This window comes from Mustelus asterias, chromosome 17 (assembly GCF_964213995.1).
Source record: "Mustelus asterias chromosome 17, sMusAst1.hap1.1, whole genome shotgun sequence".
Lineage (NCBI taxonomy): Eukaryota > Metazoa > Chordata > Chondrichthyes > Carcharhiniformes > Triakidae > Mustelus > Mustelus asterias.
Genome location: NC_135817.1, coordinates 72,429,262 through 72,501,350, shown reverse-complemented (window position 1 = coordinate 72,501,350; position 72,089 = coordinate 72,429,262). Strand labels below are relative to the sequence as shown.

The following is a 72,089-nucleotide window of genomic DNA, read 5'->3' as shown; positions in this document are numbered from 1 at the left end:
GCACCATTGCAAAGTGACTATGTGGCCCCATACACAACCCTTTTGTTAGCCAATGTGCCAAAGCTAAAGGCCGGAGGGGACGGCACAATCTATTGCTAGAATAGAACAGAAAGGGGAAATTAACAATTGTGATAAAGATGAGATTTTAAAAATTATTCTCCCTGGCAGGGGATTTGTACTGGATTTATCAACAGCTACTAAGAGTTTAAGTTCAAGTTCTTTTTATTAATGTCACAAGTAGGCTTACATTAACAGTGCAATGAAGTTACTGTAAAAATCCCCTAGTCGTCACACTTTGGCGCCTGTTTGGGTCAATGCACCTAACCAGCACGTCTTTCAGACTGTGAGAGGAAGCCGGAGCACCCGGAGGAAACCCACGCAGACACGAGGAGAATGTGCAAACTCCACACAGACAGCGACCCAAGCCGGGAATCGAACCCGGGTCCCTGGCGCTGTGAGGCAGCAGCGCTGACCACTGTGCCACCGTGTTTGAAGGATGAGATTACATTTGCATTGGAACATGGTCAGGGCGGCCTGTTCTTACAGGTCAAGTGGACCCGGCAGCCAGTGGGAGAGGCGGCAGACACATTCGCAGACAAGTTATGGTCTGTGTTTTTGAAAGCTACAGGAGGTAACCAGGGTCGATTGCAAGTGACAGGGGCCATGAGAAACTATTGGCTGAGGATCCCGGTGTCCCATTGCCTGTCACAGATTAAAGTGGTGTCGGAGTCATGGCTCAGCCCCGAGACCCTGATAAACACAGAGGCAGAGTATTGAGCAAACTGGCCCTCGCATTTAAAGCTAATTCTGGGGAAGAGCTCAAGCACAAGGGCAAAGTGCATGAGACGAAGGGCAAAGTGCATGAGACGAAGGGCAAAGTGCATGAGACAAAGGGCAAAGTGCATGAGACGAAGGGCAAAGTGCATGAGACGAAGGGCAAAGTGCATGAGACAAAGGGCAAAGTGCATGAGACGAAGGGCAAAGTGCATGAGACAAAGGGCAAAGTGCATGAGACGAAGGGCAAAGTGCATGAGACGAAGGGCAAAGTGCATGAGACGAAGGGCAAAGTGCATGAGACAAAGGGCAAAGTGCATGAGACAAAGGGCAAAGTGCATGAGACAAAGGGCAAAGTGCATGAGACAAAGGGCAAAGTGCATGAGACAAAGGGCAAAGTGCATGAGACAAAGGGCAAAGTGCATGAGACGAAGGGCAAAGTGCATGAGACAAAGGGCAAAGTGCATGAGACAAAGGGCAAAGTGCATGAGACAAAGGGCAAAGTGCAAGAGACAAAGGGCAAAGTGCAAGAGACAAAGGGCAAAGTGCTACAGTTTGGAAGCAATCATCAGAAATACATTGTGACATAATAAGGTGATATGAAATAAGGAGTTCACCATTCATCCCCTCCAGACTGCTCCACTATTTAATAAGATCGTGACTGAATTAACACTCACTAAGTCCACTTTCCTGCCTTCTGTCCATTTGTCAAGTTTCTGCCCACTCATTTGACCTGTCAATATCTCTCTGTAAACTATTTATACCCTCCTTGCAACCCGCCTTCCCTCACACCTTTGTACCATCCGCAAACCTGGCCACAGTGCATTCTGGTCCTTTCTCTAAATCATTAATATATATTGTGAAGAGCTGTAGCCCCAGCACTGATCACTGTGGTACTCCACTGGTTACTGCCCTCCAACCTGAGAAAGATCCACCCCCCACTTATCGCTACTTGCTGCTACCTGTTAGTTAGCCAATCCTGTATTCATGCTGGAACATTGCCTCCAAATCCATGAGCTCCTATCTCACCGAGTAATATTTTATGTGCCTCCTTATCGAGTGTCTTTTGAAAATCCAAACATGTGGAGTGTTGAGATTTTCTATCAGCTCTTAACAGCCTAATGATGGTGACTGTTGGGCACACATGGAACGTACCATTTTGACGCCACACCTAGACTGATGAAAGGGTTATTGAGCAGTAAGAAGCAAATGTGAGGAACAACAAAATATTTCATTTAGACTCGTGCTCCCACTCTTGCAACAGGGTTTAGGCTGCCGGTGATATTTTAAAAGTGTAAAGAAAACACTGGGCGGCACGGTAGCACAGTGGTTAGCACTGCTGCTTCACAGCTCCAGGGACCTGGGTTCGATTCCCGGCTTGGGTCACTGTCTGTGTGGAGTTTGCACATTCTCCCCGTGTCTGCGTGGGTTTCCTCCGGGTGCTCCGGTTTCCTCCCACAGTCCAAAGATGTGCAGGTTAGGTTGATTGGCCATGCTAAAAAGTTCCCCCTTAGAGTCCTGAGATGCGTAGGTTAGAGGGACTAGCGGGTAAATATGTAGGGATAAGGGGATTGTGGTCGGAGCAGACTCGATGGGCCAAATGGCCTCTTTCTGCACTGTAGGGTTTCAATGATAAAGGGCCCTATTTTACCGTTTTGATTCTAAGTGCTGGGCAGACTTGAAACTGGGAGTGTTTCAGATCCGACCTTTAGATCCATTCTATCAGCAATCTGCCTAAAAAAAATCAGCGAGTCCAAATCGTGCTGCACAAGCCTGTGGGCGGGGCTTAATGCGCCCGCAATCCTGCAGCTCCGATCGGCGCCTCCAACTGCGCAGGCGCAGAAAAAAAAATGATAGAATGCCGCTCCCCTGCCACATCCCTCCTGGGCCGGGTTATGCCTCCCCCCGGCCCCCCACAGACATTACCCCACCACCCCAGCATTACTGACCCCCTTATCCCCCCCCCAAGACTCCCGCCACCCAGACCGATCGTGAGACCCCCCCCCCCCGCCCCCCCCGCCCCCCCCGCCCCCCCCGCCCCCCCCACCACTGATCTCCAACAGAGTGGCTGCAGACCCCCCTTCGAGCCTTGGTAAAGGGGGAACCAGCGCGGAGGCGGGTGTGGATCACACTACTCGCCTCACACCCGATTTGACCAAGTTTTCGCGCCCAAAAATGAGCGCAACGTGGTGGTAAAATTGGGCCCAAAGGGTTTGAGAAAAATTCTTCTGCAATATTTCCGACCGAAATCTTCATTATAATGTATGAGCACTTGCTGTTCCTGAAGTTTTACCGGGCGCTGTAGCAAAATAGAATGGCAATTGTCAAAAGAAAGACTTCATAGTGATGAGAGAAATACAGAATTGCAACTTCAGGCTACGGAGAGATAATGAGCCATCTTGCACACTATATCGGGCAGAGAAATGTCAAAAAGGACTGGACAGAATGTGTGGGCCTGCAGAAAAGTGAACAATAGCTGTACTGTCCAATTTGCTTGGATGCAGTGCAGAAAGTAGTTCACTCGTCTTGTGAGACAATGGCTGCCTGTGCTTCTCTACAAGGACAAAGTATTTTTTATGTGTACTCCAGACAATTCATAATCTCTATTGTAATACACAGTTCCAAAAGAACTTAGCACAGTGGTTAGCGCTGCTGACTCACAGCGCCAGGGACCCGGGTTCGATTCCCGGATTGAGTCACTGTCTGTGTGGGGGAGTTTGCACGTTCTCCCAGTATCTGCGTGGGTTTCCTCTGGGTGCTCCAATTTCCTCCCACATTCTGAAAGACGTGCTGATTCGGTGCATTGACCCGAACAGGCGCCGGACTGTAACTTCATTGCAGTGTTAATGTAAGCCTTACTTGTGACTAATAAATAAACTTTAACTTCACTTTAAATTCTTATAGCCCACTGTTAAAAGTTTCCGAGCTTCACCATCCCTTCACCATCCACAGGGATATAATCATTCCTCTAATCAGCCCTACTTTGATACTTTAATAGTTTACGATATTCATCCATATTTTAATATGTGGAAGAACGCATCTCTTGTGTCTTCACAAATCTGCTTTGATTAGCAGGAGAATAACAAATCTTGAACAGGAACACCAGAACAGGAATAGGCCATTTGGCCTCTCAAGTCTATTCCATCATTCAGTGAGATCATGGCACAGTGTAACCTAACTCCATGTTGTCCCATATTACTTCATAACTGTGGTTAACAAAAATCTATCAATCTCAGGGTTTTAAATGAAGAATTGACCTTGCATCAGTTGTCATTTGCAGATGGGAGTTCCAAACTGCTGCCACTCTTTGCTTGTATTAATGTTTCCTCGTTTTTATTCCCAAAAAATGGAACTCTAATCTTGAGACTATACCCCAGTTCTAGATGCTACAACCAGCAGAAATTGTTTCTCTGCCTTCCAAATGTTGCAGGACAGCAAGTCCCAGCAAAGGGTTTTGTATCCCAGTGTTTCTTTCAGAACACTACACCATGTGAAATGCTTGGCTATGTTAACATTACCAGGTTAAACTTCTTTTAGTCACCATGTCCTTTTATGTCTTTGTAGAATCTTCTCAAATCTCTACTGCCGGTCTCTCCCACAGCTCACCTAGCAACAGTCTTAGGAGGAGGAGAACCAATTTATCACCCCATCACCGCACTTTACCGACTGATCTACCAACTCAGATAGTCCACCCTGGAATATTTGGATAGACACAAATAGCGATTCCCAGATCCCTGATCAGCAGAAGTAGCTGGAGAAAGAGGAGCAGGGAGCTCTTCAGAGGAGGCCAAGATAGTTTAAAGTTTATTCATTAGTGTCACAAGTAGGCCTACATTAACACTGCAATGAAGTTACTGTGAAAATCTCCTCGTCACCGCACTCCAGTGCCTGTTCGGGTACACTGAGGGAGAATTTAGCATGGTCAATGCACCTAACCAGCACGTCTTTCGGACTGTGCGAGGAAACCAGAGCACCCCCAGAGGAAAGCCACGCAGACACAGGGAGAACGTGCAGACTCCACGCACACAGTGGCCCAAGCTGGGGATCGAATCTGGGTCGCTGATGCTGTGAGGCAGAAGGGCTAACCACTGTGCCAGATAACCTCCTTCCTTGGCTGCTAACAATCAGTTTTTAAGAGGCTGCCATCTTAGCACATGATATCACTGGGTTGTTGCTGGATCCCCCAGAAGTTTCATGAGTTAGATGCTCAAGATCAGCCTGAAGAACCTATAGACATCATTGTATAGGGTGATCATTTCAAACAAGCTGTTGTTCAGACTGACACCACAATGACTATTCATATATTGGGTTTTGGACCACTCTATCACTCTATAACCATTGGGTGAGATTACTTATACACTTGCCCAGTGGGATTTTAGATTGGAGATGGATTTTAGTGAAGAACCAGAAACCATCAAATGTGTTCACCAGCAGTTGAAAGGGTGTGTTACATGCAAGCTTTGAGTAGGTTTGGGATGGATGTCATCACGGAATGTGTGGCTCCTCATTGGGTAGTAGCTTTCCACTACCTCTCCACCCAATAATCACTCAAGATACAGAGGATGAGCTAGGCCAAGATGTCCCCATGGCTGCAGAGATGATACAGCTTGTAATGTACCATCTGGGGTCTTTGCTCAAAGAAATTGAGACCCACCATATACCCAGAACCATAAAAGTGATACCACTTAGGCCTTTGTCTCAGTCTCCTGTCAGTGGGATTAAATGTAGAGTGTACACTAGGATACCCAGAATTCCATGACGCAAGGTGTGGGAGATAGAAGCATTGTAAGATAAGCTATTGATAGTGACACAAATATAGCATTGCAATAATTCATTGAGAAATCATCAGTGTACTCTATCAATAGTTTTGCTTTAGCAGTCACTTATAAACTTGAATATTGTTGAAAAGAGAGACATGTTTCTTCATGTGCTGTAAACCTCTATGACTCTATGACGACAGATAGGAAGTTCATCATTGAGTGACAGTAAGGCATAGATGGTTTGTAAGGCATAATGCTTTGCCTTGTATTCATCGAGACAAACACAAGAATACAAAATTTCAAACTATCACAACAATTTATACCACAGGAGAATAGGTGATGATTGATTGGCAAGTCCACAACATCACTTCATGCTTTTCTATATGAAATTTCATCTGCCAAGTACCCACCTGTTCCACCAACCATCTATGCCTCACTGTCACTCAATGATGAACTTCCTATCTGTGGTCATAGAGTCATAGAGGTTTACAGCAGAGAAACAGGCTCTTCAGCTCAACTTGTCCATGCCGTCCTTTTTTTTAACCCCTAAGCTAGCCCCAGTTGCCCGCATTTGGCCAATATCTTTCTATTCTCATCTTATCCATGTAACTGTCTAAATACTTTTTAAAAAGTACCCGCCTCCACTATTACCTCTGGCAGTTTATTCCAGACACTCGCCATCCTCTGTGTGAAACAAATTCCCCTCTGGACCCTTTTGTATCTCTCCCCTCTCACCTTAAACCTATGCCCTCTAGTTTTACACTTCCCTACCTTTGGGAAAAGATGTTGACTAGCTAACTGATCTAAGCCCCTCATTATTTTATAGACCTCTATAAGATCACCCCTAAGTCTCCTATGCTCCAGGGAAAAGAGTCCCAGTCTATCCAGCCTCTCCTTATAACTCAAACCATCAAGTCCCAGTAGCATCCTAGTAAATTTTTTCTGCACTGTTTCTAGTTTAATAATATCCTTTCTATAATAGGGTGACCAAAATTGCACACAGTATTCCAAGTGTGGCCTTACCAATGTCATGTACAACTTCAACAAGATGTCCCAACTCCTGTATTCAATGTTCTGACCGATGAAACCAAGCATGCCAAATGCCTTCTTCACCACTCTGTTCACCTGTGACTCCACTTTCAAAGAGCTATGAACCTGTACCTCTAGATCTCTTTGTTCTATAACTCTCCCCAAAGCCCTACCATTAACAGAGTAAGTCCTGCCCTGGTTCGATCTATCAAAATGCATCACCTCGCATTTATCTAAATTAAACTCCATCTGCCATTCGTCAGCCCACTGACCCAATTGATCAAGATATCTGATATCAGATTGCCTTTTATCCTGTGGGTATCAGCTTTTGCCATGTTGCATGTGGCACTTTATCAAATACCTTTTAAAAATCCAGGTATCCATCAGCTGTGTTACCCTCAGCAAATATCTGTCACTACATCAAACATATCAGTTGTTAGTTAAATGTAATTATACTTTCACACATCCAGTTAGTTTTCTTTAATAAATCCACACTTGTCCAAGTGACTGTTAATTTGAGCCTGAATTATCGTTTTGAAAAGCTTTCCCACTGCTGACATTATACTGACTGGCCTGTAATGAATAGGTATCTCCTTGCAGTCTCTTTGAATAAGGGTGTAACATTTGGAATTCCCCATCCCCTGGTACCACTCTTGTACCTAAGGAGGATTGAAAGATCATGGGCAGTGGCGTGCCAATTTCCACCCTCAATGATGTCATGACAACGGATCATAGTCCTGAGTTATGGACATACTGAACTTTTAAATAAGACATGTGTTAGCAAAAACTGTCTGAGACTGCAAAGTAACCACTTGCTGAAATTCCATCGTGGATTATACTCCATCCCAAGAGAGACAGAGTGTTGCATCCTTTTTCAGACAGAGACATTTCAAAGGAAGAGACGCAATGCAAACTGAACTGCAATTTCTTTTTTTGTTATTATTGTCACAAGTAGGCTTACATTAACACTGCAATGAAGTTATTGTGAAAATCCCCTAGTTGCCACACTCCAGTGTCTGTTTGGGTACACTGGGGGAGAATTTAGCATGACCAATGCACCTAACCAGCACGTCTTTCAGACTGTGGGAGGAAACTGGAGCACCCGGAGGAAACCCACTAGCAGACAAGTGCACAGATTAAACAGGCTGATTATCATCTCAGCAGGGACCATCTCCAGTGGGTTATATCCCAGACATGTTTGTTGTTTTCCCATTCCAGAAATACACAAGAAAATGGATTAAAAGCCAACTGAAACTCTGGTGTTTGAGTGCTTTCTAGTGTTCTAGTTCCACTGTGAATGTGTGTGCTCTGAAGGTCACAGCTGAACAACATCCTAGGCACACCTGAGCAGGTAGATAAAGCCTCTCACTCTCTCTCTGATTACTGGAAGCAAGTCAGCAAAGCCACAATCAAAAAGGAAACTGGACAATTCCTTTCAGCTAACCTGCAGAACGAGAATCTCTAAACAGACAGCTCAGCTGCCGAAATCAGTGCTGTTGAAATGACCCAACTTAATGGCCACAACTCCTTACCTACTAGTCCCCAGAGACAAGCAAGTTCCCTCCAAACCACTCACCATTCTGACTTGGAAATATAGCGCCCTTCCTTCGCAGTCACTGGGTCAAAATCCTGGAACTCCCTCCCTAACAGCATTGTGGGTCAACCCACAGCACATGGACCACCACCTTCTCAAGGGCAATTAGGGATGGGCAATAAATGCTGGCCTAGCCAACGATGCCCATGTCCCATGAATGAATTTTTAAAAAGGCAAAGACTGATCTGTTTTTCTTTTTAAACTTTTACTTTTGGATTCACTTCTCATTTCTAATCTCTGTTAATGTGTGTTTTTATTTTTATCTTCTCATATTTTAGTAACTAATACACTCACCTTTCCTTTAACTCAAGAAAACCTGGTATAATTGGCTCCTTTTAAAACATAAATACACTTGGACTGAGAAAAAGTATCGACAAGGGAGGGAATCTATTTAAATTAATCTTGCTGTGACCAACCAAGAGTTAAAGACAAAGTTTATTTATTAGTCTCAACTCAGCTTACATTCACACTGAAGTGCAGTTACTGTGAAAGTTCCCTAGTCGCCACACTCCAGTGCCTGTTCAGGTACACTAAGGGAGAATTTAGCATGGCCCAATGCACCCTAACCAGCACATCTTTGGACTGTGGGAGGAAACCGGAGCACCCAGAGGAAACCCATGCAAACACGGAGAGAACGTGAAAACTCCACACAGACAGTGACCCAAGCCGGGAATTGAACCCGGGTCACTGGTGCTGTGAGGCAGCAGTGCTAACCCACTGTGCCACCATGCACTAACCACTGTGCCTATGGGTGTTGAATAAAGTGAGGAGGGATGAACTGGTTCCTCCAATTTTTCTGAGCAACCTTCCAACGGAGGATCCTGCGGAACTCACTCAGTGCAGGGACATAGAATCCCTACAAAAATTGGAGGAACCAGTTTATCCCTCCTCACCTGGGAGTGTGACAATTTGGGAGACTTTACCTGGGGATTGGTCGTAACGATTAGTTTGCTTGGATGCATCAGATCTGTTGGCGGTATTGACCCCCTCTATCTATTTTTATCCCTCTCGTGTCTCAATTACTTTAAAGTTTATTTATTAGTGTCACAGGTAGGCTTACATTAACACTGCAAAGAAGTTATTGTGAAAATCCCCTAGTCGCCACTCTCCGGCGCCTGTTCGGGTATACTCAGGGTGAATTTAACATGGTTTATTCACCTAAACTGCACATCTTTGGACTGTGGGAGGAAACCGGAGCACCCGGAGGAAATCCACGCAGACACGGGGAGAATGTGCAGACTCCACACAGACAGTGACCCAAGTCGGGAATCGAACCCGGGTCCCTGGCGCTGTGAGGCAGCAGTGCTGATCACTGTGCCCCGTGCCGTTCCTCTTTCATGATCATTTGGGCAGTATTTTCTTCCTGGGTAAAAGTGAATGCAAAGTACCCATTTAGTGCCTTAACCTTGCCTTCAGTGCTCACTCATAATTCCCCTTTTTGGTCTAACGCCCCACACACCTGCCACCCTACCCCCTTACCTCACCCACCCTATCCCCTTACCTCACCCACCCTATCCCCTTACCTCACCCACCCTACCCCCTTACCTCACCCACCCTACCCCCTTACCTCACCCACCCTACCCCCTTACCTCACCCACTCTACCCTCTTACCTACCTCACCGTACCCACTTACCTCCTCTCCATAGCTTTTCAAAAAAGCTTAGAGACATTTAACCTGTTTATTTAACAGAATATGACAGCAGTAGTGGTGTAAAAAGGGGGCGTGACACATGTGTGCAGATTCCCTTCACTGATATGGCCGAGGGTGGCACGGTGGCACAGTGGTTAGCCCTGCTGCTTCATAGCACCAGGGACCCGGGTTCAATTCCGGCCTTGGGTCACTGTCTGTGTGGAGTTTGCACGTTCTCCCCATGTCTGCGTGGGTTTCCTCCGGATTCTCCGCTTTCCTCCCGCAGTCCAAAGACGTGCAGGTTAGGTGGATCAGCCATGCTAAATTGCCCCTCAGTGTTCCAATATGTGTAGGTTAGATGGATTAGTCATGGTAACTGTGTGGGGTTATGGGGATAAGGCAGGGGAAAGGGCCAAGGTAAGACACTCTGTCAGAGAGTCAGTGTAGACTCAATGGGCCAAATGGTCTCCTTCTTCACTGTAGGGATTCTATGTTTCTGCACTGAGTGAGTTCTGCAGGATCCTCCATTGGAAGATTGCCCAGACAAACTGGAGGAAGAAAAATCTGTTTTTTCTGTCTGATCGAGGTTGGAAGATTTGGGCACGATCTTCTTTAAAAGCAGCCTATTGTTCAGTTACAATCTTGCCTTCTGGTCCTTGAATCCAAATTTCAAGAACCAGGTCCATTCTCACCTCTCTGTAACTGGTCTCTTTCTAATGAAGTATATCGACTCAGGAGTGCTCCTCATTTGCCAATGCATACACGATGGACTGAATGGTCTCCTGCACTGTAGCAATACTTCCCCCATAGTTAACCTAACCCTTATGGTACTATGATAAATGTTCCGTAAGTGTTCCTTTACTGATGGGCGGTACAGTGGCACAGCAGTTAGCACTGCTGAACAGTTGAACCCGGGTTCAATTCCGGTCTTGAGTGACTATCAGTGTGGAGTTTGCACGTTCTCCCCGTGTCTGTGTGGGTTTCCTCCGGGTGCGCTGGTTTCCTCCCACACTCCAAAGATGTGCTGGGTTAGATGGATTGGCCATGATCAATGCGCAAGGTTATGGGGTTAAGGTGGGTACTGGGCCTAGGAAGGGTGCTCTTCTGGAGAGTCAGTACAGACTCAATGGGCTGAATGGTCTCTTCTACACTGTTGGGATTCTATGATTCTTGAGCTACCTCATTCCCAGAATCCAGGTCAAACAATGCCTCCTTCACCATTGGGCCAGAGACATACAGATCGAGAAATTCTCCTAAACACCCTTCAAAAGTTCTTCCCCCTCTCTGCTCTTTACACTATTATTTTTTTGCAGTTTGTATTAGGAGAATTAAAGCGACTTTTGTCACATACGCCGGAATTTTACCACCCTGCCCACCATTAGAATCGGAGTGGACGAAGAGTGGACAATGGGAAGTTCCATTGACCTTGGGCGGGATTTTCCAGTCTTGCGTCAAGTGGAAAATCCCACCCATTGTGTATAGATTTTGTAGCTCTCTATAATTTCCATGCAAATTTGGTCCTGTATATCATTCCCATCAGTTGGTGGTCAATGGAATGCACCTAATAGTATAATGGTACCTTTATTGCTTCTAAACTCTAACTAAATAGATTCTGTCATTGCCCCCTGAAGGACATCCTGTCCAGCGCTGTAACTTTCTCCTTAATCATTCCTGCCGTCCCCTTTCTTTTCCGAATAACTTGCATCCAGAGACATTTAGGAGCCAGTCACACCTTTTATTTCAGCCAAATCTTTGTTAAAGCAGCAAAATCATTTCCCTATGTGGCTATCTGTGCCTGCAACTCACCAACACGACTTACATCATTCTGTGCATTTATATAGATACATTGTAAATGTAACTTAGATCACATTGAATCCTCTATTACTCTTAATACTTCTTATTACAGCCTCGCTCGTCCCGAAACCTAAAATCCCGCCCAAGATCAACGTACCTTTCCATATTCCGCCCCTCGCCCGCTCCGATTCCCGTGGTTGGGGGGTTGGGGGAGGGGGGGGGGTGGTGGTGGGCAGTAAAACTCCAGCCATTATGTCTTATTTCAGTGCTATCTATCCTTTCCAACTCTTCGTGAAACTTGTTTCTCCTTTCTAATGCTACATCGTGGCTCCCAACCTCCAGCCAAATTAGATTAAATGTTTCTCAACAACATGAGTGAACCAGAAAATCTGTCCTGGCTCTATTGAGCCTGTAAAGGTCCCACTTCCCCCGAAACCAGACTCCGTGGCCCAGAAATCTGAGCTCTCCCTCCTGCACGATCACTCTAGCCTGGCATTCATCTGTTATATCCTCACTAGCATGTGGCACCAGGGGTAATCCAGAGAATGCTACCTCTGAGATCCCACTTTGCCAGTCTCCTTCTCAGCTCCCCCAAAATACTTTCTTGACCTAATATTATGATCTAAAATTGTTGAATTCAATGTTAAATCTGAACATTTGTAAAACGCTGGACCAAAGTTGAGGTCCTGTTCCTTCAGCTTACATTGAGTTTTACTAGAACAGTACAGAAGACCCAGGACAGAGTGGTAGTGGGGTGAAGAATTAAACTGTCAAGCAACCAGAAACTCAGGGTATGCTTATGGACTGAATGGAGATGTTCAGCAAAGTGACCTCTCAATCTACATTGCTTTCACTAATGCAGAAAAGGCTGTACCATGAATAGTGAATACAGTGAATATGCTATTGTTAAGAAAGCCCACCAATGCCTTTATTTCTCAGGAGGCTAAGGAAATTCGGCATGTCTGCTATGACTCACACCAATTTTTACAGATGCACCACAGAAAGCATCCTTTCCCGATGTATCACAGCTTGGTTTGGCTCCTGCTCTGACCAAGACTGCAAAAAACTACAAAGGGTTGTGAACGTAGCCCAATCCATCATGCAAACCAGCCTCCCATCCATTGACTCTGTCTACACTTCTTGCTGCCACGGAAAAGCACCCAGCATAATCAAGGACCCCAGACATTCTCTCTTCCACCTTCTTCCATTGGAAAAAAGATACAAAAGTCTGAGGTCACAGACCAACCGACTCAAGAACAGCTTCTTCCCTGCTGCCATCAGATTTTTGAATGGACCTACCTTATATTAAGCTGATCTTTCTCTACACCTTAACTCTGACTGTAACACTATATTCTGCACCCTTTCCTTTCCTCTCTACGAACAGTATGTTTTGTCTGTACAGCGCACATCCCAATACATGTGACAATAATAAGTCAAATCAAATCCAAGGTAGGATAAATTGAAATTTATTTTACAACTAAACTGTTATCTAACCTGATGTGTGTTTGGACCCATGTATGGTGGAAAGTGGGAGGTGAAAGGCAGGTGTTCCATCACCTGCTCTTGAACAGATAGATGGCAAAATAGGGAAGGAGGGAAATCAAGTGGACCAGGGTGTCATGGGGGGAATGATCCCTTTGGAATGTTGAAAGGAGAGGGAAGGGGAAGACATATTCGGTGACGGCATCAAGCTAAAGATGGTGGATGTTCTTTGTAAACAGGATAGACCAGATTTTGTAATCGATAAAAATGGTAAGGCTATCAGCACTCACTGTCATTAAAAAACAAATCAGACACCATTTCCTGCAACCGCACACACACAGCTAAACACACTCGGTGGCACAGTGGTTAGCACTGCTGTCTCACAGCCCTAGAGACTCGTGTTTGATTCCCGGTTGGGTCATTGTCTGTGTGGAGTCTACACATTCTCCCTGTGTCTGTGCAAGTTTCCTCTGGATGCTATATTTTCCCTCAGTGTATCCGAACAGGCGCCAGAGTGTGGCAACTCAGAGATTTTCACAATAACTTCATTGCAGTGTTAAGGTAAGCCTACTTGTGACACTAATTGGTGGGGTTGTGGATAGTCTGGAGGGATGTCAGAAGTTACAGAGGGACGTAGATAGGATGCAAGACTGGGCGGAGAAGTGGCAGATGGACTTCAACCCAGATAAATGCGTAGTGGTCCATTTTGGCAGGTCAAATGGGATGAAGGAGTACAATATAAAGGGAAAGACTCTTAGTACTGTAGAGGATCAGAAGGACCTTGGGGTCCGGGTCCATAGGACTCTAAAATCGGCCCCGCAGGTGGAGGAGGTGGTTAAGAAGGCGTATGGTGTGCTGGCCTTTATCAATCGAGAGATTGAGTTTAAGAGTCCGGGGATAATGATGCAGCTATATAAGACCCTCGTCAGACCCCACTTGGAGTACTGTGCTCAGTTCTGGTCGCCTCATTACAGGAAGGATTTGGAAATGATTGAAAGGGTGCAGAGGAGATTTACAAGGATGTTGCCTGGATTGAGTGGCATGCCTTATGAGGATAGGCTGAGGGAGCTCGGTCTTTTCTCCTTGGAGAGACGTAGGATGACAGGAGACCTAATAGAGGTATATAAGATGTTGAGAGGCATAGATCGGGTGGACTCTCAGAGGCTTTTTCCCAGCGTGGAAATGGCTGCTACGAGAGGCCACAGGTTTAAGGTGCTGGGGGGTAGGTACAGGGGAAATGTTAGGGGGAAGGTTTTCACACATAGGCTGGTGGGCGAGTGGAATCGGCTGCCGTCAGTGATGGTGGAGGCAAACTCAACAGGGACTTTTACGAGAGTCCTGGATGAGTACATGGGACTTAATAGAATGGAGGGTTATAGGTAGGCCTAGAAGGTAGGGATATGTTCAGCACAACTTGTGGGGCTGAAGGGCCTGTTTGTGCTGTAGTTTTTCTATGTTTCTAATAAATAAACTTTAAACAAATCAGGAAGTCACTGTCTTTGAGAAGCTTCACTATCACAATATCTTGCCATGGAACTCACCATTCAAACACATGGAATTGTCAGGCTTTTCAGTATTAACATAATATATACTAACTAAAATCTCCAGCAAAATATAGACTGTCTATTCTGGTGGAAGTACATTTTTTATTGGCATGATAAATCTAAATTATTGCCTAATAACAGCTCTGGTACTGAAAATTAACATTTACAAGTGCAGTGTCTCATTCCTTCAGATTTTAATTATTGTTGGAGATTTTAAAAGAAACGTTATCTCCTTTATCTGAGACATTTTAGTTCAATTTCTGTGCATAATTTGGCAGGGAATTAAATATTCTAGTTTGCTCCACACTGCCGATGAACAATTCCTCAGTTTCTTTAAGATACTCAGTTGCTTCAGATATGTCCCAGATCCGCGGTGTTGATCTGAAATTGTTCTCTAATTGGTAACTTCCAGTGCAAAACTCCCACAGAAATTACAGTGTGGCTAGCTGGCTGATAGAAAAACCCGCTTTTTAAAAAAATAGTGCTGTACAATTAAGCCTCCTCATTCACCTAACTTGAAAATAAAGCCAGGTAGCGTGCGGTACAGTGGAAATATTCTTCGGCACTTGGAGCATTCAGTTATATCACCGACTGGAGAAACTATGAACGTCCACCAGACTCGACTGGTTTCCATAAACTTCCACCTGAACGTCATTAGCATATCAGAAAATCATTTCGAGATGAGAACATTTTGGGAAATAGTCATGGACGAGGTTACAAAGTGTTTTGTCGCTGTTAAAAGGGGAGGATTTTGTGGTGTTATTAAACTTGAGCTTTGTACAGCACTTGGTCCCAATCAAAGTGAAGGAGCTCTGCGGTGCTCCAATGAGATAGCCCCTGCAATGATTGACATATCCTCATTCTTCCGGGAGCAGGCGATCTGGCAGAGGAGGAGGCAGGTTGGAAGGTTATCACTAAATCAATGCCTTCAGTTTACACTCGCTTCGTGGAGGGTTCGCTCCTTTTAAACATCTCACCATCGTTCAGAGTTGATAGAAGAATGTTTGCTGGAGTTGGGCTGACTCTGTTGTCTGGTAGGTGTTCCGATTGATCTGTGTACCTGGAATCATGGTTGGTAGCCACACCTTACATTGCAGAGAGAGGAAAAAACGAACCCTCGGTTTCGAATTCACCTGAGAATGGAGTTTGGTCAGAGAGCTGGAACTGTATTCATCGTCTTCGTTAAGTGTGAGGGTGGAAATAAGAACTCTGCTCCCATCTCTCTTTGTTTTAACCCAGTTAAAACCAATGTCCACACGCCGTGTATTGGGTTATTCTGATTACTTTTAGGCACTTTGTTTTTTTTTTCTCCCTCGATTCTCTTATTTGTTAAACCAATCACTTCCTCATTCGGGGAAGCTACCAAACCAGGTCAGAGTTAATGGCTAAACTACCTGGAGCATAACAGGAGAGCGAGAGACTAATCCAAATGCAAAAAATTAGAACATACAACAGGCCCTTCGGCCCACGATGTTGTGCCGAGCTTTATCTGAAACCAAGATCAAGCTATCCCACTCCCTATCATCCTGTTAATTCGTTAAGAATCAGTTGAAGGAAGAGCTTTATAAGACGGGCAGTCATTGAAGGGTTGTGATCCGATTTGCCATGTTAAGTGTAAAGAAGAGTTGCAGTGTAACAGATGCTGTGTTTTTTAAAGTATTTAAAGTTTATTTATTAGCCACAAGTAGGCTTACATTAACACTGCAATGAAGGTACTGTGAAAATCCCCTAGTCGCCACACTCTGGCGCCTGTTCGGATACATTGAGGGAGAATTTAGCATAGCCGATACACCTAACCAGCACGTCTTTCAGTGTGGGAGGAAACCGGAGCACCCAGAGGAAACCCACACAGACACGGGGAGAATGTGCAGACTCTGCACAGACAGTGAATTGTTTTTTTGCGAGCGAGGAAATGGATTAAAGGCTTGCCCCGTCCACTCTACAAATCGGCTTTGTAACTGTGAGAAAGGAATAAACTTTTATTCCTATTTAAACTGAACTTTTGTCTGAATTCATGTCACAGTCTAGTTTCCTGCTTGGGCAGGGGAAGATGAGGGTGACAATCTGTGTGCCATGTGCCACACTATTTTTAAAACTTATTTCAAACCTTATCATTTTCAAGGTCATGGAGGCAAGAAAGAACTTCACTCATGCACCCTTGGTCAAAGGTTACAGCTTCCCCAGGGTCTCATTAGCCAACAATTGTACTAACTTGTTCCAGTTATCCAATAACAACATTGATACATAGGAATTAGGAGTAGGCCCCTCGAGCCTGCTCCATCATTCTTGTAACTTGAGCCCCACATTCCTGCTTGCCTCCTTGTCAATCAAGAATCTGTCTAGCTCTGCCTAAAAAAATATATTCAAAGACTCTGCTTTCACCGTCTTTGGAGGAACAGATTTCCAAAGATTCACGACCCTCGGAGAAAAATGTTCTAATCTTTATCTTAAACGAGTGACACCTTATTTTTTTAAACGATGGCCCCTCGTTCTAGATTCTCCGATACAGGAAACATCCTCTCCACATCCACCCTGTTCAATACCCCTCAGAATCTTAAAGGCTTTGATCTAGTTGCCTTGCAGTGGGGCGGCGCAGTGTTAGCACTGCTGTCTCACAGCTCCAGGGACCTGGGCTCAATTCTGGCCTTGGGTGACTTGTCTGCGTGGGGTTTGCATACTCTCCCTATTTCTGCAGGGGTTTCCTTCCACACTCCAAAGATGTGCAAGTTAGGTGGACTGGTCATGCTAAATTGCCTCTTAGTGTCCCAAGATGTGTAGGTTAGGGGGATTGGCCATGGGAAATGTGTGGGGTTATAGGAAAGGGTGAGGGAGAGAGCCTGTGTATGATACTCTGACAGGGAGTCTGTGCAGACCTGATGGGCTGAATGGCCTCTTCTGCACTGTAGGGATTCTATGATTAGTCATGTAAACTCTAGTGGATACAAACCTAACCTCCAATCTTTCATCATAAGACAACACTGCTTATTCCTGGTGTTAGTCTTGTAAACCTTATCTGAACTGCTTCGAATACATTTACATCTTTCCTTAAATAAGGAGACCAGTACTGTACACACTACTCCAGATGTGGTCTCACCAATGCCCTAAATAATTGAAGCATAACCTCCCTACTTTTGTATTCAATTCCCTCTCACAATAAATGATATTCTATTAATTTTCTTAATTACTTGCTGTACCTGTTTACCATGACTCAACAGTGTAATTGTAATAGTAACATGGCTAATCAGATTGTTTATACACTAAAATTGTGGATGGCTGGCTGAGGATCCTGTCACTTGCAACAAAAGGAAGGACAAATTTGAATTCAAATAATGTCTTGGTCAATATGTCCTCCAAATGCTTTACAACGAGGTTTCATAGGGGTGGAACTCTGTCATAAAAACAGCAAGTAATTCATTTCCTCACAGCAAGGTGGCTCAAACTGCAGTGAGATAATTGACCTGAAAATTGGTTTCTTCTGCTCCTTAATAGAGAATGAATGTTGACTGGAACATTGGGAGAACTTTTCTGTTCCCCTCAAAGATGCAAAGGGATTACACCCTTCCACCTGAGCAGGTTGATGGGGCATTTGTCACAACTAAAAGATGCAGCACTTCTTCAGTCCGCTACAAGAATGTGTACTACAACTTATTAGTGGTTGAATGAAATAGGATGATGCCAGAAACTGGGTGTGACTGAAACTTGTGATATGATTTCGCAATTGTGTTTTATAAATTAATTGTGTTTATTTCCCATAATCTTACACCAAGAAATTAAATACTCTGCTGATTTAAATGCACCTTATTTTACTATTTTTTCTCAACATTAATTGACCATTTTACTATTCGAGCTAAAGAATAATTTAAAACCATAAAATGACACAGGACATAAAGAAGCCTTTCAGTCCATTGTAACTAAGCTGGCTCATTGAAAGAACTATCCAATAAGTCTGCCTTCCCATCTCTTCCCTATAACTATGCAGCTTTTTTTCATTTTCAAATAGTTATCCAATTCCCTCTTTGAAAGTTATTAAATCTGCTTCCACTGCTTTTTCAGCAATGCGTTCCACATCATAACTATTTTTCTTCATATCCTTGCCATGACTGTAACACTACATTCTGCATTCTCTCGTTTCCTTCTCTATGAACGGTATGCTTTGTCTGTATAGCGCGCAAGAAACTATACTTTTCATTGTATGCTAATGCATGTGACAATAATAACTCAAATCAAAATCACTTCTAATTCTTTTGCCAATCACTAAAGCAAGGAAGTAATGTAAAATCTGTATAAAAAAAACCAATAGTCTCTTACTGGAGGGGTTAGATATTTGAACAAAAATAATAGTTTCAGGGCCTTCACTACAGCTCCAAATGTTCAGTTCCTTTTATGTCAGATCACAGAATGGTTATAGCACGGAAGGAGAGACCATTTTACTCATTGGTCGGGATTTTAGCCCTCGCTCGTACCAAAACTGTAAATTCCCGCCCGCGGTCAACAGACCTTCCCATTTTCCGCCTCTTGCCCGCTCTGATTTCTGTGGCGGGCGGGGCAGTAAAATTCTGGTCATTGCATCTAGGCTGACTTTCCAGAGGCGCATTTACCTAGCGCCACCCCCTGGACTTCTCTTCCTTTCCAGATAATAATCCAATTATTTCTTAAATACCTTGATTGAATCTGCCTCTACCACACTCTCAGGCAGTGCATTCCAGATTCCAATGACTCGCTGTGTGAAAAATTTGTTCCTTGTGTCCATTGTTTCTCTTGCCACTTCCCTTAAATTTGTGCCGCCTTGTTCGCAATCCTTCCACCAATGGGAACAGTTTCTCCCTATCTACTCTGTCTGGAACAGTTTCTCCCTATCTACTCTGTCCAGATCCCTCATGATTTTGAAAACCTTTATCAAATCTCCTCTCAACCTTCCCGAAGGAAAACAGTCCAAACCTCTCCAATCTATCTTTGAAACCAAAGTTTCTCAATCCTGGATCGTTATTGGGAATCGTTTCTGCACTGCTTCTCATACCTTCACACCTTTCCTGAAGTATAGCACCTGGAACTGGACAGATTACCCTTGTTTTTTTTTTACAGGTTTCATATGACTTCCTTGCTGTTGTACTCTATGCTCCTGTTAATAAACCCAAGATGCTGCATCCTTTATTAACTGCGCTCCCAACCTAACCTTCACCTCCAGTGAATTATGCATCTATACCCCCATGTCCCTTTGCTCTTGTACCTGTTTTAGAATTCTACCCTTTATTTTATATTGGCTTTCCATGTTCTTACTACCAAAATGAATCACCTCATACTTCTCTACATTGAATTTCATCTGCCAATTGTCCACTCATTCCGCAGACCTGCCTGCAATCTTCCTCACTGTCCACAAAGCTTCCAACGTTCATGTATCCACTGTTTTTGAAATTATGCCATATGCACCAAGGTTTAGGTCATTCATTTATATATCAATTCTGTTGTGCAGCACATTTCAAATCCCTTTTTGAAGCCCGTGTCTATCATATCAACAGTGTTACCCTGATCAACCCTCTCTGTTACCTTTATTAAAAAAACTTCTAGTTAGTTGAACACAAGCTCCTCATAACAAATCTGTGCTGGCTTTCCTTAATTAACCTGCATTTTCTCAAGTTGCTACTTAATTTTGACCCAAATCATTTGTTTCTAGAAGCTTTCCCACCAGGTGAGGTTAAACCGACTAGTCTGTAATTCACAGAATCATAGAAACCCTACAGTGCAGAAAGAGGCCATTTGGCCCATCGAGTCTGCACCGACCACAATCCCACCCAGGCCCTACCCCCATATCCCTACATATTTACCCGCTAACCCCTCTAACCTACACATCTCAGGACACGAAGGCGCAATTTTAGCATGGCCAATCAACCTAACCCACACATCTTTGGACTGTGGGAGGAAACCAGAGCACCCGGAGGAAACCCACGTAGACATGAGGAGAATGTGCAAACTCCACACAGATAGTGACCCAAGCCGAGAATCGAACCCAGGTCCCTGGAGCTGTGAAGTAGTAGTGCTAACCACTGTGCTACTGTGCTGCCCGGGTGGCACAGTGGTTAGCACTGCTGCCTCACAGCACCAGGGAGCTGGGTTCGATTCCCAGCTTAGGTCACTATCTGTGTGGAGTTTGCACATTCTCCCTGTGTTTGTGTGGGTTTCCTGCGGGTGCTCTGGTTTCCTCCCACAGTCTGAAAGATGTGCTGGTTAGGTGCATTGACCCAAACAGGTGCCAGACTGGGGCGACTAGGGGAATTTCACAGTAACTTCATTGCAATGTTAATGTAAGCCTTACTTGTGACTAATAAATAAACTTTAACTTTTTCTTGCTCTGGAAATAAAATAATTGTGTGGTAAAATTGTTCTAAAGAAAACTAAAATGCAAAAGTGTGGTTTGCAGGAATACAGGTCTAAGGCTTGTGCTGTAACACGGTGGCACAGTGGTTAGCACAGCTGCCTCTCAGCACCAGGGACCCAGGTTCAATTCCTGGCTTGAGTTACTGTCTGTGCGGAGTCTGCATGTTCTCCCCGTGCCTGCCTGGGTTTCCTCCAGGTGCTCCGGTTTCCTCCCACAGTCCAAAAGATGTGCTGGTTGGGTGCATTGGCCATGCTGAATTCTCCCTCAGTGTAACCGAACAGGCACCGGGGTGTGGCGACTAGGGGATTTTCAAGGTAACTTCATTGCAGTGTTAATGCAAGCCTTCCTTGTGATATGAATAAATAAACTAAAAAACAATTCTGTCATTTGATTAACACTCTTCTTGTTTCCTTGGGAATCTTGACCGTACAAATATAGATGACATGAACTCTCTACCTATGTTTATTGTATGGTAACTAAGCGACCTCCACTAATGTACAACTTTGAACAACAACTTTGAACCCTATTGAATATTACCCATCATTGCAAGTCCAAAAACACATGTCTGAGTCATGGATTATAGCATTCTGTAGTACAACATTTTAAATTAAATAATCCTCATTCATACCACAATTTCCAACCCCTACTAAATCCACAGCACTCTGCAAGGATGGCTGGAAAAACCCGATTCGTGTATACAAACCACTGCCTTATTTTGTTTCATAAAGCAATTACAGCTGAACTTTGGAAAATTTAACCTTCACGTAAACAACTGCCAAGAATTGTTCTTCAAATAATTTGAGTCATCTTGACTTTTGTCCTTTCAGGAGTTTATTTAGTTGAACTGACAGGGCTTAGTGAAGAATTTCTCATCAGTTCCTTTACTGGTTTGAATCTGGGTAGCCATTATCTTACTGTGAAAGTGATCATCTGAGTCTTTTTCTATTCTATTTACCATAATATGCACCTTTTAAAATCATAAAACTGTAAGTTGTAGGAGTTAGACATGCCCGTCTACATTATTGGGGACGAAGTAGAAAGGGTCGAGAGCTTCAGGTTTTTAGATGTCCAGATCACCATCAACCTGTCCTGGTTTCTTCCCCCCCCCCCCCATGCTGACACTATAGTTAAGAAAGCTCACCAATGCCTCTACTTTCTCAGAAGACTAAGGAAATTTGGCACGTCCACTCAGACTTTCACCAACTTTTACAGATGTACCATAGAAAGCATTCTTTCTGGTTGTGTCACAGATTGGTATGGCTCCTGCTCTACCCAAGATTGCAAGAAACTACAAAAGGTCATGAACGAACCTCAGTCCATCACTCAAACCAGCCTCCCACTCATTGACACTGTTTACACTTCCCATTGCCTCAGAAAAGCAGCCAGCATCATTAACGACCACACGCATCCCAGACATTCTCTCTTCCACCGGGGAAAAAGATACAAAAGTCTGAGGTCCCGTACCAACCGACTCGAGAACAGCTTCTTCTCTGCTGCCATTAGACTTTTGAATGGACCTACCTTGCACTAAGTTGATCTTTCTCTACACCCTAGCTATGAATGTAACACATTCTGCACTCTCTTGTTTCCTTCTCTATGAATGGTATGCTTTGTCTAGTGCGCAAGAAATAATACTTTTCAGTGTATATTAATCCATGTGACAAATAAAATCCAATCAAATAGACCATTCAGCCCATCGAGTCTGCTCCTCCATTCAATGAGATCATGACTGATCTGATAGGATAATCCTCAACTCCACTTTCCCGTCTTATCCCCATAATCCTTGATTTCCTTACTGATTAAAAATCTGTCCATCTCTGCCTTGAACACACTTAACGACCCAGCCTCTACAGCCCTCTGGTAAAGAATTTCACAGACTCACTACCTCTGAGAGTTTTAATGTAAGCCAACTTGTGACACTAATAAATAAACTTTAAAAATTCCTCCTCCTCTTTCTTAAATGGGCAACCCCTTTCTCTGAGATTGTGCCCCCTGGTCCTAGACACTCCCACAAGGGGGAACAACCTCTCAGCATCTACCCTGTCAAGCCCCCTGAGAATCCTATATGTCTCAATAAGGTCACCTCTCATTCTTCTAAACTCCATTGAGTGCAGGTTCACTGTACTCAACCTCCTTGTTTAAAAAAACCCCACTAGGATCACTTGGTGAACCTTCTCTGGACTGCCTGCAATGTTGGTATATCTTCAATAAGGGAACCAAAACTTTTCACAGTATTCCAGGTGTGGTCGGACTAGTGCCGCATATAGTTTTATTGTTCACATCTCCTTCCAAGGCTGAGGAAACATAGAAAAACTACAGCACAAACAGGCCCTTCGGCCCACAAGTTGTGCTGAACACATCCCTACCTTCTAGACCTACCTATAACCCTCCATCCTATTACGCTCCATGTACTCATCCAGGAGTCTCTTAAAAGACCCTATTGAGTTCGCCTCCACCACCACTGACGGCAGCCGATTCCACGTTTTCAGTTTTCTCTCAAAGCAGAAGTCATTGACAGAAGCTTTGTTCTGTCCTCCAGCATTGTCTCTAACAGTTTAACGTGTGGCTTAGTGATCAGACTGGACACGGGTTGGACCAAACTATATAGCATTTGGTCATAACTTTCCCTGACTTACATTTTACTAATCTTGTTATATGGTTCAACATTTTACTGCTTTTGTTGGTTGTTTATACCAATCAATGTGCAACATTGAGTCCCGGTAAGACTCTCAGTCCACTTCAACATCATCCCTGTTTGAGCTATACTGATGCAATATATAGGTAGCTAATTTCCCCATTATTTGTAGAACACTTCATACTTGTCCATCTTTAATTTAGTTTCTCATTGATCCATCCACCGCATTGTTGCTTTTGAATTGTACTCTCAGGTTCTGTTGTTGCTCCTACTTTGTTTTATTGGAACATTGAACCAGTTTGCATTACCTTCACGCAAGCCACTGATGTAAATCAGAAACATTACAGATACCGACACCAGGCCACAGAGTACAACCCCCATCAAACTAACTTCAACAAACATCTGTTGCTTCCAAAACTTCCATCATTTTTGTCTATTCCGACAAGTGCCAGGCAATGACCCACCCCCAACGAGAAAGAATTTGACCATCTATCCTTGACATTCCAATCGCCAAATCCCCCACCATCAACACCGTGGGGGGTTGCCATTAACCAGAAATTGAACTGAACCAGCCATACAAATGCTGTGGCTACCAACACCGGTCAGAATTATGTGGCGAATAACTTCCCAAATCCTGTCCTCCATTGAGACGACTCCAGTCCGGGGTGTGGTGATGACTCCCCACTTGCCTGGATGAGTGCCGCTGTGACAACATTCGAAGCTTGATACCATGCAGGACAAAGCAGCTGCTCCATTGGCACTCCGTCCATCACTTAACCATTCACTCGCTCCACATTGGTGCATGATGGTACTGTGTACAAAATTCACTGCAGCAATTCATCTGTGCTTTTATAAAAGCACCCTGTGCATCCATGACCTCTGCTACCTAGAAGAACCGGTGCATGGGAAAACCAGGGCCTGCAGATTCCCCTCCACATCACACACTATCTTGATTAGGAACTATACCGTCATTCCTTCATCGCCATTGGGTCAAATCCTGCAGCTCCCTCCCTAACTGAACTGATAGGAGGGGTTGCGGATGTTTAAGAAGGCAGCTCACCTCTACCATCTTGAGGGCGATGGGTAAAAAATGCTGGACTTGCCAATGGTGCACTCATGCCATGAAATAATTTAAAAACACAGATTTTAAGCTTAATTAGCAAATTGGCTTTAACTTAGAATGCTACCCAATGATTTTCAAATTGGCTTTGATAACCATGAGATTCAATGGGTGCAATCTTACCAAAAAAATTCAGAGTCCGAAAACCGGAGTGGTTGGCACTGAAATCTTGTCGGTTTATTTTTTGGCAGTTGGTAGATTCGCACCGGAAGGGGGGGTGGTGAGCTTATGGATGCCAGGTAAGCTGGCACACCGATTACCAGTGCACTGTGAGACCTCCTGCCCGACAGCTGTGTAACCCCCTCCATTGCGACATGGGTCATCAGCATCGGGACCCTTCCAATGAGTCCCCTGTCACGGCACCCCCCCCCCCCACCCCCCCCCCCCCCCCCCCAAATCTTTGCTGATCACACCATCCCCATCTGCTGATCAGCCCCCCACCTTGATCTCAGGCCCCACCCCCGGCACTGCCAGGCTGGCAATGTTCAATGGGCACTGCCTGACTATGCCCCCGACCACCCAGGGGCTTCATTAGCCTAAGATTGAAACCCCCCCGCCAGTGTAGTTGCCTGATCCTCTTTGGTGGAGACCATGAGTGATTCTAAATGTCCGGGAGGCTGGAAAAGGCCAGAGACGTTAATGTCATGCCAATCATGACAATATCTAAATATCTCAGTGAAAGAGAGCCAGGAAAATGGCGTTCGGTGCAAGACCAATCCGCGCCTGGTGCGACCCTGCTTTTTGGGCCGCTTCCTGGCTCGCCATGCCAATTGACTGGCGCAGTAGGCCAGTAAGATTGTGCCCAATGTCTGTGATAAGGGGCTTGGCCTATCTCCACAGATGGGGCATTAGTGCCAGCCCCCTATAGAGAGAATAAACTATGCACCACATCATAGAAGAGTGTCTAATCCACGGACTCGGCCGAGGCCTATCCACACTCGACACAGCAGGACCGGGAGAAACTGCTTGGCTTAGGGACTTTGCATTAATTAAATAAAATAATAAACATGTGATAGGAAAGCAAGATTCACTGAGGTTTGTATTCTTGATGGTGGAGGAGGAGAGGTTCAGCCCCAGCCACAATCTGGTCAAATGACCTGCCAATGCTACCCATCAGGATGCATATGAATAATTGTCACTTGGATGAGGCACGAGACAATGCCCATGGAACCATGTCCCAGTAAGATAGCAATGCCTTGGAGAGGACGAAAGAGGTTGGGAGAAATGACATTTTAAAAATATTAACCTGAGAAGCTAAGTTTAACAAGTAAAGCAGTTTTTGCTTGGAGAAAGAGCATCTGTCGATTTTTTAAAAAATCAAATATGTGATGTATTTCAATGTAATGTGTTTTTAAATTGTTGTATCATGTGTTTGTCAAACCTTGTTTAATTCAAATGTTTTGATTAAAAATGGTGGTCTAATTTTAAAATGGCCTCTTGTCCCATTGTCCATTGTTTAAGAAGGGGAACAGAGACTTCCCCGGGAATTATAGACCGGTGAGTCTCACTTCTGTTGTCGGCAAGATGTTGGAAAAAATTATAAGGGATAGGATTTATAGTTATTTGGAGAGTAATGAATTGATAGGTGATGGTCAGCATGGTTTTGTGGCAGGTAGGTCGTGCCTTACTAACCTTATTGAGTTTTTTGAGAAAGTGACCAAGGAGGTGGATGGGGGCAAGGCAGTGGACGTGGTATATATGGATTTTAGTAAGGCGTTTGATAAGGTTCACCATGGTAGGCTTCTGCAGAAAATGCAGATGTATGGGATTGGGGGTGATCTAGGAAATTGGATCAGGAATTGGCTAGCGGATAGGAAACAGAGGGTGGTGGTTGATAGTAAATATTCATCATGGAGTGCGGTTACAAGTGGTGTACCTCAGGGATCTGTTTTGGGGCCACTGCTGTTTGTAATATTTATTAATGATCTGGATGAGGGTATAGTTGGGTGGATTAGCAAATTTGCTGATGACACCAAAGTCGGTGGTGTGGTAGACAGTGAGGAAGGGTGTCGTAGTTTGCAGGAAGACTTAGACAGGTTGCAAAGTTGGGCCGAGAGGTGGCGGATGGAGTTTAATGCGGAGAAGTGTGAGGTAATTCACTTTGGTAGGAATAACAGATGTGTTGAGTATAGGGCTAACGGGAGGACTTTGAATAGTGTGGAGGAGCAGAGGGATCTAGGTGTATGTGTGCATAGATCCCTGAAAGTTGGGAATCAAGTAGATAAGGTTGTTAAGAAGGCATATGGTGTCTTGGCGTTTATTGGTAGGGGGATTGAATTTAGGAGTCGTAGCGTTATGTTGCAACTGTACACAACTCTGGTGCGGCCGCACTTGGAGTACTGTGTGCAGTTCTGGTCCCCACGTTACAGGAAGGATGTGGAGGCTTTGGAGAGGGTGCAGAGGAGGTTTACCAGGATGTTGCCTGGTATGGAGGGGAGATCCTATGAGGAGAGGCTGAGGGATTTGGGATTGTTTTCGCTGGAAAGGCGGCGGCTAAGAGGGGATCTTATTGGAACATATAAGATGATTAGAGGTTTAGATAGGGTGGATAGTGATAGCCTTTTTCCTCTGATGGAGAAATCCAGCACGAGGGGGCATGGCTTTAAATTGAGGGGGGGTAGTTATAGAACCGATGTCAGGGGTAGGTTCTTTACCCAGAGGGTCGTGAGGGATTGGAATGCCCTGCCAGCATCAGTTGTAAATGCGCCTAGTTTGGGGGCGTTTAAGAGATCCGTAGATAGGTTCATGGACGAAAAGAAATTGGTTTAGGTTGGAGGGTCACAGTTTTTTTTTTAACTGGTCGGTGCAACATCGTGGGCCGAAGGGCCTGTTCTGCGCTGTAATGTTCTATGTTCTATGTTCTATGTTCTTCTGTATGATGTCTAATTGAACTGGTCATTGGAATTCCTGCAACTTAAGCTTGTAATGGAGTGAATCAATATGAAACAAGGTTCTAACGTTTTGTTTAGGAGAACCACCTGGTTTTAAAACAACCTAACTGGTGGAAAATCTGCATGACCGCCAGTATATACTGATGGTCGCAGATGACACTAAGATGGGTGGAAGAGCAAAGTGTGCAGAGGACACAAAGTCTGCAAAGGGACATAGACAGTCTAAATGAGTGGGCGAGGGTCTGGCAGATGGAGTACAATGTTGGTAAATGTGAGGTCATCCATTTTGGTAGGAATAACAGCAAAATGGACTATTATTTAAATGGTAAAAAATTGCAGCATGCTGCTGTGCAGAGGGACCTGGATGTCCTTGTGCAAGAATCACAAGGAGTTGGTTTGCAGTTGCAGCAGGTAATTAAGAAGGCCATTGGAATTTTGTCCTTCATTGCTAGAGGGATGGAGTTTAAAAACAGCGAGATTATGTTGCAGCTGTATAAGGTGCTGGTGAGGCCACACCTGGAGTACTGTGTACAGTTTTGGTCTTCTTACTTGAGAAAGGATATACTGGCACTGGAGGGGGTGCAGAGGAGATTCACTAGGTTGATTCTGGAGTTGAGAGGGTTGGCTTATGAGGAGAGACTTGAGTAGACTGGGGCTATACTCATTGGAATTCAGAAGAATGAGGGGAGATCTTATAGAAACATAAGATTATGAAGGGAATAGATAAGATAGAAGCAGGGAAGTTGTTTCCACTGGCGGGTGAAACTAGAACTAGGGGACATAGCCTCAAAATAAGGGGAAGCAGATTTAGGACTGAGTTGAGGAGGAACTTCTTCACACAAAGGTTTGTGAATCTGTGGAATTCCCTGCCCAGCAGTTGAGGCTACCTCATTGAATGTTTTTAAGGCAAGGATAGATACATTTTTGAACAGTAAAGGAATTAAGGGTTATGGTGAGCGGGTGGGTAATTGAAGCTGAGTCCAGAAAAAGATCAGCCGTGATCTTATTGAATGGTGGAGCAGGCTTGAGGGGCCAGATGGCCTACTCCTGCTCCTAGTTCTTATGTTCTCATGTATACATACTCGGATGATTAACTGGAGATATTGAGCAGGTTGGTCCTATATTCATAGGAGTTTAGAAGAGTGAGATGTGATTTTATTGAAATATATAAAATACTGAGAGGAGTGCCAAGGTTGATGCTGAGCAAATATTTCCTTTAGTGAGGGGAGTCTAGAACAAGGTGACACAACTTAAAAGGAAGGGGTCTCCCATTTAAGACATGAGGAAGTTATAAGTTCATTTTTTAGTGTCGCAAGCAGGCTTACATTAACACTGCAATGAAGTTAGTGTGAAAATCCTCTAGTCGCCACACTCTGGCAACTGTTCAGGTACACTGAGGGAAAATTTAGCATGTGGCCAATGCATCTAACTCTCATCAACTTTTACGGATCCACCATAGAAAGCATTCTTTCTGGTTGTATCACACCTTGGTATGGCTCCTGCTCTGCCCAAGACCACAAGAAACTACAAAGGGTCGTGAATGAAGCCCAGTCCATCACGCAAACCATCCATACATTGACTCTGTCTACATTTCCCACTGCCTCGGAAAAGCAGCCAGCATAATCAAGGGCCCCATGTACCTTGGATATTCTCTCTTCCACCATCTTCTGTCGGGAAAAAGATATAAAAGTCTGAGGTCACATACCAACCGACTCAAGCACAGCTTCTTCCCTGCTGCCATCAGACTTTTGAACGGACCTACCTTGCATTAAGTTGACCTTTCTCTACACCCTAGCTATGACTGTAACACTACATTCTGCACCCTCTCCTTTCCTTCTCTATACGGGATACTTTGTATAGTGCAAGAAACAACACTTTTCACTGTATACTAATACATGGGACAATAATAAATCCAATCACCTTGCTGCATGATGCTAATTTATGTCATGAGTAGGCAGTGATAATTGAAGAAAGAATGTGTGTTATAGAACAAAGAACAAAGAACAATACAGCACAGGAACAGGCCCTTCGGCCCTCCAAGCCCGCGCCGCTCCCCGGTCCAGGATTGAATCCTGAATCCAGGATCCCCGCCCAATTTTCCAGCCTATCTACATACCAATATCCTATCCACCGAGCTGTCCCTCACAGCTACGATGCTTTGTTCATTACAACCTATTAACTTACCCCCACCCCCCCATTCCAGACCATGTGATCTCCAGGGAGAGGCGAAAACCCAGAGTGAAAAACCCCAGGGCCAATATGGGGAAAAAAAAATCTGGGAAATTCCTCTCCGACCCCCTGAGGCGATCGAAACGAGTCCAGGAGATCACAATGGCCCCGATTGGAAAATGCTTCCCAACCCTAGTCATTTCCACTTCCACGAACACCATATGAATTCCCTGCCCCCGAGACAGGTTCCCAACTATCCGCAGTCTCACTCTGTACTGGCACCAGCAAGATGATCGTAGAATGAAGCCTTGAAACGAGAAACCAGGAACAATTAGCCCGCGCCGCTCCCTGGTCCAAACTAGACCACTCTTTTGTATCCCTCCATTCCCACTCCGTTCATATAGCTGTCTAGATAAGTCTTAAACGTTCCCAGTGTGTCCGCCTCCACCACCTTGCCCGGCAACACATTCCAGGCCCCCACGACCCTCTGTGTGAAATATGTCCTTCTGATATCTGTGTTAAACCTCCCCCCCTTCACCTTGAACCTATGACCCCTCGTGAACGTCACCACCGACCCGGGGAAAAGCTTCCCACCGTTCACCCTATCTATGCCTTTCATAATTTTATACACCTCTATTAAGTCTCCCCTCATCCTCCGTCTTTCCAAGGAGAACAACCCCAGTTTCCCCAATCTCTCCTCATAACCAAGCCCCTCCATACCAGGCAACATCCTGGTAAACCTCCTCTGTACTCTCTCCAAAGCCTCCACGTCCTTCTGGTAGTGTGGCGACCAGAACTGGACGCAGTATTCCAAATGCGGCCGAACCAACGTTCTATACATCTGCAACATCAGACCCCAACTTTTATACTCTATGCCCCGTCCTATAAAGGCAAGCATGCCATATGCCTTCTTCACCACCTTCTCCACCTGTGACGTCACCTTCAAAGATCTGTGGACTTGCACACCCAGGTCCCTCTGCGTCTCTACACCCTTTATGGTTCTTCCATTTATCGTGTAGCTCCTCCCTACATTATTCCCACCAAAATGCATCACTTCGCATTTATCAGGATTGAACTCCATCTGCCATTTCCTTGCCCAAATTTCCAGCCTATCTATATCCTTCTGTAGCCTCTGACAATGTTCCTCACTATCTGCAAGTCCTGCCAGTTTTGTGTCGTCCGCAAACTTACTGATCACCCCAGTTACTCCTTCTTCCAGATCATTTATATAAATCACAAACAGCAGAGGTCCCAATACAGAGCCCTGCGGAACACCACTAGTCACAGGCCTCCAGCCGGAAAAAGACCCTTCCGCTACCACCCTCTGTCTTCTATGACCAAGCCAGTTCTCCACCCATCTAGCCACCTCCCCCTTTATCCCATGGGATCCAACCTTTTTCACTAGCCTACCATGAGGGACTTTGTCAAATGCTTTACTAAAATCCATATAGACAACATCCACGGCCCTTCCTTCGTCAACCATTTTGGTCACTTCTTCAAAAAACACCACCAGGTTCGTGAGGCATGACCTCCCCCTCACAAAACCATGTTGACTATCGTTAATGAGTTTATTCCTTTCTAAATGCGCATACATCCTATCTTTAAGAATCTTCTCCAACAACTTCCCCACCACGGACGTCAAGCTCACCGGCCTATAATTACCCGGGTTATCCTTCCTACCCTTCTTAAATAACGGGACCACATTGGCTATCCTCCAATCCTCTGGGACCTCACCTGTGTCCAGTGACGAGACAAAGATTTGCGTCAGAGGCCCAACGATTTCACCTCTCGTCTCCCTGAGCAGCCTTGGATAGATTCCACCAGGCCCTGGGGATTTGTCAGTCTTTATATTCTCTAACAAACCTAACACTTCCTCCTTTGTAATGGAGATTTTCTCCAACGGTTCAACACTCCCCTCCGAGACACTCCCAGTCAACACATCCCTCTCCTTAGTGAATACCGACGCAAAGTATTCATTTAGGATCTCCCCTACCTCTTTGGGCTCCAAGCATAAGTCCCCACTTTTGTCCCTGAGATATCTGGGCCAGCGTTTAATCTTGTTGAAAAAGGATAGCACCTGATGTGGTAGAGATTCACGTGGACCTAACTGCATTTTTCCTCCTTTTTAAATTCTACAGTGCTAACAGCTGTGAATGCAATTGATGTCATCACCCCTACGGATGCATTGGAGGTTGCCAGAGGTGGTAATGTGCGGTTAAGTTGTAAATATGTTTCAACTGTGCTATCCAGAGATGGACTTAATATTCAATGGTTTAAACACCCAGACCAACCAGATAGCGACTTGGTAAGTGTAAGCCTTGGATTTTAATCCCTTCATTGTGGATGGCTGTGCTCTCGTGCCTTGACCGCTAAGCTCTGGAATTTCCTTCCTATGCCTTTTTACCTCACTTTTTCCTCATTTAAGATGCTTCTTAAAGTCTACCAACGTTTTGGTCATTTGACCAAATATCTCCTCATGTGGCTCAATGTTCTACTTTGTTTTATGAGAAATGCCCTTGTAATGTTTTATTGCATTAAAGTCACTATAAATATAAAAGCCAAGTTACTGCAGATGCTGGAATCTGAAACCGAAAGAGAAAGCGTTGGAAAATCTCAGCAGGTCTGGCAGCATCTGTAAGGAGAGAAATGAGCTGACGCTTCAAGTCCAGATGACCCTTTGTCTAAGCTTTGACGAAGGGTCATCTGGACTCGCAACGTCAGCTCTTTTCTCAACTATGTAAATATAAATGGTTTTTCTAATGGGAAAGTTGTACTTTTGGAATTAAATGGTTACAAATGTAATTGTTGCTAACACTGTTTTTTGAATCATTTGAAGTACTGAATTGAAAGAGGATTGCAGGTGAACTGGATTAGCATTCGTGACAGTCAGAATTTACCCTCAGTAACATGCCACTTTATAATGGGCCAGATCGTACAGTGAGCAGCAATTCTTCAGCGTGACTAAGCTGACACCCTACTGAGTTGAGACTTGTCATCGCCAGGGGCAGGATATATGGGGGGGCGGGCAGATGCAAAAAAAAACATTGTCGTTACTATTGTCAGCTATTTTGCTTGGAGGGAAAGGCGATACACAGCAACCTGCCAAATTCAGACAGAAGGCCCATTGATCTTTTAATGAGCTTGACAAGTCATCAAAGGCCAATTTGGAAATGTTCATAGAATCATAGAATCCCTACAGTGCAGAAGGAGGCCATTCGGCCCATTGAGTCTGCACCGACCACAATCCCACCCAGGCCCTACCCCCACATATTTTACCCGCTAATCCCTCTAACCTACGCATCTCAGGACTCTAAGGGGCAATTTTTTTTAACCTGGCCAATGGACTGTGGGAGGAAACCGGAGTACCCGGAGGAAACCCATGCAGACACGAGGAGAATGTGCAAACTCCACACAGACAGTGACCCGAGTCGGGAATCGAACCCGGGACCCTGGAGCTGTGAAGCAGCAGTGCTAACCACTGTGCTACCGTGCCGCCCCGTGTTGTAGGAAGGCCTGGGTTACATGATAGATCAGTCAAAGGAAGCAGCAAAACAGTCACGAAATATGGCTGCACCATTCAGTTGGGTGGAGGGTTCATGGCTGAGAGGGTAACGGGTGTTCTGAGCATGCTTGAGCCATAGTGACTCTCCAGGGAACATTGGCCAGACGAGCCAGGGATGGCAGAGTCCAGTAAGCTTTGGTAGTCCAGCTGAGCATTCAGTGAACTGCTAAAATGAAGTTACCTGAAAACGTTGGTTGCTTCCATTTGGGCAAATGTTATCTGAGATTTGGGCTCTCATTGAGGGAGGCCTTAGGCCTCATAGTATTGCCCAGCATGCTCTACCTTTTAAAGTCACTGTTGCCTTGAACCTTTTCACCTGTAGCTCATTCCAAGAATCGGCTGTAGATGTTTACACCTTTCAAATGACAGCACACAATTGCATCTCAAGTGCTTTGAACTCCACGGAGATCATTAAAAGGAAATTTGAATGCCCAGCTTTTAATTGAAAAAACTATGCCACAAGGTTTAGTGTTTTAAACAAAAACATTTAATGTTCATGAATTAAGCAAAGCAAGTACTAACACAGCACTATTTAATTTGTGAAGCCTTCATTACTTGGATTTGAAAACCTCAACAGACCACTTTCAGTTCTGTTTTTGACTCTATTTGAGAGATCCATTATGCTTTCTAAGATCATGTAATTTCTTTCGCTTCTCCTTGGACCAAACAATAGGGTGCCACAGCTCTCAGGAATTCACTTTGATTATCTTCAGTTTCCCAGTCTGGCACTTACACTTCCAGAGCACTCCCATTGTGAACATTCCATTGTTGATCCCTTTCACAGGCTTTACCAGGCAGATCTGACAATTTTAATTCTTCTTGTACTTGGTTCTTTCATTCTGAGCATGAGTCCCACTTGTAATTTGTACTTAGTTGCTCCAACTCGGGAACATCTCTTCCTAATGGCCTCTCTGCTACTTGTTCTGACTGTTGGGAGATGCACCATCGCCTTCTCACAGTCTTTCAAACTGACTCCTGGCATCTCTCTCTGCCACATCCGTTTACTCTCTGCCTCTCCAAAAGACTGCCTTCGTGAAATCTATTCCCATGGCAACATGGCATACCTGGGATGTTCAGATCATTTCAACTAATTCATTTCAATTTTCAACCTTTGATCTGAAAAGCATATGAATATTAAGTAGAAGCAACATTTTTTTTACCATTTGCTTCTCAAATATTTATTTGATCTGGGATCCACGGTGATAATTTAACATCTTAAGAGGGCAACTGGAGACATTTCGTCTCTGCCAAGTACCTCAGGAAGGCATTGGATGGTAATTATCTTAGGGGTGTTTACCAATTTATCAAACCCAGGCCTTTTCCACTTATCTTACATTTAACAGTTTAATCCCCAAACTAAAAGTTATATTTCTAAAGCATTTGAAAATGACTAATTTCATGCTTCATAATGCTGATTTGAGACAATCTGTGTGTGGCCAGTGAGAATCATTAACAGGAACCGCTTCCATTTCCTAAGTGTTCAACTGCTCTGTGATTACTAGCTTGATGCCTGTGTGTGCTTGCCATCCTGGCAGCTGCCTTCATTGTCTGGGTGTCCTGGAGCTCCTCATGTCACCACCCAACCTCCATGGATGGGTTCTTAGGGACAAGGCCATTCCTTGAAGAGCTAACTGCTAACCCTTTGCATGACCCCCAACAAAGCTATCTATTCACCAGGACCAACAACATGCCTCTGAAGATGGGAGTTCTGATGCCTCAAGTGTCTTGCACATTGTGCTGGTTCACCTTATTCTCTATATCTTGGCCTGGAAGAGGGTGAGGCGCTAGAGAGGAAGGTGAGGAGGAGGAAGATGCAGAGCAAAATGGTCCCCATGCTGAGCAGGGAAATGTCCGGGGTGGCTTGAGAGTGAAATCTGTCATTAGGATGGTGTCAGTGCAAGGGCACATCTGATGAAGTGCATTTCACCTAATTGTTCTGTTACTGTGTCATTTTGAGTACAGTCTGTTCTTGTAAGCCTTTTCTCCTATGTTATTGTATTCTTGGTGTCTGTCCATTCAGCTCGGAGAAGTATGAAATTTCCAATACTCTGCAGGGATATTTCTTTATTGCCTCCAGCAGCCAATTGAATTTGGCTGGAATTTTGTACATTATAGTGTACACATTGGGAATGGTGTTTGTGTCTGAGAGTCAGAGAAAAAAATGGTGAGAAATCCATTGCTATCTTTTTGGATGTAATTCTGGGATTTCAAGAGTTACGGAAATTTAAAGTTGAAGCTGGAATTAAGCAGTTTCCTCTTGGTATATGTTTTTCTAAATTCATCCTTGGGATGTGGGTGTCGCTGGTTAGGTCAACAATTATTGCTCATTCCTAATTGCCCTCGAGAATGTGGATAGAGAATATTTGTACGCGTGACTTGTATTGCATTTGACATTGTGATACAGATGATGTGCCAATATCTACAATAATCTTGAGGAGATGACAGCTATTGTGTTCAATTTGCAGTGGACAAGGCTTTGGAGGTGAAACTCTTTTTTAAGGCTGTGGCAGAAACAAGTAACCAGAAATCATCTGCCCATTTCATAGCACGCGACCTCAGTTGGGCATGGTGGGCAGCAGGCTGCCAAAGTGCTCCTGCCTGTTTTCATGCTTACTTCACAATTCAATAGGATTTTAGAGAAAGTCATGTATCAGGGTTCTCTGACTACCTATAGACTGTTGAAGCAACTGTTGCGATGGGTAATTCGTCCAATATGGATTTCCTAGTTGTAGGGCGGCACGGTGGCACAGTGGTTAGCACTGCTGCCTCTCGGCGTCAGGGACCCAGGTTCGATTCCCAGCTTGTGTCATTGTCTGTGCGGAGTCTGCATGTTCTCCCTGTGTCTGCGTGGGTTTCCTCCGGGTGCTCCACTTTCCTCCTACTGTCTGAAAGACGTGCCGGTTAGGTGCATTGACCCGAACAGCCAGTGGAGTGTGGCGACTAGGAGAATTTCACAGTAACTTCATTGCAGTGTTAATGTAAGCCTTACTTGTGACTAATAAATAAGCTTTAGAGCTTTATTTATCTTATTTATGTTCTGTTTATTATGTGCCACAGATTTTTAAAGTTTATTTATTCGTGTCACAAGTAGGCTTAGATTAACACTGCAATCAAGCCACTCTGGTGCCTGTTCTGGTTAACTGAGGGAGAATTTAGCGTGGCCACTTCACCTAACCTGCACATCTCTGGACTGAGAGGAAACCGGAGCACCCAGAGGAAACCCTCGCAGACACTGGGAGAATGTGCAGACTCCACACAGACAGTGACCCGAAGCCAGAGTTAAACCCCGGTCTCTGGCGCTGTGAGGCAGCAGTGCTAACCACTGTGCCGCCCGATTTTCTGCATTGAACCTCTTAATGATCGACAAATAGGAGTTTGTGTTTAATACACCACCGTTAAAAGGGAGTGAAATAGTGCAGCATGAGACCTACTTAAATCCACTAAGCAAATCACCACAACACATCAATCCTAATCATCAGGATTGTGTAATTCCATAAAAAGAGATTCTTGAAAGGGTTCTGAATGAGGAACAGTCCTCTGAATATTGAAGCTTAATAAGCTCTGTGTATATATGCTGTTTGCTGATTTTAACCTTTTTTTCAAAAATAGATTAATGTAATTATGTACTTTTATGGTGGAATCCGTAAACTTGGAAATAATTACATGGACAGAGTGAATTTCACAGGAGACATTGATAAGAATGATTGCTCAATCCAGATCAGCAAATTGGTTATGGAAGACAGTGGATTCTATGGGGTTGAAGTTAGAAACCCTTTGGATTTAGATGGCAACCGCGATGGCAGAATAGATGTCACTGTACTGGGTAAGAGTTTCTGCTTATTTCTATAAGTAGTAATGATATTAGCATTTATTTATTCGCATAAGCACAATTCCAGTCATTGAAAGGAAAAGGATTAGTTCATGATGTATACTTATGGCTATGAACCATATTACAGCTCTTCAAAACAGCCTGTCAGCTAATAGAACCATAGAAAAGTTACAGCACAGAAGGAGGTCTTTCAGCCCATCTTGTCTGTGCCAGCCCGAGGACACCCAGATGCCATTTCTAATCCCGCCTTCCTGCACCTGGCCCATAGCCCTCTAGATTACAGCACGTAAGGTGCAGATCCAGGTACTTTTATAAAGAGTTTAGGATCTCTGCCTCCTTCAGCTACTCGGGCAGTGAATCGCAGACACCCACCACCCTCTGCGTAAAAGAAGCTCTTCCTCATGTTCCCTCTGCACCTTCTGCCACTTGCCTTGAATCTATGTCTCCAGGTTCTAGAGTTCTCCACCAAGGGAAACAATTTTATCCTGTCCACTCTATCTCTTCCCCTCATAATTTTGTGCATGTCAATCAAATCACCCCTCAGTCGCCTTTCTTCGAAGGAAAATAAACCCAACCTATCCAAGCTCTCCTCTTAGCTACACTTTTCTATACCTGGCAACATTCTGGTAAACCTCCTCTGCACACTCTCCAGAGCAATTACATCCTTCCTGTAATATGGTGACCAGAACTGCACACACTGTTCCAGTTGTGGCCTCATCAGTGTTTTATATAATCCCGACATTTGTTCCTGATGTGGGAGAATTGTTAAGATGCCATTCGCACATTTCTTAGCTGTAAATCATCCACTCTTGTTTGCTTTGGAATTACATTTTTAGTGATTCTCAAATTGGTGCAGCATCTGTGGATTTAAAAAGCTACTTTCAGTGAACTAATGAGTTAGGGGCGGCACGGTGGCACAGTGATTAGCATTGCTGCCTCACAGCGCCAGGGACCCAGGTTCAATTCCAACCTCTGGTCACTGATTGTGTGGAGTTTGCAAATTCTCCCCGTGTCTACGTGGGTTTCCTCCGGGTGCTCCGGTTTCCTCCCACACACCAAAGATGTGCAGGTTTGGTGGATTGGGCATGCCAAATTGACTCCAGTGTCGGAGGGATTAGCAGGTTAAATGAGGGGTACGGGAATAGGGCAATCCCTGGGTGGGATTGTGGTCGGCACAGACTCAATGGACCGAATGGCCTCCTTCTGTACTGTAGGGATTCTATAATAATGTATAGTAGCTAAACTAAACCGAAAGACAATGTCGCAGATTTGTTCTCTGTATATCCTGAGTTAGTTTATAGCGACTGCAGAAGCAATGAGTGCTTTACAATGTACTTCAGTGCTCTTGACCTAAAGAAGGGAAAAGCTTTGAGCTAGAATTGCATGTGTTGAACCTGGCTTGTGTGTGTTATTTATGCTGGAGAATAACCAACATTCATAGAACTGCACTATTTTGAAGGGTGGCACTAGGAAAGATTCAGATTCACTCAATTAATTATTTTCACACCTTTTTAGTTTGCTTGATATGTTTAACTCGGGTCTGTTATAAAATGCAATGTAAATCTGTGTAAAATTTTTTACAGGTCACTGGTGCTTTAATTTATTCAATCATGAAATGTGGGCTTGGCCAGCATTTATTGACCATCCTTGGTTGCCCTTGAGGAGCTGGTGATCAGCCACTTCTTTTTTAACTGATGCAGTCCATGTGTTACACTTGTATCAACGGTGCCTTTAGAAAGGAAGTTCCAGGATTTTGAGTCAGCGACAGTGAAGGAACAGCAATAGAGTTCCAAGTCAGGATGGTGTGTGGCTTGGAGCGGAAGTTGTGAGTGGTGGCGTTCCCATGTATCTGTCCCTCTGGACCTTCTAGACGATAGTGGGTATGGGTTTGGAAAGTGCTGTTGAAGGAGGCCTGGTGATTTGCTGCAGTGCATCTTGTAGATGCTGCCTGTGTACTGATAGTGGAAAGAATGAATGTTTAACGTGTTGGATAGGATGCCAAGCAAGCACACTGCTTTGTCCTGGATGCTGCTGAACTTCTTGAATATTATTGGGGTTGCATTCATCCAGACAACCCTTCACACTCCTGACTTGTGCCTTGTGGATGCTGGATAGGCTTTGGGGAGTCAGGAGATGAGTTGCTGTCTGCAGAATTCCAAGCCTCGATTGTGCCCATCGAGCCACAGTATTCATGTGGCTGGTCCAGTTCAGTTTCTGGTCAGTGGTAACCCCCCAGGATGTTGATGGTGGGTTACTCAATAATGATAATGCCATTGAATGTCGAGCAGAGATAGTTAGATTCTCTCTTATTTGGAAAAGGTCACTGCCTTGGTACTTGTGTGGTACCAACTGTTACATGGCACTTAGCAACCCAATGCTATCCAAATCTTGCTGCACCCAGGCACATACTGCTTCAGTTTCTGAGGAGGTGGTGAATGGTACTGAACATCTTGCAATCATCCATGTACATCTCTACTTCTGACCTGAAGATGGAGGGAAGATCATTGATGAAGCTGAAGATGGTTGGACTTGGGACTACTTGAGGAACTCCTGCAGTAAATTCCTGGTGTCCTGGACTTGAGCTTGGCCTCCAACAACCACAACCATTTTCCTTGGTGTTTGATATGATTCCAGCCAGAGGAGAGTTTCTTCTTTGATCCGCATTGACTTCAATTTTGCAAGAACTCCTTTATGTCATGCTTGGTCAAATGCTGTTTTTGTGGGGAATCCTAGAACGCGGGGCACAGTTGAAGATACAATGTCTCCCATTTAAAGTGGAGATGAGGAAGAATTTCTTGGTCTTTGGATTTCTCTGAGGAGTGAAGGTTATATTGAGGGCTGCGTTGGACAGACTTTGTTCATAAGGGAGTCGAGGGTTACAGGAGACAGTCAAGAAAGTGGAGTTAAGGTCACAATCAAATCAGCCCCGAGTGTACTCGTGCTCCTATTTCTTATGTCCTGTTTTTATCAGGTCTGATATTAGTGATCAATATTACTTTTAGCCATCTCAAGACATTAAGATTAAATCAAACAGTGTTTTCTTCTTTTTCCTCTCTTTCTCTTCCCATCTCCCACAAATCACTCACCTGATGAAGGAGCAGCGCTCCTAAAGCTCATGATACCAAATAAACTTTAACCTGTTGTGAGATTTCTTACTGTGCATCACCCACAGACAAATGTAATCTCCTTCTAGTGCCTGATGTCGGTCGTTTTAAAATTGAGTTTAAGAACTGGAATACTGAGCAATAAAATAAAAGTAGTTTAGATTCTGGACACTTGTGTTTTCAAATAGGAATTGTAAATGCTAAGAGTATCAACTACAACAGAAAATGATATCCCTTGCAGTTTGTCTGTTAGTCATTCTCCGATTTTATGAGCAATATTCGGATTGCACTGTGGCCTTGTTCCTTCCCACCCAAGAAACCTCCTCCAACCCTTCTACAAGATCTATGCGCTCATCCAAGTGTGCCCGCTTGTGCATCGCTAATTTGTTTTTAGCCATGCACGGGCTCTCTGAGCCACAAGCACTGGAATTATGTGTCCAAATATCCACTCACTCACATACACTCATGCACTCACTCCAAGCTTTTGATTACGTGCTTTGTTTGACTGACAATCTTTGTGGTGTGCCTTGGCATGTCAAAGACATTGGTCCAGATCTTCCAGTCTTCAGAATGTTTGATCCTGGAGGTACCCTAAAAGGTCCACAGGCAGGGCTCCCCGGAAGTCCCCACGTAAGGACCACACGGGAGTTATCCAGGATGTTTCAAGTTGCGTTGGTCAATAACCTAGAACGCTCCCAAAACTCTGATTTAAGTCAGAGATCGGATAGTCCTGTCACTCTTAGCAGAATAGTTACCCAGGAAAAGCTAGCAGGATTAAAACTCATGAGTAACTGGTGGCTTCACTTTCCCTGGTGAAACTACATCGACTGCAGATCTGTCCCATCCCGCCCGCCCTGGAAATCGTAGCAGGCGGGACACCGACCAAACAAAGGTCCAGTGGGATTTTCCAATTTTGGGGCAAGCGCGGCTGGAAATCCCACCCTGAATATTTGCCAGAGGAACCGGGTTGCTAATTCAAGTAAGAAATGTGTAGCTTCAACCCGAGGTAAGTTAAAAAGAAGTGGCAATCTGATGGTAAACGGAAGGTTTGGCCCGATGATATAAATGCGACTCGTTGTATAATGCACCTGAGAAAATTATTTCAGAGCAATGTACTAACAGTTTCATGGCAACTGCTTTTGAGAGATAAATGGGGGGGCTGGGGGTTTGGAAAACTCCTGAATAATTTATACTGACTTTGATTTCCAGTGCCTCCATCAAAACCAATTTGTGCAATCGAAGGAAAAGCTGAATATGGACAAAATGTTAAACTGACCTGTCACTCCAAGGAAGGATCTCCAAAACCAACCTACTCTTGGCAGAGTTTCAGTGGACAAAATCAGCTCAGACAATTGCCCCGTCTGTCCTCTGTGGGTTAGTAGCAGTTGTTGCCAATTGTATCTAAACCTGAATATCTTGGGTCTGTCTTGCTGGTATTTCAAAATTGCTTCTCCTAGATGTTAAGGCAATCTTATTTCCATGTCAGTGTTTTTATTATAAAGTTATCTTTGCCATTTTATAATCTTCCTGTTGGCATAAGACCAGAAGACACGAGCAGAATTAGGCCACTCGGCCCATCGAGTCTGCTCCGCCATTCAATCATGGCTGATATTTTTCTCATCCCCATTCTCCTGCCTTTTCCCCATAACCCCATCAAGAACCTATCTATCTCTGTCTTAAAGACACTCAATGACCTGGCCTCCACAGCCTTCTGCAGCAAAGAGTTCCACACATTCACCACTCTCTGGCTGAAGAAATTCCTTCTCATCTCTGTTTTAAAGGATCGTCCCTTTAGCCTGAGGTTGTGCCCTCTGGTTCTACTTTTTCCTGCTAGTGGAAACATCCTCTCCAAATCCACTCTATCCAGGCCTCGCAGTACCCTGTAAGTTTCAATAAGATCCTCCCTCATCCTTCTAAACTCCCAACAAATACAGACCCAGAGTCCTCAACCGTTCCTCATACGACAAGCTTTTCATTCCAGGGATCATTTCTGTGAACCTCCTCTGGATCCTTTCCAAGGCCAGCACATCCTTCCTTAGATATGGGGCTCACAATATTCCAAATGGGGTCTGACCAGAGCCTTATACAGCCTCAGAAGTACATCCCTGCACTTGTATTTTAGCCCTCTCAACATGAATGCTAACATTGCATTTGCTTCCTAACTGCTGACTGAACCTGCACATTAACCTTAAAAGAATCTTGAACAATGACTCCCAAGTCCCTTTGTGCTTCTGATTTCCTAAGCATTTCCCACATTTAGAAAATAGTCTATGCCTCCATTCCTTCTTCCAAAGTGCATAACCTCACACTTTTCCACATTGTATTCCAACTGTCACCTCCTTGCCCACTCTCCTAACCTGTCCAAGTCCTTCTGCAGCCCACCTGTTTCCTCAATACTATCTGTCCCTCTACATATCTTTGTATCATCTGCAAACTTAGCAACAGTGCCTTCAGTTCCTTTCTCCAAATCGTTAATGTATATTGTGAAAAGTTGTGGTCCCAGCACCGACCCCTGAGGCACACCACTAGTGCCATCCTGAAAAAAAACCCCTTTATCCCCATTCTCTGCCTTCTGCCAGTCAGCCAATCCTCCATCCATGCCAGGATCTTACCCTTAACACCACGGGCACTTAACTTATTTAACTCTCCTATGCATCATAAATTAGATCAATTTTGTGGCCACTCTTTGGATTCCAACCGTGTCATGAATATTTCACTCGTTTGGCTTTTGTTTTTGGCATTTAAAAACTAACTTTGTCAAAACTGCTTTGTATACTGGCAGACATCACAGATTCATGTCTTTATATCTAGAGGTCAATAACGTCGGACATAATGGCCGATTTCCACTTTGGGTGTAATGGATGATCTCGGCACAAAATGTGCTCAAACTCATTTGTAAAATCTTCCATGAACCATCACACTTGGGCAGTGTTTTAGAAAGGAATTTTAAAAAAAAACTTTTTAAACTCTGCATGTATTTAAGTGTGGTAACTTGGTACCATTTAATTAAAAATGCTTATTTAGTTGTGATAAACCCCTTCAAAGCTGTATTAATCAATGTCCAGTCCACCATCTGTGAGTAATCTTGTTTTTAATAACTTGAGCTGACATTAAAAAAAAGCTATCCCAGAACAATTTGCTATTTATTCTGGTCAACAGCGGTCAGTGTCGTAGTGAGAGAAAGCGTACTCAAATATGCCTATTAGTATTTTTGGACCAAAAAGGATCAACTTAATTGAAGAGCTTCCTTGAAGGGCTGCAAATGAATGCAATTAGCAGAGCTGCCAATGGTGATTAATTCCATGCAGGGCTGGTTTTGTGGGTGCGATTGGCTTTTTCAACTAGCGCAAGTGATTTTGGAAGTTCTATTTGTGCTTCTCTTTAAGACAGAAATAAATAGGTTCTTGATTAATAAGGGTATCGGGGGTTATGGGGAAAAGGCAGGAGAATGGGGATGAGAAAAATATCAGCCATGATTGAATGCCGGAGCAGACTCGATGGGCCGAGTGGCCTAATTCTACTCCTATGTCTTATGGCCTTATGAATGTAATTTATGTTTAAACTTGTGCACTGGTTTGGTCAATTTTAGACAAATTGCATTGAAGAGAAGCAAGCGCAACAGGGAGGAAACTGCAACATGTTAGCTGATATGCCTTTGTGCAGCATCAGTGTATGAATCATAGCATCTTTATTGGTGTAAAACAAAGAAGGAAAAAGCTTTCAAAATGACTAATTGGTGAACAGTTTTTGAAACGTCCATCTTTTAAAAAAATTAAATCAGTGCAGGGCCTCCATAAAGCCTGGCACATCATGCACAGGCCATTCATCCCATTTCATCATTTGGTAGAACAATTCAAAACTAATCCTACTGCCCCAAGGTCTCACAATAGACTCCTTTTGTCTTTCTCGTGTTAAATAGTTATCCCAAAAAGAAATGATGCCCTCTGATTGAACTATTTCCTGATGCAATGCTGAGTTCCGTCAACCCTTTCCATATAGTAAATATTGTTTAGTCTTGTACAGTTTTTCTAACTTGCGTGCTATTTCTGGATTTTAATGTCTATCCTATAATGCCGTGTCTAATATTGCACACAATCTCCAATTGGCAATTTATTTTTACAATTGTCAATTACAAATGGTCTTTTGGGGGGGAAAAAATCTATTCTGGCTTTCCTCTAGTTAGCCATGCATTTCCTAAATGCTCACATATCTGTTTTTGAGTTGGGGAGTCTAAACAGAACTGATGATAGACAGACTGGTCCATAATTATTTATCTAAAGTAAAGATTATTTATTAGTCACAAGTAGGCTTACATTAACATTGAAATGCAGTTACTGTGAAAGTCCCCTAGCCGCCACATTCTGGCATCTGTTCAGGTACACTGAGGGAGAATTTAGCATGGCCAATGCACACCTAACCAGTACATTTTTCGGACTGTGGGAGGAAACCGGAGCAAACCCACACAGACACGGGGAGAATGTGCAAACTCCACACAGACAGTGACCCAAGCCGGGAATCGAACTCCGACCCTTTGATCTGTGAGGCAGCAGTGCTAACCACTGCGCCACCATCTTCTGAACAGAGGTGTTGCATTATCTACTTTCCACTTGCAAAGCATAATGTTTCTGTCATACCTTCAAGACTATCTCCTTCATCGCTCAATGGTCCCCTATTATTTTTAATTATCTTGTTTAAGAAGTGCTTGCTATTACTTTTTGTATTACTTTCCATCTTTTTGTATTCCTTTCTTGTATATCTAATCATAATTTCACTATCTTGCTAGACTTTCTAGCAGTGTTATGCCCAACATTACCATATCTCTCTCCTTTAAATTTGGTTGGTCTTGCTAATTATACATGAAACTTAATACTTTAGAGTGGACAAAATAAATGTTAAAGATTTCCAACTCCTGATCAGTCAGCCGTGTCAACTCTTCTGCCGATTTAAATTGGGGCAGATTCCCTTCTACCTTCCTGCTTCACGTTTTTCTGACTGGGCACTTTATCACTGTCCTTTCTTAACTTTTGTAATAAATGTAACTATGTTGTAATTATTATTTGCTGTTATTCTGCCTTTTGTGACAAAATTAAACAGTACATTTAATTGAATTAGGAAAAAATTGATCCTGGAATCGGCTCTGAACTCATTCTAAGATGCATTATTCATTTTGGCCACACAAATTTTCTTCTCTCTGTGTGATAAAATCTTTGAAAGGGCCCTGTATCGTTACCTTTTCCAGATCTCTACTTCTCTCTACACTCTGCCATTTGGTGTCTTGTAATCCATATCAGAAATTGTACCATTTCCTTTTCTGATACGTTAATGCAATATGGATTCTTAACAAATACCAATCCTTTGGGTACAACATTGTAGAAATTGCGGCCGGTCTCCATCCTTCCTCCCCTAGCCAGTGATGGTGTTTGGATAAAGGAGAGTCATGCACAGGACTACATAGAACATCTAATTATGACTGCAAAGCTGCCCTAACTGTAGAATCCCCCAGCACTAACACACTCCTATTACTTTATTGTAACCCTTTTTCACCCTATTAGGGTGGTGATCTACATTGTCACATTATCTCACAAGGTCATCTTTGCATTATCACCGTTCATTTCAGACTTCTAATACAACACTAAGTATCTATTGGAAAGTTTGAATAGCTCAGGAGCTTCCTGGATTGGTGCATTTTATCTTCCACTTCAGCCTTTGCAAATGGTCAGCCACTCTTTCTATCTCCCATATTCTGAGCTGTCCAGTACTGTCTCTTGAGTGGCCCCGTAGAAAAATATCCCTTTCTCAATTGAACCAGAAAACTGAATTCCCTCCGAGGGTTAAACAACACTCTCCTGTGGCTTCTCAATCCAGACTTCTCCAACATTAAGAATATAAAGGGAGACCTATCCTCCTGGCCAATGTTAAGTAGTTCTTAAATCAATTGCCAATTTGAGATGAGTTACATTTTCTAATATTTCTCTCCCTTGCATGCGACAGTTATCTTGTTAATAAATAGAATCATAGGGGAAGGCGATGGCCTAGTGGTATTATCACTTGACTATTAATTCAGAAACTCAGCTAATGTTCTGGGGATCCGGGTTCAAATCCCACCATGGCAGATGGTGGAATTTGAATTTAATAAAAAATATCATGAATTAAGAATCTACTGATGACCATTGTTGGTTGTTGGAAAAACCCAACTGGTTCACTGATGTCCTTTAGGGAAGGAAATCTGCCATCCTTACCCGGTCTGGCCTACATGTGACTCCAGAGCCACAGCAATGTGGTTGACTCTCAACTGCCCACAGAGAACTAGGGATGGGCAATAAATGCTGGCCAGCTAGCAATGCCCACGACCCATGAATGAATTTTTTTTTAAAAATCGCTATAATGCAGAAGAAAGCCATTCAGCCCATTGAGTCTGTACAGACTCTCCGACAGAGCATCTTATCCAAACTAAACCCCCGCCCTATTTCCGTAACTCCATGTATTTACCCTACTAATCCTCCTAACCTACACATCTTGGGACACTTAAGGGGCAATTGATCATTGCCAATCCACCTAACCTGCACATCTTTGGACTGTGGGAGGAAACCAGAGCATCTGGAGGAAACCAGAGCATCCGGAGGAAACCCATACAGACATGGGGAGAATGTGCAAATTTCACACAGACAGTCATGAAATAATGTTTCATTTGTTAGTCCATTTGAATATTGTCCAAGCTTTTAAAAGCATGGCAAATTTATTTGATGGGGTCCACCAAACACTCAGCTACTTTTGGTACCTTTTTATTTAAGTTCAGTGGGAACACAACTTAAGCTACCGTAACTTGTATTGCATTTAAAAAATGATTATTTTTTTTGTCCTTCAGAATCAGACGGACTATCGCTAAAAAATCTTACAGCTGATGCATCTGGCTACTTCATATGTACTTCACGTAATAAAATCCAGTCTGCCTTCTGTAACATAACCTTAGCAGTAATGCCTCGTAAGTACCATGGCTAAAATAAGCCAATACAATTTCACTTAATTTTAATTGTATTGCAATTGCTAGAAGCCTTTGTGATGTAAAATCAAGTGTAGCAATCCTCTTTTCATTACAGTTTTTATTTCTTGTATCTATAAATATACTCAATAAAACTATTGGGCTAGACAATTACTGTGGCATTCTAAATCAATGTATCATAGTAGTTTCCATGGCACTGCTTACTGTTAGTTCAGAGCATTAACAGCAAAGTGGAGGATATACGTGGGAAATGCTGTCTGCAGCAATCGAGTTGAGATGTTAAGCATGATGGGAGTTGGAATGGGCAATGTCCACTTGCTTTAATATTCCTTTATTGACCACTAATACTGAGGGAAGCACGATTCGCTAAGAGTTAACATGTATTTACTTTTGGAAAGAGAATAGGGTAGGCGATGACAGAAATTCATCATGAACCAATAATGTTCCCAAATTGCTGCAGCTTTGATTTGATTTATTATTGTCACATGTATTAGCATACAGTGAAAAGTATTGTTTCTTGCGTGCTATACAGAGCATACCGTTCATCGAGAAGGAAACGAGAGAGTGCAGAATGCAGTGTTACAGTTATAGCTAGGGTGTAGAGGCAGATCAATTTAATGCAAGGTAGGTCCATTCAAAAGTCTGACCGCAGCGGGAAAGAAACTGTTCTTGAGTCGGTTGGTACGTGACTTCAGACTTTTGTATCTTTTTCCCGACGGAAGAAGGTGGAAGAGAGAATGTCCGGGCTGCGTTAATTATGCTGGCCACTTTGCCGAGGCAGTGGGAAGTGTAGACAGAGTCAATGGATGGGAGGCTGGTTTGCGTGATGGATTGGGCTACATTCACGACCTTTTGTAGTTTCTTGCAACCTTGGGCAGAGCAGGAGCCATACCAAGCTGAGATACAACCAGAAAGAATGCTTTCTGTGGTGCATCTGTAAACGTTGGTGAAAGTGGTAGCTGACATGCCAAATTTCCTTTGTCTTCTGAGAAAGTAGAGGTGTTTTTAGGTGGGCTTTCTTAACTATAGTGTTGGCATAGGGGGACCAGGACAGGTTGTTGGTGATCTGGACACCTAAAAACTTGGAGCTCTCAACCCTTTCTACTTCATCCCCGTTGATATAGAGAGGGGCATGTTCGCCTTTATGTTTCCTGAAGTTGATGACAATCTCCTTCGTTTTGTTGACATTGAGGGAGAGATTATTGTTGCCGCACCAGTTCATCAGATTCTCCATCTTATTCCTGTACTCTGTCTCACAATTGTTTGAGGTCCGACCCACTACGGTGGTGTTGTCAGCAAACTTGAAAATTGGAGGGGAATTTGGCCGCACAGTCATGGGTGTATAAGGAATATGATAGGGGGCTGTGAATACAGCCTTGTGGGGCACTGGTGTTGAGAACGATCGTGGAGGAGGTGTTGTTACCTACCTTTACTGATTATGGTCCGTGAGTTAGGAAGTTCAGGATCCAGTCACAGAGGGAGGAGCCGAAGCCCAGGCCACGGAGTTTGGAGGTGAGTTTCATAGGAATAATGGTGTTGAAGGCTGAGCTGTAGTCAATAAGTAGGAGTCTGATTTAGGTGCTTTTGTTATCTCGGTGTTCCAAGATTGAGTGCAGGTGTAGAAAATGCAATGCTGAAGAAGGAAACCAGTTAACAAAGAATTGCACAAACTGTAAAGTTAGATGCGGGAGGGTCTCTAGTCGAACAGATGCACCTTACAACCGTCTGATGATTCTGAGATGATTCTCCCTGGTCACCAAGACAAAGATTAATCGATCTTTATTACTGGTGGGGGGATTCAAAAAACTCTCTGAAAATGGAGGAAAGTGCATGGGGTGGTTACTAAAGTTACTGCTCAGAGAAACAGGAATTCAGGAACCCACCAAAACTGTGGACTGTTTGCTGTAAGGACTCATTGAATGGGGAGTCTGATGTGTGACAAGTGCAAAAGATAGAAATGCTAACAGCTACCCTTGTGAGGCCAACTCTTTCGTCTTGAAACTAAGTGGACAATTTAAAGCACAACTGTTTACCACCTCACATTGTCAACACTTTCCTGGAAGTTTGAGAGACTGAGTCTACCAGTTGTGAATTTTGAGACTGCCATTATTGTCTCCAACCTGGAAAATCTTCCACCATCGCCCCAGTAACACAATCTGGACCTCTCTTTGGACAGGCTGTTGTCAAGCAGACTACAGAACAGGCCACATGACCCCGTCCATTTTGTCCTCCGTTGAAGACACAATTCCAAAACGTACAATTGGGGTTTAAAACATTGTTAACAAGATGGAATCTATGCATGTATACTTGTACAAAAAATAACTTGTCTGAAACTTTTAATGTAGAATAATAATCCAAATATGAATTTTATTTTCCTTTTCTTAGCCTCAATGAACCTTGGCTTTTACGGTGGAATTATTGGGGGTGTAATAGCTGCCCTAATACTCCTTGGCATCATTATTTACTGCTGCTGTTGCCGTGGTGGAAAGGAACCTGAAGATTATGAAATGGAGTAAGTTGAAATTACAATAGATAATGGCAATACACCTGGTTCACATACCGACATGAAATCTTGAATATTTGCCTGGAAAGGCAGATGGAACCTCAGTTTAACATCTCATTTAGAGGCTGGGGGAAATATGTTGGACATCTGTAAACCTTTGAAAAATGGCAACAGCATTTCAAAAATAAACTGACCAAAGTTGAATGCTACCGATCCGAGGCACTAGATGGCTGAGTTGTTTCTGTCTATTAGATTTGGTGTAGCAGACCCGAGGGGCCAGATGGCCTACTCCTGCTCAGAGTTCTTAATTATTTTCAGGTCCTCATATTGGGCGGCACGGTGGTTAGCACTGCTGCCTTGCAGCACCACAGCGGACCCAGGTTCAGTTCTGGCCTTGGGTGACTGTCTATATGGAGTTTGCATGTTCTCCCTGTGTCTGCTTGGGTTTCCTCCCATATCCCAAAGGTGTGCAGGTTAGGTTGATTGGCCATGCTAAATTGTCCCTTAATATCAGGGAGACTAGCAGCGTAAATACATGGGGGCTACGGGGTGGGATTGTTGCCGGTGCAGACTTGATGGGCCAAATGGCCTCCTTCTGCACTGTAGGGATTCTATGAATTTTAAACTTAGCACATTTGAATTGGGGCCTCAAGCAGGCGTGTTGTTAGCCATGTACACCCTATTACTCGCTGTCCCCAATCAAAAGCAAAAGACTGTGCACATGGGGAAACTGAAAGATAGAAAGACCACCAGCTGAAATGATAGCTGTTTCTTGCTCTGTGACACTTGCAACACTGCCTGAGGCTCCGATTCCCATTTACTAGTTTTAAAGTTACATGGCCTCCTGCATGCTGTTATCCGACTGGAATATTTCAACCTTTTCCCCATCTATTTTCCCCTTGTTTGACCAACGAAGGACAGAGAGCCGACTCACATTTCACTTAAACACTTATTTATATAAACACTCTTTTTATTTAACACTTCGGGGTACCAATAATCGACATAAATCTACATTAGTTGCAACACTTTAACTTGATTCATTTAACTTCAACCTTAACTTTAACTCATTTAACTTCAACTCTAACGCATTTAACTTTGAGTTGTAACTGAAAACCAAATACTACCCGCTTGAACGAACTGGCCAGATCCGCCCTTGGATATGGATCTTCCCTGTGGTTCTTTGTTCTTCTCTGAAGGTGATCTTCAGGGCACACGTCGCAAATGTGATTCTCGAGTTTCCGATGAGGAAAAGGACTCAAAGTACCTCCTTTATCCTAAGCTCTGCACATTCTTCCAGAAACGTCTCTGTATTACTTTGGTTAGGGAGTTCTTCACCCCATTTACTAGGATATATCTATATCCTCCCCGACATGGTGGTAAAGGACCAACATAATCTATTTGCAAATTAGTCCATGGTCCATCAATTGGTCTTGTTTGCCTGAATTCCTCTTTACTTGTGTATCTATCAGGGTTATTTTGAGCACATCCTAAATAATTGTCCACATAATGCTTTATGCGCTTATCCACATTAGGCAACCACATAGCCATTCAAATCAATCAGCAGTTGTTTCTGCTCCTTGATGACCCTGAATGTTATGATATTGATAAATTGATTGTGACCTTGGGTTGGCACCACATGATGTCCACTTTAAAGAACAAGTCCATCCTGGAGTTATAACTTATCTTTCCATAAGAAGTAGGAAAACCAGCATCACTGTCCTGGACCTGTTTGAGATCTTCCACTTTAACCTGAGTAACAGTAACAGCATCTATCTGTTCACCCATTGGGGGCTGCCAGGTTCAAGCACCCTATTTTGCCAATTCATCTGCTCGAAAATTCCCAACTGGAGAAGATGTATGATCTGTCCTAACCTTAATAATCCCATATTCCTGTCCTTGGGCAGTTTGAAAAATATATTTCAGCAAAGGCGCAGATGGTGGTGGTTTTCCATCAGCTGAAACAAAACTTCTCGCTTCCCCCAGTGACAGGGAGTCAGTTAAACTATTTGCAGACATACGCGCTGTCGGGATACGTATCCGCTGGTGATAGAAACTTATCAGGGTGACAAACCACAGTTAACAATTCGGCTGCTTGAGCACTGGGTAGTTTTGGAGCTAACTCAACAAGAGGTATTACTCAATAATCCTCTAGATATGTTCCACATCTTGCCTTTATATTGTCATCCTCCACCACAGAGAATCCATTAACAAAAACATTCAAAGGCCATTTTGTGGCATCCCTCTGTACAGGTATGTTAAGTATATATCCAGATCTAGCAGTCTTTAGGGGTCCTTCCACCCCCCCTCCCCCCCCCCCCCCCCCCCCACTTTTGTTTTGGAGCAAATGGTCTCTTGGGATCATTTGTTGCTACAATTTGACACTCATGAGGCTCACCACTGTAATTTAGATTGTCAGCTAAGAAAATGGGTAATTTAGTCTGTTTAACTGTAATATCTTGCCCCTGAAGCATTAAATTCCACCGTGCTATGCGAATTTGACTGACTGTAATCTTTGATTCGTCCATCAAAAAACAACTGAACGGGAGTATGTTCTGTCAGTATGTTCAAAGGATTAAGCCCAATTATATCGGAAAAATGCTGCACTGCCCAGGAAATTGCAAGAAGATGTCTTTCACTCGATGTGAATCCTACTGGGGTCAGAAACCTGGAGACATAAGCCACCAGTCTGATTCTCCCATGATGTTCCTGCAGAAGCACTGCCACGATTGTTGAGTCTGTCGCTGTGATCTCCAGTGCAAATGGGAATTCTGGGTCTGGCACTTGCAGTGCTGGAGCCAAGGCTAAAGCGTGTTTTCATTCCGAAACAGCCCCCCGTGTGTGCTAGTCAGTCCACTGCCATGGAGCATTCTTCAAAAGATCCTATACTGGGGTGGCTTTCATAGCAAAACCACAAATATGATATCGACAATACCCCACAAATCATAGAATCCTACAGTGCAGAAGGAGGCCATTTGGCCCATCGAGTCCTCACTGACTGCAATCTCACTCAGGCTCTATCCCCATAACCAATATGCATTTACCCCAGCTAGTCTCCTTGACTCTAAGGGGCAATTAAGCATGGCCAATCCACCTAACCCGCACATCTTTGGACTGTGGGTGGAAACCGGAGCACCCGGAGGAAACCCACACAGACACTGGGAGAATGTGCAAACTCCACACAGACAGTGACCCCAGCCTGAATCGAACTCGGGACCTGGCACTGAGGCAGCAGTGCTAACCACTGTGCCACTGCGACACCCTAAAGGAGATTGAAGTGAATTCACATCTTTTGGAAGGAGTAACTGCACAGCTGATGCAACGTGCTTCCGTTCAATTGGGTTAACACAGTTCCCAAATACACCACCTGAGACTTCATAATTTGCACCTTCCCAGGATTTATTGTTAGTCCTAATGAAGTGAGGAGGGTTAATAACTTGTCCAGTAATTGAAGATATTCCTCTCTCTAATGTCAGTTTGGAGAAGGAGGTCATCTACACACTGGGTTAAACAGTCAGGTCGTGAAAAAACTCTAACCCTTTAGCCAATCTTCGATAGAAGATGATGGAGAGTTGTGGGACCCTTGGGGTAAACGAGTCCGTGTACATTGCTGATCTTGAAACGTAAAAGCAAATTTATACTGACTTTGCCAATTTAAAAGAATAGACCAAAACGCATGACTAATATTGAGGACAGTAAAACATCTCGCTTGTGGAACCTGTTTCGTCATTGTCTGAGAAACTAGTTCCTACTGTTGGTGATAATGGAATCATTTTATTGAACTCTCTTGTCAGACTCCAAGAACCATCCGGTTTCCTCACTAGCCAGATTGGTGAATTGTTTGTGGAAGCTACAGGTCATAAAACTCCGTGTTGCAGCAAACTTGTGATTATTTTCACAACCTCCCCCTCAACCTGTTTAGGGAAATAGTACTGCTTTTGACTGCAACCACAAACATAAAACACAACACAGAGGCACAGTATTAAGGCGAATGGTGTGAGCTTGGAAGAAGGAAGTCCAAGAGGTAGATAAGGGCAGAAGGAATAAGAGTGGGAAAATGTTTCCTGTAAAAGGTCCAAATTCTGGTCCGTTGTGGAGAAATGGAGGAGGAAGAGGGGATGTTGTTAATCCTAGGGGTTTCCTGCCTCCATATACAGTACCCGTGGGAGAAGCCAAGGCAAACCACAAGGGGACACTAGACCAATGGTGCAATATGATAATTGCGGTTGAAAGGGTCACTTTGCTCGCCTTGCCAGTACCCACAGGGACAGGGATACCGAGCTTTTCCAGGAGCTGGACAACGATATCAAGCCTTGCCAATAGAGGGGCTAGTGCGGCAGGCTCCAGGAAGGGAAATAGAAGAGACTGCTCCTCTTTATCCATCGTTACCAGATTCAAATCTAAGGGCACAACGGTGCCCGGCTTCCCCAGTGTGGGTTTGTGATACTGGGTGGGATAGCGTAGGGAGATCTGTGGTAGAACGTAATTCCTATGGGATATGGGGGGGTTCCTGCACTATCCTTAACACATCCAGAGATATTGGTTTATCTTAGTGAAAAAAAAGGGACAATTAGTTTGAGTGGGTTTACAGGACATTTACAAGAAGGATTTGAAATGGACCCTATCGAGTTTAAGTTGGGGGACATGGTTTGTTTTCACCTGGCTATATTAGTATGTCTTCTCCAAACAGCAAAGCACATTTTGGGTTGCAGTTTTATGAGCAGATGTAATTGGTATTTTGAGCTGGCGAGTTGTTGCATTTGGCAGATGGCTGATGTGAATGAAGCACCAACAGAAATAGCCACGGGGACTCGCGCAGTGTCTGTACATTTGGGGAATCTTGGCTTAAACCTGTTGATTATGTCTGGTGATTTAACAATACAGGAGATGACTGCTGGACCTGCAGCTGCACTTGCATAACTGTGGTCAAATGCGAGAAGTAATTTTTAAGTGCTCTGACCCACAACTCAAAAGCGGTACCATTTCCCTAATCAAGCTGAGGGGGAGGTTGTGAAAATAATCACAAGTTTACTGCAACACGGAGTTTTATGACCTGTAGCTTCCACAAACATAATACACACACAGGTGTGGGGTCCAAATTCTCACGTGTCTTCTTTCCCTCTTCTGTAGCGCGTGCTACTGGGGTTCTTGTCCAATTGAAATGTCACATCCATGCAACCTTGTACGTTCTGTCTCCCAAATAAAATCAGTCAACAAATGACCAGCGTACCCAGTTGGATGCTCCCCTTTACTCGGTCACTCCTCCTCTATCCCCATTCACGTGGGGCTACTTCCCTCTTAATTCATGCTCAGGCTGGATGTCTGAGAATATGTGAGGTTTTACGGTTTGATTTCGGAGCAACTTCAGCTATTTCTAATCTATGCCCACCCAGGAAGTCAGAGTGTTATCCGATTGGAATATTTTAAACCTTTTTCCCCAGATATTTTCCCCGTGTGACCAATAAAGTCATGATGTGGACATGCCGGCGTTGGACTGGGGTGAACACATTAAGAGTTTTAACAACACCAGGTTAAAGTCCAACAGGTTTATTTGGTAGCAAATCCATCTGACGAAGGAGCAGCGCTCCGAAAACTTTTTCCGGCTGGAGGCCTGTGACTAGTGGTGTTCCGCAGGGCTCTGTATTGGGACCTCTGCTGTTTGTGATTTATACAAATGATCTGGAAGAAGGTGTAACTGGGGTGATCAGTAAGTTTGCGGACGACACAAAAATGGCTGGACTTGCAGATAGTGAGGAACATTGTCAGAAGCTACAGAAGGATATAGATAGGCTGGAAATTTGGGCAAAGAAATGGCAGATGGGGTTCAATCCAGATAAATGCGAAGTGATGCATTTTGGTAGAACTAACGTAGGGGGGAGCTATACGATAAATGGCAGAACCATAAAGGGTGTAGATACGCAGAGGGACCTGGGTGTGCAAGTCCACAAATCCTTGAAGGTGACGTCACAGGTGGAGAAGGTAGTGAATAAGGCATATGGCATGCTTGCCTTTATAGGACGGGGCATAGAGTATAAAAGTTGGGGTCTGATGTTGCAGTTGTATAGAACGTTGGTTCGGCCGCATTTGGAATACTGCGTCCAGTTCTGGTTGCCACACTACCAGAAGGACGTGGAGGCTTTAGAGAGAGTGCAGAGGAGGTTTACCAGGATGTTGCCTGGTATGGAAGGGCTTAGTTATGAGGAGAGATTGGGTAAACTGGGGTTGTTCTCACTGGAACGATGGAGGATGAGGGGTGACCTAATAGAGGTGTATAAAATTATGAAAGGCATAGATAGGGTGAACGGTGGGAAGCTTTTTCCCAGGTCGGTGGTGACGTTCACGAGGGGTCATAGGTTCAAGGTGGGGGGAGGCGGGGGGGGAGGTTTAACATTGATATCAGAAGGACGTATTTTACACAGAGGGTGGTGGGGGCCTGGAATGCGCTGCCGGGCAAGGTGGTGGAGGTAGACACACTGGGAACATTTAAGACTTCTCTAGATAGCCATATGAACGGAGTGGGAATGGAGGGATACAAAAGAATGGTCTAGTTGGGACCAGGGAGCGGCGCGGGCTTGGAGGGCCGAAGGGCCTGTTCCTGTGCTGTATTGTTCTTTGTTCTAATGGTATTTGCTACCAAATAAACCTGTTGGACTTTAACCTGGTGTTGTTAAAACTCTTACTGTGACCAATAAAGGACAGACAGTTGACTCAGATTTCACTTAAACAAAACCTTTCTCTTTATTTTACAATAGTCAACATAAATCTACATTGGTTGCAACACTTTAACTTAATTCATTTAACTTCAACCTTAACTTTAACTCACTTAACTTTAACTGATTTAACTTTAAATTTTGACTGAAACAAATACTACCCGCTTGAAGAACTGGCCAGGTCCGTCCTTGGATATAGATCTTCCTTGTGATTCTTCTCTGAAGATGATCTTCAGGGCACACGTCGCCAATGTAACACTCAAAGTACCTCTTTTATCCCAAATTCTGCACATTCTTTCAGCAAGTTCTCTGGCACTCGGCCAATGATACCATTGGAAACTGATAACAATGGTTTCCTCCCACAGTCTGAAAGACGTGTTGGTTAGGGTGCATTGGTCATGCTGAATTCTCCCTCAGTGTACCCGAACAGGAGCCTGAGGGTGACAACTAGGGGATTTTCACAGTAACGTCAGCCTACATGTGTCACTAACAAAATCGACTTTAATAAACAATTTTCGAATATAGCCAATGAACAACTCCCAAATGTTTATACCAAGTTGCATGTAAATCATGTAGCCTCACTATATATGGAATAAATGGTGCCAGGAAGTCTGGCACTTATCTAGAAAACTATTCTTATTTGGTTAACACGGGGTGGCACAGTGGTTAGCACTGCTGCTTCACAGCGCCAGGGACCTGGGTTCAATTCCGGTTTGGGTCACTGTCTGTGCGGAGTCTGCACGTTTTCCCCGTGTCTGTGTGGGTTTCCTCCGGGTGCTCCGGTTTCGTACATTCTGAAAGACGTGCTGGTTAGATGCATTGACCCAAACAGGTGCTGGTCTGTGGCGACTAGGGGAATTTCACAGTAACTTCATTGCAGTGTTAATACAAGCCTTTACATGTGACTGATAAATAAGCTTTTGCTTTTACTTTTAAGTGTCGGGTCACATTTCCCAGGACAGGTCACGACTCACTGCAACCTGCTCTAACCTGTATCTGTGTTTTAATACAACTTGGTTAAAATTCCCAGCATGCTTGATTGTATCCCTTAACCATTCTTATTGTTGCTGCTGCCGTTGGCCATCCGGCCACAATGTTTTCCAGGATTTTCTCTTTTTATCCCTGTCCACAGTGGTGTTAGCAGCATGGCTCTAAACAGAAACACAGGTACAAACCAAAGGAACATTAAATAGTATAACCTTCTCTCAGAAATACCAATATCCTTAGTTAAGAGACACATGTAGAGTTCCCATCCCACCAGGATAGTCCTGGAATCTGCAGGATTTAAGGATTCATCCCGGGAGCATCCTATGAGTAATTTTTAAAATTAATTTATGGGATGTGGACGTCACTGGCTAAATGGGCATTTAATTGCCATCTCTAACTACCCTTGAGAAGGTGATAATGAACTGCCTTCTTGAACTAGTGCAATCCAGGTGATGTAGGTACACCCACAGTGCTGTTAGGGAGGGAATTCTAGGATTCTGAACCGGTGACTGTGAAGGAATGGCAATATAGTTTCAAGCCAGGATGGTGAGTGGCTTGGAGGGGAACTTGCAGGTGGTGGTGTTCCCATGTATCTGCTGCCCTTGTCCTTCTGGATGGTAGTGGTTGTGGGTTTGGAAGGTGCTGTATCAGGAGCCTTGGTGGGCTTGTGCAATGCAATTTGTAGGTGGTATATACTGCTGCCACTGTACATCAATGGTTGAGGGAGTGAATATTTGTGGAAGGGATGCGAGTCAAGTGGGCTACTTTGTCCTGGATGGTGTCAAGCTTCTTGAGTGTTGTTGCAGTTGTAGTTATCCAGACAAGTGCAGAATATTCCTTCCCATGTCTGACTTGTGCCTTTATAAATGGTGGACAGGCTTTGGAGAGTCAGGAGATATGAGTTGTTCGCTGCAGGATTCCAAGTCTCAGACCTGCTCTTATAGCCACAATATTTATATGGCTGATCCAATTCAGTTTCTGGTCAATGGCAATCCCCCAAGCTGTTGATTGATGGGATTCAGTGATGTTAATGCCATTGAATGTGATGGTTAGATCCTCTCTTGTTGGAGATGGTCATTACCTGGCACTTGTGTGGCATGACTGTTACTTGCCATTTGTCAGCGCAAGCCTGGATATTGTCCAGGTCTGGCTGCATTTGGACATGGACTGCTTCAGTATCTGAGGAGTCAGGAATGGTGCTGAACATTGCCCAATTATAAGTCAACTTCTGACCTTATAATAGGAGGGTCATTAGTGAAACAGTGGGGCTAGGACACTACCCTGAGGAACTCCTGTAGTGATCTCCTGGAATTGAGATGATTGGCCTCCAACAACCACAAGCCAGGTACTAGGTATGACTCAAACCAGTGAACAGTTCTCTCCGATTCCCATAGCCTCCAATTTTGCTCAGGCTCCTTGACGCCATACTCAATCAAATGCTGTCTTAATGTCGAGGTCAGCCACACTCGCCTCACCTATGACATTCAGCTGTTTTGTCCATGTTTGAACCAAGGCTGTAATGAGGTCAGGAGTTGAGTGACCCTGGTGAACCCCAAATTGAGTGCTGCTTTGTAACACTGTTCATGACCCCTTCCATCACTTTACTGATGGGGAGATAATTAGTTGGGTTGTATTTGTCCTGATTCTTGTGTACAGGACACACCTAAGCAATTTTCCACATTGCTGGGTAGATGCCGGTGTTGTAACTGGCTTGGCTAGAAACATGGTAAGTTCTAGAGCACAAGTCTTCAGTACTATTGCTGGAATATTGTCAAAGCCCATGGCTTTTGCAGTATCCAGTGCCTTCAGCTGTTTCTTGATATCACATGGGCGGCACGGTAGCACAGTGGTTAGCACCGCTGCTTCACAGCTCCAGGGACCTGGGTTCGATTCCCGGCTTGGGTCACTGTCTGTGTGGAGTTTGCACATTCTCCTCGTGTCTGCGTGGGTTTCCTCCGGGTGCTCCGGTTTCCTCCCACAATCCAAAGATGTGCGGGTTAGGTTGATTGGCTATGCTAAAAGTTGCCCTTCGTGTCCTGAGATGCGTAGGTTAGAGGGATTAGTGGGTAAATATGTAGGGATATGGGGGTAGGGCCTGGGTGGGATTGTGGTCGGTGCAGACTCGATGGGCCGAATGGCCTCTTTCTGTACTGTAGGGTTTCTATGATTTCTATGACATGGGTTGAATCAAACTGGTTGAAGTGTCACAGCTGCTGGACATTAAAAAAAGGCATAATTTTTTTTGAACAATTTAGTTTATTATTTATTTTTAAATATTGGAAATGGTAATAAAGGCTGTTTGACCAAATTGAAGTGAGCGGTCTTGTGAGGAAAATCCCCAGGAATATATTTTGCCAGAGTTGGCCACGCAGACACGAGTAGCAGAAATTCTTTGAGGGGCTTAGCTAGTTGTAAAACGTTTTTTGAACTGTTGAGTTGGATTAATGAGCGCCACTGAAATTATAGAATCCCTACAGTGCAGAAGGAGGAGGCCCATCGAGTCTGCACTTACGACAATCCCACCCAGGCCCTGTGCCCATAACCCCACGTATTTACCCTGCTAGTCCTCCTGACCCTAAGGGGCAATTTAGCATGGCCAATACACCTAACCTGCTTAGGACTATGGGAGGAAACAGGAGCACCTGGAGGAAACCCACGCAGACACGGGGAGAACATGCAAACTCCACACAGAACTAAAACTTGTTTTAGTTTTCCTCTGCTTAGGCTATTTTTTTAAATGGGAATTGAGCTCGACTTTACAATATCTTTCTGCAGCTTCTGCACCTGCCTCAATTTAGCTATTTTGAGAGGTTTCTGTTCCTTGTTTCCCCTTCCTCTTTTGGCGAAAGCAAAGTGAGGTAAATTGGAGCGAAAAGCTTAAGAATTTCAAATTCTGTGTTTCTTTTAATACTGGAAGGTTCTGGGGATAGTTTGGGACCTCCTGGTAGTGGGAGATTGTTACAGTGAAGACTGGCCCTCTCCATCTAGAAACTTGCACAAGACTTGACAGGTTGGGAAAGCGGTGAGCTTGCCTCTGGCAAATGCTACGAGCAACCACTGATCCATTCGCAAAATAGAAAAGAATTGTAAATCCTCCTGAATATGACTCTCTCATGCTGATACTTTGCATCTCGGAAGATGTTAAATTTGCCAAAACAGAGGTAAAATAAAGTTTAAATTTATTTATTAGTGTCACAAATAGGCTTACATTAACAGTGCATTGAAGTTACTGTGAAAATCCCCCAGTGTCCACACTCCGGTGCCTGTCGGGTACACTGAGGGAGAATTTAGCATGGCCGATGAACCTAATCAGCGCGTCTTCCGGACTGTGGGAGGAAACCGGAGCGCCCGGAGGAAACCCATGCAGACGCGGGGAGATTGTGCGAACTCCACACAGACAGTGACCCAAGCTGGGAATCGAACCCGGGTCCCTGGTGCTGTGAGGCACTGTCCCACCGCGCTGCCCCATGGCTGGTGGAGTAGTGGTATTGTCACTGGACTGGTAATCCAAAGACCCAGGCTAATGCTCTGGGAACACGGGTGTAAGTCCTATCAGCTGGTCGGTTAGTAAAAGCCTCTGTCAGTAATGGTGACTCTGATTACTGTAAAAACTGTCTGGTTCGCCAGTATGCCAAATTTGAAAGTCTGGCCTACATGTGACTCCATCCAGACCCATAGCAATGTAGCTGACACTTAGCTGCCCTCTGAAATGGCTTAGCAGGTCATTCAGTTCAAGGGCAATTAGGAACAGGCTGGCTTGCGAGCGACGGCCAGATCCCTACGAAAGAGTCATAGTCATAGAATCATAGAGGTTTACAGCATGGAAACAGGCCCTTCGGCCCAACCTGTCCATGCCACCCTTTTTTTAAAAACCCCTAAACTAATCCCAATTGCCCGCATTTGGCCCATATCCCTCTATACCCATCTTACCCATGTAACTATTTAAATGCTTTTTAAAAGACAAAATTGTACACCCCTCTACTACCAACTCTGGCAGTTTGTTCCAGACACTCACCACCTTCTGTGTGGAAAATATTGCCCCTCTGGACACTTTTGTATCTCTCCCCTCTCACCTTAAACCTATGCCCTCTAGTTTTAGACTCCCCTACCTTTGGGAAAAGATATTGACTATCTAACTGATCTGTGCCCCTCATTATTTTTTCGACCTCTATAAGATCACCCCTCAGCCTCCTACACTCCAGAGAAAAAAGTCCCAGTCTATCCAGCCTCCCCTTATAACTCAATCCATCAAGTCCCGGTAGCATCCTAGTAAATCTTTTCTGCACTCTTTCTAGATTAATAAAGAATAAATTAATGCATATTTGGAGCATGAAAAGTTTTTATTCACCATATTTATTTATTGTAACATTCCTGATAGTACAAAGGTTAATGCTGTTGTGTTTTATAGGGATCCGCGCTACAGGAAGGAATATGAGGAGGGTGACAATGAAGAGGAAGTTCCTGAGCGAGATTCTGGAAAGCGTGATTATCCTGGAGCCTATGATGATGCTGCACGTTCTGATAATGGTGGCAAGAACTCTCCCCATTCTACTGTAAGAGTGCCATTGGTACCTCCCAATAAACCTCAATATGAACCAGAGAATCATGATGTGTAAACTAAGCCATTCTCTAAACTGTGGCTTTAGTCTAATGGGTGAAATAATTTTGGGTCTTAAAATTGCGAAATTGAATAGTGAACTATTGGGATGGTTTCATACAAGAGTATACATATAAGTAGATAGCAGGTTATTTTTCTTAAAGTACCTTTTCCAGGTTTTGTTATAGATTCCCAAGTATCGCTCTTAATTTTCATTGCCTTTTTGAAAGTGCAAGTTCTCAGTGTCATTTTTACTATTTCAATCTTGCAGTAGCATTTAATTACTTTTTATTATGGCCCTTTATTTACAGGAAAGTAATTTTTTCTTGTTTAAAATGAAGTTTTATACAGGAAATTGAACAGTTCTAATCAAATAATTTAGAATATCTTATAGTCAGTACTCTTGAGAATCCATATAGTTTTAATGTATTAGAACATAACTAGGCTTTTAGCAGCGAGTTGATTACTTTGGTTGTAATTGGAATGTGGCTTTTCAACACTATATGGAGAACTCGCAGGACACATTGGAGTAACACGTCAGAGTTTAAATTGTTAAATTAGATCAGAACGTAGAAGCTGAGAGATTTGTAATTGTGTTAAAAACCACGAAGGATTATGCGATGGCTGAAAGGTTGTAGACCATAGGGCAGATTTTAGGTGATTGGCAAAGGAACCAGAGGCAGTGTGAGGAATCACTAGCAAATTGTAACCTGGAATGCACTGCCTGAAAGGGTTAGCGGATGCAGATTTAATAACCACTTTCAAAAACAAAATATGAATAGGGACAAACTGAATTACTCTGCAAAAGACTTCATGGGCCTTTCCTCTGTGCTATACTACTCTATGTATTTACCAATAACTCAATTTTAATGCAGTTGGTAAGGATTGTCTGTTTAGCTTGCTTGTCAACATTATTCATGAATCATAAGCTATTGATACTCAGTTACCAATGACTTTTTTTTTCAACCCATTCTGCTATTATTGATTTGGGTTTTTTTGTCATAGCTATTTTAACAATCCTCTTAACTACAACCTAGGCCATGCTTAATGTAACAATGAAATTGCTTGTCTGAAATTCCAGGCCCAAAACCCTGAGAATGGAAGCAATGCCGGTGATATTTTAGCACTTTTTGTGCTATCTTGTTCCAATGGCTACACAATGCTCAGTTGGTAAAAACATATGACCTGTAACTTAAGAGTGTTACACCAGTCAGTGCGTTCTCGAAAAAGGATGTGAATATGTGACTGAAATGTATGAACAAAGTGGCCTATTCCCCATTCCAACATTCTCACATTAAAGAAGATAGAAAATAGAACTTTCCCAAAAACTGAAGGAAGGATTTAGTACCTTTGCAAACCGAGTGTGATACTGTCAAACAGATATATGTTTGACAGTTGTAAACACCACATTGTGGTTCCCTATTGCTACACTGATATCACAGGAAACAATCTCTCATATGGTTCACTTTTGATGGCACAGTGGTTAGCATTGCTGCTTCACAGTGCCAGGGACCCGGCTTTGATTCCCAGCTTGGGCCACTGTCTGTGCGGAGTCTGCACGTTCTCCCCATGTCTGTGTGGGTTTCCTCCGTGTGCTCCGGTTTCTTCCCACAGTCCAAAGGATGTGCAGGTTAGATGGATTGGCCATGCTAAATTCTCCTTCAGTGTACCCAAACAGGCGTCAGAGTGCGGCAACTAGGGGATTTTCACAGTAACTTCTTGGCAGTGTTAGTGTAAGCCTACTTGTGACGCTGATAAATAAACTTAAACTTTTCTGGGTACGTTTAGAAATAGAATTATTGGATTTTTCCGAGGCATTAAGTGTGATATTTAATCGGAACTCAATTTTTAATGTTATTTGAAGGGACTTTCTGTGTAACTTCTTTACACACATCGTTCATGAGTTATAAATAGATAGCGGTGAGAAATTGAATGGCAAGACTCTCATCTCAAACCATGAGAGTCACATATGACATTTTCTTTCAAAGTTGAGAACCATTTTTTAAGCCAAGATCCTATTTTTGTCAATTAGTTTATGTTCTTTATAATTACTTCAGATAGTTTTTATATTTTAAAAACACTATTAGTTTGATCTGCTAACCAGCACTAGAAACTAATTTCATCAATGGGGAATAACATTTGCTGGTTTACTATCATGGTTGCAAAAATATAGGGTCCTATTTTTTACCATTTTGATTCTACGTGCTGGGCAGACTTGAAACTGGGAGTGTTTCAGATCTGACTTTTAAACCCATTCTGAGGCGCCCCCATACGCACTCTGCCTGAAAGAATATCACCGAGTCCGAATCATGCCTGTGGGCGGGGCTTAACGCACCCGAAATCCTGCAGCTCCGATCGGCGCTTCCAACTGCACATGCGCAAAAAAAATGATAGGACGCCGCTCCCCTGCCACATCGCTCCCGGGCTGGATAATGTCTCCCCCTGGCCCCCACAGTCTTTGCCCCACCCCAATAACATTACTGACCCCTTTATCCCCCACCCCCTCTGTCACCCAGATCAATCACAGGCCCCTCCCCCTCCCACTGATCTCAGGCAGAGTGGCAGCGGAACCCCTCCCCCTTCCCCCACAGAGAGCCATCGGACGCTTGGCACCTACCTCCTCACTAACTGGAGTGCCCGAATCGGACTTTTGTGGAGCATGTCTGTTTCACGCCGATTCTGGATGGGCGAATGCGGTGGTAAAAGGGGGAAGTGCCAGTAAGTTTGGGCGTGCAGCTTATTAAGTTAATTTAAATGCATGCAAATGCTTTTAAATGTCCGTCGCACCCGTTTTGGGTGTGGTCCCGAATGCGGCCATTTTCAGGCCTTGGTAAAAGGGGAACTGGCGTGGAGGCGGGCATGGATCGCGCTACTCACCTCACTCCCGACTTTACCAAGTTTTCGTGCCCGAAAACGGGCTCAGTTTGTTGGTAAAATCAGGCCCATGGAGCCTTCTTGATAATGAGGCATTGTGCATTTATTGTGGTTTTTAAGTTCTGCCATTCTGAAACATTTTATTATAAATAACAATTTGTATGATTTTTTTTAAGCAAATGCCAATTGTAAAAAAAAGTCTGTTAAATGGGATTGGGGGAAAATGATTTCTAACTGATTTCACAACCAGTTGTGATCTAGATTTTTTAAAAAATGCTATGACATTCCAGCAGCAATTTTGAAAACTGCTTTCTTGCTAATGTTTAAAAGTAATTTCAAATTTTGTGTTCTGCGGTTTTATAAACTTTAATGCATTTATAGATCATATGGCTTCTTGCCTTCATTTTTTGAATGCATTGTATAAAGATCTTTTAATAAATTTATGGCTGTACTTGTCATTTTTTAAGGGATTAGGTTATAAGTTTCACTTTTCAATGGGAGTCTGAAAATACCAGCATTTTGCCATCAAGATCAGTAGGTGTAAGCTGTTTGCTGCCTAACCCAACCCGAGCTGAAGTTTTATTCACTCGCACCCCCCCAAAATTCTCATTTATTAGATATTGTTACAATCACGCCTCTCGCAGGCAGGTGGGTGAAAAATTCCCTGAAACTTTGGTGAGCTGTAGATGGTGGAGGCGGCTGCTTTCTGTGTTTCTTGGTATTCTCTGAAGAGCTCATCAAGGCACTCATCAAACCACAGTAAGAAGTCTCACAACACCAGGTTAAAGTCCCAACAGGTTTATTTGGTAGCACAAGCTTTCAGAGCATTGCTCCTTCATCCCTAAAACCACATCAGCTCTATCGTCCTCCAACTTGACCCTACCATCCATGCAAGCGTTTAAATTAGATACACACCACATAATTCAATTTATTGCAAAAGGTTTATAGCTCTACCGTAATTTTTTTAATTCGTGGGCGTCGCTGGCTAGGCCAGCATTTATTGCCCTTCTCTAGTTGCCCTTGAGAAGGAGGTGGTGAGCTGACTTCCTGAAACGCTGCAGTCCATAAAGGTAATGCCGCTTTTTATTTTAATTGGCTTGAAACTGGTTGTAATACCCTGCTGTGAACTCAACTCCACTAGCTGCAGCTGGCACTGATTCGCAGAAGATTAACTGACCCCAGGAAAACTGAAGCCTCTATCTCTATATAAGCAGCCACTTATTTTTGATTTAATAAAGCCTAAAAAGATATGAATGCAAGGCTGCAAACCTGACCTGAGGGCTGATACTATGAGACTCATTTTTCTACAGCAGCATCTGAAATGTTTAATTAAATTGGTAGGGTAACCACTTGCATTGTAACAAGAGCAGTAACAAGCCACAATTACTTTAGAATGGCAAATCCTCTGACTCATTTGGGTGGAATTTTACCAGCACATCCGCCTGAGGCTCGTACGATTCCACCCGAGGCCAATGGTGAATGCCATTCTCCAAGCCTCCCCCGCCCCCAGAATCTGGGCAGGCATGCCAGTAAAATTCCAGCTATCGTGTGCAAAACACTATAATGATGTAATTGTGATTTCTGATTTTTCTTTAGATGTATTTTAGGAGGGTGATGAGTCAAATTGTGTTCTTACAAAATGGTATTCTGATCTTTTGCTTTCCCATGGATAAATCAAAAGCCCCATCTGACAGCTTTTCAGACTTAAACAATGTAAGTTCACCTTTTTGTTCAAAAGGGCACACATATAGAGCGGGATTCTCCCAGCCTGCTGCGCAGGAGACATCAGCCAGGGACCTTCAGCAGGACACATGACCAAACACAGGTGTCTCAGGCTTTTTCTTTCCCGCACAATCAGCTCAGCACAGGGCCGATTACTATATGATCAGCGGGCCCAAGACAGTAGTCTCCAGGCCTGCTAGCAAAGCCCCACCCCCACCCCCTGGGCTGACACTTGGTGGTGGGCAGAATACAAATCAAGGACAGAGTTCATGGTTTGAAGTTTTTGACCTCGAGTCCAAAGGTTTTAGCTGTAAAATGCCTAATCGAAAACAAGTTGCTGTTCATTCCTTCAAGCTTGCATTAGGCTTCACTAGACCATTGCAGCAGGCCGAGGTCACAAATGTGAGCATGATGATGAATTGAAATGGCAAATTGAAATGGTCATGTTTGTAGACTGACTAGAGGTGTTCTGCAAAGCAGTCACCAGCCTGTGTTTGGTCTCTCCAACGTAGAGAAGGTCACATTGCGAGCAGTTAATATAGAAGACTCAATTGAAAGTATAAGTATATCATTGGTTGATCTGGAACTAATGTTGACAGTGAGAAAGGAGGAGCTTAAGGGACAGGTGTTATACCTGTGATTGCATGAGAAGGTGATGAGGTGTTGGGGTTGATAGTTCTGGACAAGAGCAGGAAATGGCATTGATATAGTCATCGTTGTACCAGAGTTGTGGGAGGGAGTAGGATTGGAGCAAGGAATGTTCCGCATACATCACCCAACAAGGCAGGGCCTATGCAAGTATCCATCACTACATCTATAACTTGTCTCGCTTCTTCCAAGTAAAAGGAGAAATTGTTCATTGAGAGAACACATTCAGCCAGGCAGACTGTTCAGGTCTCTATTCAAGGACATCCTGGTGGGGGTGGGGATGTAGAAGGATTGAAATTTCATAGTGAGGAGGAGGCAGTTAGAATAGAATCACAGAATCTCGACAGCACAGAAGGTGGCCATTTGGCCCATTGAGTCTGTACCTACCACTATCTCACCCAGGCCCAATTCCCATAACCCTACATATTTACACTGCTAATGCCCCGACACTAGGGTCAATTTAGCATAGCCAATCAACCTAACCCGTACATCTTTGGACTGTGGGAGGAAACCCACGCAGACACGGGGAGAATGTGCAAACACCCACACAGACGAATTGAACTGGATCCCTGGCACTGTGAGGCAGCAGTGCTATCCACTGTGCCACCATGCCACCCTAAATGCCCTATTAGTTCCAGATCAACCAACGATATACTTCTTTCAACTCAGTCTTCTATATTAACTGCTCACAATGTGGTCTACTCTACATTGGAGAGACCAAACGCATGACACCTCTAAGTTTGCAAGCAAGATGCTGATTTCTGGCCACTTGCCATTTCAATTCACCATCTGGCTCTCATGCTCGTATTTAAGGCCAGCAAACTAGAAATTGTTGAAATGATGTAGGGTGTCAGAAATATCTTGAATGTAGGTGGTAAGAGACAGGATAAGGAAAGAAAAAAACTAAGTCAAAATAGGAAGAAATAATCCAGTGGGCAGGAGATCAGGCTGAAATGATGGGTCTATCAAAACAGTCCTGTTTGTAGATTTTGGGAAGGATTAGAGGACTATGAGATGGAGGGAAGATCGCCAGAGAAGTGGGGGGCTGAGGTCAGTAATGGTCCTGGAAATGATGGCTTGATGTTCAGTCATATTGGTCATGATCCAGGGAGAGGCAAAAAGTGTCTCAGAGTTGGCATCCAGCCTCCCTGAGGTAGAAGTCAATACGGCCGACAACAGCACCACCATTATCCACAAGATTGATAACAGAGTGCTGCAAGTTCAGAACGAGACATGTTAAGAGTGTGAGGGGTGCAGGTAAATTAAGAAGTCTGGTGTCACAGCAACTGTTCTCAATGAAAAGATAGTGGACAAGAGGCTAGAGGGAGGGTCCAGATGGAGGGAGAATATTGGAGACAAGTGAAGGGGTCCACTGAGCAGGGGGATGTCTCCTGCCCAAACGAGTGAGCATGGAGGTCAAAGTGACAAAAGAATACTTTAAAGCTGCGCCAAGCCTGAAATCTTTTGAGGTGGGGACATGAATCCTTTGCTAAGCACCGATGATTCAGCATCAGAGAGGGGAAGGTCAGAGGGTACAATGAATACACAGCAAAAGCTGGGATGAGAAGGGATGGGGTTAGATTCAATCCTTGAATTATGTCCCTTTACAGCACTGTGCACTACTTACACCATATGGACTGCAGTGATTCAAGAAGGTAGCTCACCACCTTCAAGGGAAATCAGGAATGGGCAATAAATCTGGCCTGGCCAACAATGGCCACATCGCAAGAATGAAAAAAAAGCTCATGTTCCTTAACACATGAAAGAAGAGAAAGTGTTTATTAAGGCATCAGATGAGGTGGAAAATAAAACTGGGGACCAGTTTCTGACATGTGTTGTTTCCTGAACCGAGGATTCCACCCCACTGTGAATGACACTGCCCTCAACTACATCCAACCCATTTCCCGCATTTCTGCCCTCACCCATTCCCATGCCTCACAGAACCATAATAGGCTTCCCCCTTGTCCTCACTTTCCACGCTGTGAGCGCCAAAAGATTATCCTCTGCCATTTCTAACATGATTTGGGGCGGCACGGTAGCAGTGGTTAGCACCGCTGCTTCACAGCTCCTGGGACCTGGGTTCGATTCCCGGCTTGGGTCACTGTCTGTGTGGAGTTTGCACATTCTCCTTGTGTCTGCGTGGGTTTCCTCCCACAGTCCAAAGATGTGCAGGTTGGGTTGATTGGCTATGCTGAAATTGCCCCTTAGTGTCCTGAGATGTGTAGGTTAGAGGGGTTAGTGGGTAAATATGTAGGGATATGGGGGTAGGGCCTGGGTTGGATTGTGGTCGGTGCAGACTCGATGGCCTCTTTCTGTACTGTAGGGTTTCTAGGTTCTATGATGTACCTGCATGCCAACCCTTTGCGATTCATGCAAGAGGACACCCAGATCCCTCTGAACTTCAGAGCTCTACAATCTCTCACCATTTAGATAATATGCTTCTTTTTTATTCTTCCTGTCAAAATGAAACTCTCACATTTGCCAACATTATATTCCATATTCTGCCCACTCGTTTAACCAATCTTTGTCCTTACATTCTCTTCACAACTTACTTTCCTTCCTATCTTTATTTCATCAGCATATTTAGCAACCATAACTTTGGTCCCTTCATCCAAGTCATTTATGTAATGTGTAAAAAGTTAAGGCTCCAGCACTGATCCCTGTGGCACACTACTTAGAAACTCATGTGTGGCTTCTCTTCATTTCCTGTTAGCCAGCCAATCATCCATGCCAATATATTACTCCCTACACCATGAGCTTTAATTTTCCTCAATAACACAAAACGATAGTGAACAACAGGCTCGATGGAGGGTCCAGGTGGACAGAGAGTATTGGAGGCAAATGAAAGGCTCCACTGAGCAGGGGGATGCCTCCTGCCCAAAGGAGAGAGCATGAGGTCAAAGTGACAAAATAATACTTCAAAGCTGCGCTGGAAATCTAAAGGCATCCACTCATTCACAGCACACGTGACTCCTTCAGAAAACTGGAGTATGAAACCTCCAGAAAACAAGACCATGAATTTCGGCTGCGAGTATTGAAGACGATGGAACTGCCTAGAAGTAGCTTGGTCTTTGAAGAATTTCGGAGTTAACTTTTGGTCTTTTTCTGCAGGGTAAAGATGAACCTTAAATCATTCTGTAGCAAGAGGATAAAGTAAAGTATTCTAGTAACAATCGTGCTTTTCAAGTTTACTTGTTTGTAAAGAAATTGGTCATAAATTCACAAATATACGGATAGACAAAATTAATTTATCTCATTCTGTTTCTGCTTGGGTAATTTTTCCTGCTTTGCTAAACAGGCAAAATCAAAAATTAGCATCAGCTCTTTGGTCTAGCATCAGTCAGCATGTTGTGAATGTAAGTAAAACAAACTTCCAAATAATTCTCAAATCTACAAATTATTGTACTAAAAATCAGAAAATATAATGCTCATTAATTTTTATTTATTTAACAAGTTTAACAGGAACAATCATTCAGAACACATAACAAACAAGAATTTAGGGCCATTTCTCCCACAAAAAATCTGCATATCTTTAGATAAACAATAGTATTTTTTAAAGACATTGTCCTCAATTTCTCATTGTCAAATTACATCGTTTGAAAATTGCAACAGCTTTTGAATTTTTTCGACCAAGATTTATCAATCTTATTACAAAGAACTGACTTTAGTTTGTTACAATCATGCAATTGGAATCATTGCAAATGCAAACCCCGATAAACAGTATGGTTTCTTATTGTGATATTGGGGTATTCCCACATCCGATGTAGTATTTATGCCAAATGCACAAAAAATATTAGCAACAGAACATCAAGTTAAAACAAAAGCTGTATTAAATGCTTTTCTTTTTAACAGTCTTGAATATTCTTAAATACATTTACTGCTTAAATCCTGGAGGTGAGCGGGATGGAAAATTTAGCCATGCAGCCAGAGCACCTCTTCCTCTACCAAACTGTGCTGCAATGGGATAATCCCTTAAATTGGGTGCGGAAACACTTTTATCTGTGATATACAAAGATATTATTCTGTTAAGCTACAGATTGTACCTTCTATTCAATAAACAATGCAATTTCATGCTCAAATGATTGTGGATCAAAACTAACTACAGACAAATGACATGTTTGAAGCTTTTTGTTTTGCACTCATTAGGGCACTTCGCAAGAATACCAGTACAAGGGGCAAACAACAATTTATACTGTACAAAAGAGTGTACCGACTGGTTGGCAAGTGTACACTGACTGGTAGAGGTGTTGCCATGGAGAATGTACCAGCTGATGGTGACTGACAGTCAACTGCCAAGACTGGTTTGAAATTTAACCCAGGCAGCTTGATCCCGAGACCAATGAGTCAGCAAAGGGCTGTCATTTTATCCGAAATAGGTGGAATGTGTTTACACGTTCTGTCTGTAAACAATGGTGCCCTATGTATTAATATATGTAGCTTTCAGTACACGCAAATGCACTACACTGCGAGCCCGACTGACAATCTCAAATTGGTTGTTAGCGCAATTTTTAGCGCACAAAGAATTATTTAGTAAATGTTGTCCAATTGCAGAATCACATCTAATGTTGCAAATGGTGTTTTGAGTTTTGCACAATCTTGTTGGGCACAATCTGTACCTTGCCTGTTGTGAATAGGGACAGGGACATGCTGATTGATATGATCCATCAGTCTTTAGAATGTAGTCTACATACACTGGCACTGAAAAATACTACATTACTCATTTATGTGATAAGCAGAACGTCTTTTTGGCTTGACAGCAGC

At 43.7% G+C, this 72,089-nt stretch overlaps 2 protein-coding genes across 2 annotated transcripts in view; one reads left to right on the top strand and one right to left on the bottom strand.

Moving 5' to 3' along the window:
- Positions 1–15,490: 15,490 nt before the first annotated feature.
- On the top strand, positions 15,491–63,751 carry gpa33a (glycoprotein A33 (transmembrane), paralog a). Its single transcript, XM_078232960.1, is given in 8 exon segments — positions 15,491–15,641; positions 31,934–32,100; positions 36,967–37,180; positions 41,500–41,664; positions 47,156–47,272; positions 49,676–49,802; positions 61,896–62,043; positions 62,046–63,751. Coding segments are annotated over 8 exon segments (1,074 nt in total). The 5' UTR covers positions 15,491–15,529; the 3' UTR covers positions 62,070–63,751.
- A 7,053-nt stretch (positions 63,752–70,804) lies between these two features.
- The window catches only part of LOC144506609 (protein maelstrom homolog), a 59,768-nt gene continuing 58,483 nt past the window's right edge, over positions 70,805–72,089 (bottom strand). Inside the window, exon 12 of the mRNA XM_078232959.1 lies at positions 70,805–71,327. Within this exon, the coding sequence (XP_078089085.1) occupies positions 71,203–71,327 (125 nt within the window). The 3' untranslated portion in view covers positions 70,805–71,202. The remainder of the gene's footprint in view (positions 71,328–72,089) is intronic.